At 39.5% G+C, this 63,792-nt stretch overlaps 2 protein-coding genes and 1 long non-coding RNA gene across 6 annotated transcripts; 2 read left to right on the top strand and 1 right to left on the bottom strand.

Annotated features, from left to right (window-relative positions):
- Window positions 1–9,013: 9,013 nt before the first annotated feature.
- On the top strand, window positions 9,014–37,273 carry slc2a11l (solute carrier family 2 member 11, like). Its single transcript, XM_057818311.1, has 12 exons — window positions 9,014–9,049; window positions 11,273–11,371; window positions 11,442–11,602; window positions 11,679–11,803; window positions 19,870–19,999; window positions 26,964–27,112; window positions 27,208–27,395; window positions 29,104–29,214; window positions 32,422–32,523; window positions 32,599–32,674; window positions 36,668–36,795; window positions 36,882–37,273. Exons 1-12 carry the CDS (start codon window positions 9,026–9,028, stop codon window positions 37,095–37,097), a joined length of 1,509 nt encoding a protein of 502 aa, XP_057674294.1. The 5' UTR covers window positions 9,014–9,025; the 3' UTR covers window positions 37,098–37,273.
- LOC130905181 (uncharacterized) lies at window positions 25,528–49,873 on the bottom strand. Of its 4 annotated transcripts, XR_009061067.1 has the most exons (5): window positions 49,750–49,873; window positions 47,076–47,236; window positions 29,883–32,754; window positions 29,066–29,146; window positions 25,528–26,161 (listed from the first exon to the last, which is right to left on the bottom strand). It is a non-coding gene; the product is annotated as an uncharacterized LOC130905181 (long non-coding RNA). The 4 variants fall into 4 exon arrangements; XR_009061066.1 differs by having other exon boundaries at window positions 29,066–32,754; XR_009061065.1 differs by having other exon boundaries at window positions 25,528–29,146.
- Window positions 39,880–63,553, top strand: nt5c2l1 (5'-nucleotidase, cytosolic II, like 1). The gene is made up of 18 exons (XM_057818309.1): window positions 39,880–40,044; window positions 40,760–40,833; window positions 43,897–44,014; window positions 44,097–44,192; window positions 44,276–44,367; window positions 50,508–50,565; window positions 50,643–50,736; window positions 50,820–50,873; window positions 53,844–53,927; window positions 54,014–54,049; window positions 54,215–54,316; window positions 60,044–60,110; window positions 60,201–60,371; window positions 60,434–60,485; window positions 60,625–60,685; window positions 62,970–63,146; window positions 63,220–63,302; window positions 63,387–63,553. The coding sequence occupies exons 1-18, from the start codon at window positions 39,989–39,991 to the stop codon at window positions 63,406–63,408; spliced, it is 1,497 nt and encodes a 498-aa protein (XP_057674292.1). The 5' UTR covers window positions 39,880–39,988; the 3' UTR covers window positions 63,409–63,553.
- Window positions 63,554–63,792: the final 239 nt, after the last annotated feature.

The raw sequence follows: 63,792 nt of genomic DNA, 5'->3' as shown, positions 1-63,792 counted from the left end.
AATATATTAAAAGATTAATAATGAAGTCAGACACAAGAGAGATGTCCTACACAACAGCAAATCCAAGGCTCATCCTAACCATATGACCATTTTATCTTCCATAGTGTGATATCTGAAGTCCAACTGGGTTTTAGTCACCTTGCAAGTGACATAATGGCCGTATACGTTGAGTTGGAGATTTACGGTCAATCTGCTCTAAATGTCCCGCTCAAGGCCATGATGGCACCACACGGGACTTGGACTTGCAGTTTTATATCCACTGTCAAACTGATGTATGGCCACTGTGCTGATGTGTTGGTAAATTCTAATTCTCAAGAAGGGATGATGAGATCAGATGATCAAGCTGCACCCAAACACTGCACTTACTCTTTATGTGAACATAAATGTTGTCACAATAATTATTGTCTGCAAACTTTACCAACTGTAAATGCAGTATTTTAAATAACATTTAACTCTAGCACTGGACATGAGTGTAAAAGAAAACTGCTAACTGCTCTGCATTAGATGATGTTTTAATGCAATATTTTAAATTTTAAAACACATTACAAAATGTCTTGTCAATTCATCAACATTTCTATTCATCTAGTTCATTGAAACTTGGAGCACTGGTTGTGAATGCTCATCTTTCAGTGCCATTGACGACACCAGACGTCCAATCCATTTGGAGCGGGAGGGGCAAATGAGTTCATTTCAAGACCAATTTAGACACATCATAGACTCCACTATCAGTTGACAAGACAACTCCCACAGACTTTGCGCCAAACCTTCCCTTAGGGGACCGACCCATAGAGCGTTGAGGTGACTTTTGACTATTCGCTGTGATAAACACATGCTGCGTTCTAACGCCGGATTTAGGTGGAAATATGACGAAGGTTTTACTGCATACAAGTAGGCAGGAGTGTCTCAAGAGTGATTTGGACGAGGATTCACGGTTATTATTATATTTTTCGCACCATGCATTCACTTTGAAAAGTTGTGAATCCAATGAAATGAATGGAAAATATTAGCCTAACTTTAGCTTGAAATATTTACATAAAATGAATGATAACTGCCCGTTTTTTTTTTTTTTTTTTTGCTTTTAACCCAGAGTCTAGACTGTTTTACGTTCATTTCTACAGAAATTTTGCGATGTAAGCATTTATCTGCAAGAATTTTCAACTTAAAAAGGTCTTTGTTTCGTGACAGCCGCCATGTTGGATTAAACAGTGCCGTAATTTTGGCTTGAAATATTTACCTAAAATGACTGATAACTGCCTGTTTTTTTGCTTTTAACCAAGAATCTAGACGGTTTTACGTTCATATGTATAAAAAATTCCGAGATTTAAGCATTTATCTGCAAGAACTTTCAACTTAAAAAGCTCTTTGTTTTGTCACGGCCACCATGTTGGATTTTGTATCTCTAAACAATAGCGGAATTCAACGCAAATAAGTTGTGATTGTATATAGAAAAATGCAAATTTTGCTTTTGTTGAGTAAAATTAAGATGATTCTGCATGCTTTTTTCAAGTATTAAGTTTCTGATGTGAAAATCGAGTGATTTATTAGCTGTTGAAAACTTGCACTAAATTAAAAAAAAAATTAAGTTGCTATTTTGAGCAAAAGCTTATATGATATGTTAAATATAGCTATTAATCCTGAAAATAGAGGTGATTATCTCTGTATTTGCTGATTTTTGTGCCTTTAGCGTATAATTTGACAATTTTATTGCAATTTTAAGTGTTGTTATATTTGTATTAAAAAAAATAATCGGAATTTTATTAGGGAACGACTTTGAATTTTTTGATGTCGCTGCTCATGGAGACTCATATATGCTTAAGGGAGGTGTCTGTTTTGGTTTTAGGTCGCTATCGGCTTTGGTTTTGAAAATATTAGAATTTTAAGTTTTTGGAAATAGGCGCCCTATGGATCGGCCCCGAGCCCTGTGTCCTATCAACTGACAGTGAAGTCTATGGACACATACAAACTGAAAGGGGAGTTCAACCTACTCTGATGAAAACAACAATTACACACAATGAATAGACCTATACCAAAGTAATTTAAACTCACTTTGTAGTAAAGACTAGAGATGATGTCATTTTCAAAGTATCGGAATCGGTAAAAAAAATCTCGGACATGCCTTTTTTTAATATATATATATATATATATATATATATATATATATATATATATATTTTAATTAAATCGTTTTCTAATTGTATTTAATGTTACAGAAATAATGTTACACTCATCCAGAGTCTTTAGTTTTGGCTTAAGGTAGGGTTATAAAATTTATCCCGATAGCGGCGGTAATTAATTTTTAAAAAAATGTATCACGTAAAAATACTTAACGCAATTAATGCATGCGCTGCACGACCCACTCACGTATAGTCGCGCTCAATCTGTAATGGCGCCGTTTTACCTATACAGAGAGCTAAAAGGCAGCATAAAATGAGAAGAGTGAATTTTGGAAGCCTTTGGAGCCTTTTTTTTAATTGGCTAAAGCCTTACAATCCCTCTCCCTACGATTAGAAATATCGTGGGAAGCAATGTGGGGAAGCAAGGTAGTAATTGATCTTTTTCTTAACACCCTATGTTATTTCCCAATGCAGAGAAGATATATCAATTGGTAGCAGTACGCACAGTCATGGTTCCACTTCCCATCACGCATTTGGGCATGGCTACAGTATCATTTACTGAAAGCTCAACAAATACACTAGGTGGCAATATTTAGTCACAATATACAAAGTCACAAGTCTTTCTATCCGTGGATCCCTCTCACAGAAAGAATGTTAATAATGTAAATGCCATCTTGAGGATTTATTGTCATATTAAACAAATACAGTACTTATGTACTGTATGTTGAATGTATATATTCGTCCGAGTTTTATTCATTTTTTTCTTAATGCATTGTCAAAATGTATATGATCGGGAAAAATTGTCGGGAATGATTGGAATTGAACCGGGAGCACAAAAAAAAAAGCAATCGGATCGGGAAATATCGGGATTGGCAGATACTCAAACTAAAACGATCGGGATCGGATTGGGAGCAAAAAAACATGATCGGAACAACCGTAGTAAAAACTACATATTACAAATAAAAACATCTGTGCACAATATGATTACTTAAAGATAATGCAACTCTATACCTGCAACACGTATCATCTCATGCATAATTTGACCTACAGCTTGAAGTTTAAACACTTACAATCTTTAGGTCAGTGTCACTCATCCTTGAGAATAAAAAGTTTTTATGGGTTTAATCATTACCTCAGACCCGGAGGCCCGGCTGGGAAACGACAGATTGCGCTCATTTTCTCCAAAAGCCAGAGGTGCTTCTTGGCCACTGACTAGAAATATACTGCGCCAGGGAGAGTGTAAAACAGCATCTTACATTACACATCAGCACTGTTAAGTTGTAAATACACTTTCATGCCTTCACATTTTATATAGACAGCACCAGAAATGTAGGTTTGACTTCACAATGTACGAGAGTTCACTTTTATCTGCCTTCAAAGTGCATGCTCGGCACAGCCTGGAGCATCAGGACGGCTTGGGCAGCATTTACAGGCACATGGGGAGCATTTAAGACAGCACATGATTTTGTATGTGGGCGGCTTATATTAAGAATCCCAACAGTCCTGAATTTACTTGAATGTACATTGTTTGTTTGTGTACGCTGACGTTTATGCTGAAGGCATTAAGCAATTTCCATGGGTGGGAAGCACACATAATATCAATCGGATTATAATTTTCCCTCCTTGGCAATCAAAGACTTTATTGTAGGATGCCTTTGACAGATTGTCATGAGTGTTCTATCCATCGAAGTGTACAGTGATTTTTCCAGGAATGACTTTTAGAAATGTTAAACCTGTTCAATATTACAAAGTCAATTCTTAGATGTACGGTGGGGCAACTAAGTATTTCGTTAAGTTCTGCCACTTGAAAATATTAGAGAGGCCTGTAATTGTCAACATGGGTAAACCTCAACCATGAGAGACAGAATTTTGGAAAAAAAAAAAATAACAGAAAATCACATTGTTTGATTTTTAAAGAATTTATTTGCAAATCATGGTGGAAAATAAGTATTTGGTCAATAGCAAAAGTTCATCTCAATACTTTGTTATGTACCCTTTGTTGGCAATAATGGAGGCCAAACGTTTTCTGTAACTCTTCACAAGCTTTTCACACACTGTTGCTGGTATTTTGGCCTATTCCTCCATGCAGATCTCCTCTAGAGCAGTGATGTTTTGGGGCTGTCGCTGGGCAACACGGACGTTCAACTCCCTCCACAGATTTTCTATGGGGTTGAGATCTGGAGACTGGCTAGGCCACTCCAGGACCTTGAAATGCTTCTCACGAAGCCACTCCGTTGTTGCCCTGGCTGTGTGTTTGGGATCATTGTCATGCTGAAAGACCCAGCCACATCTCATCTTCAATGCCCTTGCTGATGGAAGGAGATTTTCACTCAAAATCTCTCGATACATGGCCCCATTCATTCTTTCCTTTACACAGATCAGTCGTCCTAGTTCCTTTGCAGAAAAACAGCCCCAAAGCATGATGTTTCCACCCCCATGCTTCACAGTGGGTATGGTGTTCTTCGGATGCAATTCAGTATTCTTTATCCTCCAAACACGAGAACCTGTGTTTCTACCAAAAAGTTCTATTTTGGTTTCATCTGACCATAACACATTCTCCCAGTCCTCTTCTAGATCATCCAAATGCTATCTAGCGTACCGCAGACGGGCCTGGACGTGTACTTTTTTCAGCAGGGGGACACGTCCGGCAGTGCAGGATTTGAGTCCCTGGTGTCGCATTGTGTTACTGATAGTAGCCTTTGTTACTGTGGTCCCAGCTCTCTGTAGGTTATTCACTAGGTCCCCCCGTGTGGTTTTGAGATTTTTGCTCACCCTTCTTGTTATCATTTTGACGCCACGGGGTGAGATTTTGCATGGAGCCCCAGATCAAGGGAGATTATCAGTGGTCTTGTATGTCTTCCATTTTCTAATAATTGCTCCCACAGTTGATTTCTTTACACCAAGCGTTTTACCTATTGCAGATTCAGTCTTCCCAGCCTGGTGCAGGTCTACAATTTTGTCTCTGGTGTCCTTCGACAGCTCTTTGGTCTTGGCCATAGTGGAGTTTGGAGTGTGACTGACTGAGGTTGTGGACAGGTGTCTTTTATACCGATAATGAGTTAAAACAGGTGGCATTAATACAGGTAACGAGTGGAGCCTCGTTAGAAGAAGTTAGACATCTTTGACAGCCAGAAATCTTGCTTGTTTGTGGTGACCAAATACTTATTTTCCACTGTAATTTGGAAATAAATTATTTAAAAATCAAACAATGTGATTTTCTGTTTTTTTTCCACATTCTGTCACTCATGGTTGAGGGTTACCCATGTTGACAATTACAGGCCTCTCTTATCTTTTCAAGTAGGAGAACTTGCACAATAGGTGGTTGACTAAATACTTATTTGCCCCACTGTATGTCAGTACTGTGTTTGGCTAAGGAACAGAAGTGATTATTGGCAGAAAACTGAGCGGCTCAGCTATTGTCGGTATCACAATCGTCACCTAAATTTTAATGACAGCGACAGGAGTTTGCAGTTGCAGATTTACCAGGTACGCTTATACTGCTATTTGTACAAGTCCTTCTGGAAGTTTGCTTAGTGTGTTTTCGCCAAGTGATAAGTTTGTTTGTGCCTCAGAAGTAAAGGTAGAGTAGCCAAAAATTTTTACTCAGGTAAAAGTAGCGTTACTTTTAAATAATATAACTCAAAAGTACAAGTAGTCATCTAAAAATGTACTCAAGTACAGGTGAAAAACTATTTGTTGAAAACAACTCAAGTTATGAGTAACATTGTGAGTAACTGATTACAATGTCTGTTTTTTAAAAATATTGGTATACTTTTTTTCTTAGCACAACTTCATCTACCGAAATTCTCAGACTATAAGGTGCACCTGACTATATGCCGCCACCCACCAAATTTGACAGGAAAACGGCATTTGTTCATAGATAAGCCAAACTGGACTACAGTCCCTGACAAAAGTCTTGTTGCTTATCCATATTGTAGAAACATTTGCTAATAACCTGACTTTTAATTATTCAATTTGTTTCAGAAATGGCTCATATGAAAGCTAAGACCCTACCAAATGATGTTGAATGTACAAAAATATATTTGTTTCACTGAAAAAAGATTAATCATTAAATGAAGACATAAAGGTCAAATTTTGGCAAGACAAAAGTTTTGTCACCTGCAGAAAGTAGTGTGAAAATTGAACAAAAAATGTACTTCAAATACAAAAATATGTTACATAACATCAGCGAACTAAGTAGTGGTGCTGTGAGATCCAAATTTAATATTCTGTATGACTTCCATGGGCTTCGGCAAGGATTCATACAATTTATTGATGAAGTCATCAGGAACATCAAAGAAAGCCGTCTTGCATGCCTCCCAGTGTTCATCAACATTCTTGGGTTTCGTCTTCCATGCTTCCTCTTTCATCCTGTTCATGTCTGGTGACTGGGCTGGCCAGTCTTGGAGGACCTTGATCTTCTTTGCCTTGAGGAACTTTGAGGTAGAGATTGAAGCATGAGATGGAGCACCATCTTGCTGCATAATATGTCGCTTTTTATGGTTAGGAATGTAAGAGGCAGCTAAGATTTGTTGATATTTCCGACTATTTACGTTGCCTTCCGCCCTGCAGATCTCTCGCACACCCCCTTACTGGATGTAACCCAGGACCATGATTTTGCCACCACCAAACGTCACTGTTTTCTGAGTGAATCTCGAATCTATGCGGGCTCCAGTAGGTCTCCTGCAATATCTGCGGCGACTGCGGTGTAATTTAATGGAAGATTCATCTGAAAAATCCACATTTTGCCAGCAACAGGGAAGTTTGGTGTTGGCAAAATCATGGTCTGGGGTTACATCCAGGATAGGGCTGTGCGAGAGAGCTGCAGGGCGGAAGGCAACATAAATAGTCGGAAATATCAACAAATCTTAGCTGCCTCTTAGGCTACGTTCATACTACAGGTCTTAATGCACGAATCCGATTTTTCGTCATATCCGTTTTTTTTGGCGTGCCCGTTCAGACTGCTTTTATCCATTGAGACCGTTCAAGTATTACGCATGCGCACTAATTCGCAGTCCGACACGCGCTAAGCAAAAAGACCCGCATGCGCAGAAGCATCAAAACAAATGACACACGTCATCCATCATTCCAGGGATATCATGTTTTGCTTTTCAAAAGGAGGACACAAATAACAGACATAAATAATCCCCGTTTAGGCTTATATTCAAAGTTTATATGGATCGATAGCATGCACGCACTGTCCGTGCACGTCACACACATATGGGCAGTTTGCCCCGACTCTCTCTCGGCCGTGTAAGCAATGTTGAAATATTGCTCACTTGTAACAGAGAAAACTGAGCATTCTCAGGCTTATCCTCAACCCATTTTTATGACTGTTGTGAAGCCCAGCCCTTCCCCGAAAGCCGTGTTCACTGCAAGCTAGGCGCTAATAACGCACAGGTGCATAGCTACGGTAACGACTCTCTCGCTATTTGATGATGTAACTGCTGCATGAAATCCGATTTGCGGGACTGGACAGTACAGACCGCCGCGACAGTCTGGAAAAATGTGGCCCAGATCGGATTTAGACCACATACGAAAGTGACCCAGATCGGATTTGAAATGGTCCCGTTCTATGCGACTTGTCACGTTCAGACCGTCAAGTTAATGCCTCACTCGAGTCGGAAAAACACGAAAAAATCGGATTCGTGCATTAAGACCTGTAGTATGAACGTAGCCTTACATTCCTAACCATGAAAAGCGACATATTATGCAGCAAGATGGTGCTCCATCGCGTGCTTCAATCTCTACCTCAAAGTTCCTCAAGGCAAAGAAGATCAAGGTCCTCTAAGACTGGCCAGCCCAGTCACCAGACATGAACAGGATGAAAGAGGAAGCATGGAAGACGAAACCCAAGAATGTTGATGAACACTGGGAGGCATGCAAGACGGCTTTCTTTGATGTTCCTGATGACTTCATCAATAAATTGTATGAATCCTTGCCGAAGCCCATGGAAGTCATACAGAATATTAAATTTGGATCTCACAGCACCACTACTTAGTTCGCTGATGTTATGTAACATATTTTTGTATTTGAAGTACATTTTTTGTTCAATTTTCACACTACTTTCTGCAGGTGACAAAACTTTTGTCTTGCCAAAATTTGACCTTTATGTCTTCATTTAATGATTAATCTTTTTTTCAGTGAAACAAATATGTTTTTGTACATTCAACATAATTTGGGAGGGTCTTAGCTTTCATATCAGCCATTTCTGAAACCAATTAAATAATTAAAAGTCAGGTTATTAGCAAATGTTTCTACAAAATGGATGAGCGGCAAGACTTTTGTCAGGGACTGTACATTTTTCTCAAAAAGTTACTCAAGTAAATGTAACGCGTTACTCTGCACCTCTGCTCATGTGAACAATCGAGATCTGACTTGCTGTCAATCAAAGGCTTGAATGCCTGGGAGGGTGGTTGAATGGCTAAAGGGACTCTGGCATAGGTTCCTTTGCTAAAGCTTGACTTCTTTACCTGTATCTCAATCAAAAAAATCCAAAAGAAAGAAAGATGATTAAATAGTATCTTGGTTGTTGCTCAAAATTAAATAGACCCATTGTCTAAAAAGTTCGTAGTACTCTTGTCACCAAGGAAAACCTGTTTCCACGTAGGCTTTGTTCCAATACTCTCACAAGGGTTTGACTGGAAGCAAGTCGTCACTTTCCCCTGCAGTAGGGTTTTGTTTGTATTCTCTGCAAAGCACATTAGAATCCAACAAGTTTATCTGGGATCATATTTGATTTGAAGAAGGTGGATACACAGCATGACTCAATATTCCCCCCAAGGTTTTCTCACAGGCAAAAACAATTGAGGTTAACCATTTCAAGGCGGCGCTTTGACTGCGGTGCACCAGATTAGGAGGTAAGTGATTAATCACTTGGCTTCCATGAGCAGACCGAACAGACTTCTGCGATGCTACAGGACTTAATACTCTTGGTAAGTCCTAATTACCGTATTTTTCGGACTATAAGCCGCTACTTTTTTCCTTTATTTTGAATCCTGCGTCTTATAGTCCAGTGCGGCTTAAACGCTGATTTATTTGGGTTAATAGGTAACAATTTATCTGAGGGCGGCGTCATAAGACTGCCATAAGACAGTCATAATTGTTACATGACACTATTATGGGCGTTAATGAATGCTTATGACAGACGTCATTAAGTATCATCCGGCAAATTATGTCACCAACTCCATTTATGTCCAGCTCAGATCATTTACATCCATTCATAAATGAGATAATTTGCCGAATGACACAAAATGGCATCTGTAATAAGCATTCATTAATGCTCATGGCAGTGTCATGTCATTATTATGATGGTCTTATAGCAGTTTTATGGCGCTACAGTCAAATAAAGTATTACAGAATACCAGAGCTGGCAATTAATGAAACAACTAGAACAGTAACTGAAGAAATAATTAGCACAGAACATGAATTTTGATTGTTATTTACATCTGGAGTGCTGCAATGCATGCTAGGAGGCATGTTGGACAACAACAGCATTGACAGCAGGTGGCAGCAGATGTTGACTGTCTCCCCGAGTGAGCAGTTATGGCCAAATTAAGCTTCTTGAAGCAATGAAGCTTTGCAGCCGATTGGTTCAAAGCTTCATGGTGGTTCATTTGGTCTTATGGCGCCACTGTCAAATAAAGTGTTACAGAATACCAGAGCTAACAATTAAAGAAACAACTAGAACAGTAACTGAAGAAATAATTAGCACAGAACATGAATTTTGGTTGTTATTTACATCTGGAGCGCTGCAATGCATTCTAGGAGACATGTTGGACAACAGGAAAATTGACAGCAGGTGGCAGCAAAGGTTAACTGTCTCCCCCAAGTGAGCAGTTATGGCCAAATTAAGCTTCTTGAAGCTTAATTGCCGAAGCTTAATTTTCATGGTGGTTCATTTGGTCTTATGGCGCCACTGTCCAATAAAGTGTTACAGAATACCAGAGTTAACAATTAAAGAAACAACTAGGACAGTAACTGAATAAATAATTAGCATAGAACATGAATTTTGATTGGTATTTACATCTGGAGCGCTGCAATGCATGCTAGGAGGCATGTTGGACAACAAGAACATTGACAGCAGGTGGCAGCAAAGGTTGACTGTCTCCCCCAAGAGAACAGTTATGGCCAAATTAAGCTTCTTGAAGCTTAATTGCCGAAGCTTAATTTTCATGATGGTTCATTTGGTCTTATGGCGCCACTGTCAAATAAAGTGTTACAGAATACCAGAGTTAACAATTAAAGAAACAACTAGAACAGTAACTGAAGAAATAATTAGCACAGAACATGAATTTTGTTTGTTATTTACATCTGGACCGCGGCAATGCATGCTAGGAGGCATGTTGGACAACAACTACTGACAGCAGATGGCAGCAGAGGTTGACTGTCTCCCCCAAGAGAACAGCTATGACCAAATTAAGCTTCTTGAAGCAATGAACGGTGGTTCATTTGGTCTTATGACAGTCTTATGGCGCCACTGTCAAATAGAGTGTTACCAAATGCTATAACTGGCAATTGATGAAACAACTAGAACAGTAACTGAAGAAATAATTAGCACAGAACATGAATTTTGGTTGTTATTTACATCTGGAGCGCTGCAATGCATGCTAGGATGGACAACAAGAGCATTGACAGCAGGTGGCACCAAAGGTTGACTGTCTCCCCCAAGTGAGCAGTTATGGCCATATTAGCTTCTTGAAGCAATGAAGCTTTGCAGCCAATTGGTTCAAAGCTTCATGGTGGTTCATTTGGTCTTGTAGCGCCATTGTCAAATAATGTGTTACCAAATGCCATAACTGGCAATTAATGAAACAACTAGAACAGTAAGTGAAGAAATAATTAGCACGGAACATGAATTTTGGTTGTTTTTACATCTGGAGCGCTGCAATGCATGCTAGGAGGCATGTTGGACACGAGCTTCTTGAAGCAATGAAGCTTTGCAGCCAATTGGTTCAAAACTTCATGGTGGTTCATTTGGTCTTATGATGCCGCTGTCAAATAAAGTGTTACCGGCTAATATCTTTTGGTGTAAATATCCCATAATACAGTGAGGGAAGCTGTGACTTATAGTCCAGTGCGGCTTACAGTCATAAAATTACGGTATTTGCAATTAATGCTGCAATAAAACTAACCTCTCATCTACTTATTCTTTTCAGAAGGAATTTCCTTTTGTTGTCCTCGCTATTTTCGTATCGGCCATCGGTGGGACATTTCAGTATGGACTTGGAATATCCGGGGTGACGCCCCCTTCTGTTGTAAGTCCAACAGTTTGGATACCAGCAGTCAAGAATTAGTAATAATGATGCTGTCATGTACTAACTGCAGTACATCAAAGATCTGGTGAACCAAACATGCATACAGAGATACGATGTCTACCTTCAGCAGTGGCAACTCTCGCTCATCTGGTCCTTCATTGTGTCTATTTATGCCATCGGCGGTTTGCTGGGCTCAATCCTGGCGGTTCCATGCGTCTCGAAAGTTGGCAGGTTAGTGCACAAAATGTCTTTCAAAATGACATACATTTGGTATTCATGCAAATCTCTGTTCTTCTATCCCGCCCAGGAGAAACTGTCTTATTCTTAACAATTTTGTGGCTATAGCGGGAGCTGTGCTGCTAATCTCGAGCCGAACAGCCTCATCCTTCGAGATGCTCTTCGTGGGGCGATTTCTGTACGGCGTTAACGCGGGTAGGATTCGGAAGTAGGATACACACATATATTGATTTTGATGTGAGAGAACCAAGACATGATAAAGAACAAAAAAATATGTTTAAAACAGTCCAAATCCTCTTATTTCATCCACTCAACAACCCGTTGATAAACAGTAATTAGGAGGGAAAATAATTTTGAAATCAGCTTTAATGCAATAGAAAAAAAAGTCATCCCACTATTTGACTTTCGAAATACAGTGATACCTCTACTTAAGAACGTCTCTACATACAGAATTTGCAGGTTAAGACATGCCTCAATGGGAAAATATTCCCTCTTGTTAAGAAAGAAATTTCAGGATACAAAAGCATAAGCGGATTTTAAGGGGGGACCAGCCCGATGCGGGGCTTGGACGATTCGATTCGATGCGGGCAACAAGCCGAATCGATTCAGCGCATTTTAAAATATAAAAGTACGTTCTAAAATCTTCCCTGCGCAATTCCGGTGATGCAACGGATTTGGTTTCCCCATTTGTATTATTATTCTCATGTTTCATTTTTCACACACCGCATAACTCTGGTCAAGTTTCCCACCAACCTCGTAGAAGCCAAAATGTCTCCAGATGTCTGCTTTCAATGTCTTAGGTGCATCAATAATCTTTCTCACTCCCTCTTTCTCCGCTTCAGCCATCGTTATGTTATGTCCAGGGGTGCACATAATTTTTTTGCCCGGGTTCTCAGAGGAGGACCTGCAGATGTGACTTGGTCCTCATTGAGCTTGAGAGCCGACCCGCCTAATGCGATAAATTTATGACAAGCTTTACTTAGAGCCAATTAACTTTAATTAATTATATTAACAATTAATGCCTGATTAACATCAACTGGCACAACAAAATTGCCATTACTTTGAAGTGAAATGTAAAGAAATAAACATAAACGCACCAATTCAAAATAAAGGGCATTCTGCGGCTCCCACATTAACTCCAAGCCTTTTTAAAAGTGGGATGTCCTCCTCATTAGACCTCATTGAACGTGCATGTTTAGCTTTGTAAAATGCGAGCAAAAACACGTTTGTCAGTGCATGGCGGTTTTCATTACCTTTATTCCGCCACTTGTCCATAGGGCGAGTACGGTGCTGTCTGACATTGATAGTTTGCTTAATTGCCACATGCTCTTTGTTTTTTCGTGCTTTTCAAAGTTTGGATGGCTGAAATTCTTTTGACCCTACATAAAATGCGCTGCTCTTATCGGCGACATTGGGATTCTCACGGCACATTTTGTACCGCATTTCCGTGTGAGCATCATTTACTTCTAGCCACGGTACCTCCCGCAGCCACTTTTTAGCAAAAGTCCTTTTTTCAGTAGCTCCGGTGACGTCTCTGTCGTCTGTCTGTCTTTTGACGGGGGTGGGAGAACACGGAAGTAATTACTCAGTGTGGCCTGCCTCTTCGACATTTTGAGAAGTTATTTTCTCGTGTCCGCCGCAAATACAGTGGTCAGCCATCGGTACGCAAAAGCGTATGGAACCCGTTGAGGGCCAGCGCGTTTGTCTACGTCCAGTACGCATGCGGACCACCTATGTGCACCCCTGGTTATGTCCTATCTCTTAGAGCAGGGGTGTCCTAACGTTTTGCAAAGGGGGCCAGATTTGGTGCGGTAAAAATGTGGGAGGCCGATCCTGGCTGACGTCCTTTACGTAGAACAATATATTTAAGCAAATTTTAGCAAGCCATTCTGTGTGTCACATTTGCTTTATTATTGTTTTTAATTAATAATTTCAACAATGTCGCAACTAGCCTTTGTGGCGTTCTCTTTTGACTCTCGGGCTCTTGCGAATTACTGCTGCTGTGAAATTTAACTAGCTTCAAGTTGCTTCAATTTCTTGCTGCGTATCTTCCCTGTAATCTTGTCTCGGGCTGCAGCTATCGAATATTTTTGTAGTCGATTAATCGATGGTCTACTTAGTTCAAATAATCGAGTAATCGGATAAGGAACATGAAAAATTAAAATACTTGAGCTGAGCCTCAAACGGTACATATTTTTAAAAATGAGGATCAATGTACAACAAAAGAACAACTGGCTAACTTACATGGAAAAAGTCCGCTAGCTTAAATGCTAATGTTTTTTTTTGTTTGTTTTTTGTTTTTACAATGCTCTTAACAAATGGCTCAGACACAAATGCCCACAAAAAACAGCTAAATATACCTATGAACTAAATTAAGAATGCATTAAAAAACAAGCTCAAACAAAAACTTAGCTTACGTTGGTCTTAACAGGGAGCAGTTAGATTCAGACATGTGAAAAGAGTGTACACGAGAGAACAGTGTATCCACCCTCATCAATAAAACTAATTGCAAATACTTTCAAAATAAACCATTAAAATGACACTTTAATCAAATAAATACTCAAAGCAACAAAATTTAATTAGAATATTTTTTTGTAATCGAATACTCGAGTTAATCGATTAATCGCTGCAGCACTAATCTTGTCGTACATGTCTTGTCTTGTTTGGTAATATCGCCTCACATTGAACTCTTTAAAAACAGCGACTGTCTCTGCAAATGAGGCAGACACAGTTGTTGCGCATTTCAGTGAAGAAATAGTCAAATTTCCACCTATCCTTGAAGAGTCGGCCATCGCAGTCAACTTTCTTTTTTGTTGTTGTTGTTGTCGCATTTTAGAAAATTGGAAGGGTCACACGGGGTAATGTTGCTTAGAGTGCTGTTGCCTTTTAGTGGGTAAATGAGGAGCAGCATTTAGTGTGTAAGCTACTTCATATGCTGGTAGCAGTACTGCTGACCAATTTATTAAGTCTGTGTGTGGGCCAGACGTTATTGATTTTATGACAGAGGCTGGGGGCCGGATGAAATTTGACCACGGGCCGCATTTGGCCCCCGGGCCGGACTTTGGACATGTCTGTCTTAGAGGTTAGATCTTGTGCCCGAACCCGAACGGGTCCGGCTCAAAATGTTAAGCATTCACGGTCGGGTTGGGCCGCCGCGCCGGACTAATAAATTATCAAAAAAAAAAAAAAAAAAAGGGATAAAACCTAGAGCAGGCTCTCTGTATTGTGCATTTGCTTGTGCACGCACATGAACGCAGTGGCACCGCCCGCGTTTTCTTCTTCTCCTCCGCTGTGGCGCTTGCGATTCGTTACAAAAGACACTTTTATTTATGCACACAAAGGCAACACAAATGTGATCCTTTTGAATCTTCTCCTCTGTGTGTCTGCAAAATCGCAGTTTTTTTTTATTTTAAACTTTCCCAGCGTTATTTCGTCGTGTAAATGCTTTTATAAAGATCATAAAAATATGTAGACTCTTTAAACATTAAGAAAACTTGCGTTTTTTTCTGCCAACTGAGAATTCGTTACGAAAGACACTTTTTTATGAACGCAAAGGCAACACAAATGTGATCCTTTTGAATCTTCTCCTCTGTGTGTCTTGCAAAATCGCATGTTTTTTTTTTTTTTTTTATATTAAACTTTCCCAGCGTTATTTCGTTGCGTAAATCCTTTTATAATGATCATAAAAATATGTAGACGATTTAAACATTAAGAAAACTTGCGTTTTTTTCTGCCAACTCGATGAAAATAAATTGCTGCTGCTGCATTTTTTTCCCCGCGTCACTCCAAGCAGGGTCGGGCTTCAATACCAGCTGGCCGTGTCGGGTCGGGCTGGATTTTTTAGGCCCGATCTAACCTCCACTATCTCTCTGCTCTCTCAATTGCAAAAAACTGATATTTCCTCATGTTGAAACAGATTGTTATGGCTGCTAAAATGCTGCTGCACTTCATTTAAATTCATTATTTTTTATTGTTATGTGGTAGTTACTGATTGCATTTCTAAGTTGATTGCACATATATAGTGGGCTAGGCCTACATTTTACTTTTGTTCTACATTGCAATTTAGTTGATGTTTTGTTTGCAACTGAACTGATCCCTGGATTGATATTGCGATAAAGATGCTGCAGCACTACAATACTTTCTTTGTCGTTTTCTTTAATATTTACTTGAATATTTTTATTGATGGGTCGTTGTGACTAAAATACTGTGACTGTTATTACTGATTTTGCACAGGAGTTCAGATGTTGCACTGTGTGAAAGGCTGCTACTGTGTGTAAAGAAAAAAAAGAGAAAGCCCTGGTCTCATTCAAAGCACCAATTAAATGCTGTGATCTGTTTTTTTAATATATACATCTGAAAGTATTTTCCATTTGACTTCAACCAGGAGTGACACCAGAGCCAATAAAAAGTTGTTTAATGTCTGACCGCTTGTGTTGCCTCATGATTCACGAAAAATATGCTTTGCTTTAGAATTTTAATGCATCCCAGGCTTTAAGGCATCATGATGCATTGCCGAATCGGACCGAATCGAATCGTGATCCTCTGAATCGAATCGACGCGCGGCCCTTTGAATCGTAATCGAATCGAATCGTGAGGGCAGTGCCGATGCACACCTCTAATATACAGTATACAGTTAATAGTGCTGCAACGATTAATCGATTAACTCGAGTATTCGATAAGAAAAAAATATTCGAATTAAATTTTGCTGCCTCGAATATTCGTTTCATTAAAGTGGCGTTGTAATGGTTTGTTTTGAAAGTGTTTGAATTTAGTTTATTGATATGGTTGGATACACTGCCCTCTAGTCTGCCTCATTTCACATGGCTGAATCCAGCTGTCCCGTGAAGACCAACCTAAACTTTTGTTCGAGCTAATGTTTTTTTTTTTTTTTATGAATTCGTACTTTAGTTTAAAGGTATATTTAGCCATTTTTTGTGGGAATATGTGAACTATTTAAGAGCATTGTAAAAAAACGTTGGCATTTTATAGCATTTAAACTAGCAGACTTTTGCTATGTAAGTTAGCCAATTGTTCTTTTGTTCTACATATATCCTCATTTATTTATTTTTTTTTATACCGTTTGAGGCTCAGATCAGGTATTTTAATTTTTTTATGTTCCTTATCCGATTACTCGATTATTCGAACTAACTAGCTCATCGATTAATCGACTGCTAAAATAATAGATAGCTGCAGGCCTAATACAGTATAAATATTACACACAATCTTTGTCCTGTAGCTACGCCAACGGCCTATAGTGACACACTGACAAAAACAACAATTAATGATGGGATTACAACAATTTTGTGTTCAATTACAGTAAAAAGGCCCAAAATTTCAAACTAAGTAAGTACATTTCTGAAAAAATTCATAAGAGATTATAGTTATTTTTGTAACGTTTATTTATTTTGGATGGTTGGCTTGGCTTGATAAAGGTTCGTAAACCTTTATCTAATCTTTACGAGAAAAACTCCAGTCAAATTTAAAATTCAATTAGGGGTGGAGGAGTATTTATATAGTGTAATATCCTCATTATTATTCACTGATGATGTTATCTAATATGGATGAACTTAGATAACTGTAATGTTGTGGGTACATAAAATAGGTCATTAGGATGGCACATTTTATTGTTGATTAACAAGTACCGTATTGGCCCGAATATAAGACGGCCCTGATGATAAGACGACCCCCTCTTAATCAAGACTCAAGTTTTGAAAAAAAAATTTTTTGAACATCAAATTAATTTGAACACAGAAAATAATTACAGTACATCCAAAACAAATCATTATAACAATATATTTGAGAGAAAAAGCATGTTATTTTGCCTCATTCAAATATTAATATCTGAACATTTAAATATGTAAACTAAAGTGCAATCACATTCGTAAATGAATGGCTTCTGGTTTTTGAAATGTTAAATAAACCAATCTATTGTGATAAAACAACAAAATTGCAATAACTGCATTACCATCTAAGTGAAGTCTAACTGCAATTGTAGTCTTGAAACTAGTGGTGTCAAACGATTAAAATTTCTAATCGAGTAAATTACTGCTTAAAAATGAATTAATCGTAATTAATCGCAAATAATACCAATTCAAACTATCTATAAAATATGCGATATTTTTCTGTAAATTATTGTTGGAATGGAAAGATAAGACACAAGATGGATACAGTATATACATTCAACATACGGTTCATAAGTACTGTATTTGTTTATTATAACAATAAATCAACAAGATGGCATTACCCAGTACTTCTCAAATGGTGGGGCGCGCCCCCCCAGGGGGGCGCAGAGCGATGCCAGGGGGGGCGCGAGTGACCTCGGGGAACATGCTTTTATTTTTTTTGCCGTACTAGAATAAAGTGTACTTGCACATCCACTCTGTGGGTGGCAGTGGCGCTCTCATTTTCAAAGTGCGTGCAGTATTTTTGAAGTAAGCAAGAGCACACGGAAGAGACTCATGCAGAGCTGGACTCACGCAGCGACCCACTGTCTTCTTCGGTTCTCACGTGTCCGGCCGAGAAGTGCCGTTTTCGGCTTGGGATCGTCACGACCACCGCCCTCACCTACGGTTCTACCTCGGCCGCCGAGAATGCGCTTTTTTCGGGCCGTTTGCCTTTGACTTTTAATATAGTGGGAAATGAGGAAAGACCACTGTTTACTGAGTCTAAAAATGATTATAGCGGAGAAGCCAAATCAGTTAAGACGCCACTTAAAGACATTCGACCTCAATCTCATTGATAAGCCGCTTGATTGTTTTTCAGCGAAAATGTGCCGAATATTGCCAATTGTCACAATCGTCCCGCTTTGTCAGTGTTATATCAGTAAACCAGTGAGCACTGTGGTGAATCAGCGAAAATAAAAACTTTCCTTCTGTCCAAAGACTTTCCCCCCCCCCCTTCTATTCAGTTTTGTTTTTCGGTCAAATTTTTTGGCATGTTGTCCTGAAGAGTAAATGTTTCTAATCAATTTGAATTTGTTATTATTTACTGATTTTATTACATTTTATTTTTCAGTATCAAATGGTCAAAAATGTACCTTGAGTGTATTTTTACAGTTTGGATGTGACTTTTTTAAAAAAAAATTTTTAACTTCAGGCAAATTGATGCGCGTTAAGTCTTTTCTGTTACAAGCAACACAATGTTAAAAAAGTTATACTTTATTATAAGTTGATCTATGTTACTTTTTTTCTTTAATAGAAAAAAAAGGACACAATGTTAGGCTGAGGCGTACTTATAATAGTAATATAGACGAATGATACTATTTACAGTGGCGGCAGAGAGTTGGGGGGGGGGGTGCGAAACATTTACGTCTTCCTTGGGGGGGCGTAACAGAAAATAATTGAGAAGCACTGGCATTACCATTATTAACATTCTGTTAAAGCGATCCATGGATAGAAAGACTTGTAGTTCTTAAAAGATAAATGTTAGTACAAGTTATAGAAATGTTATATTAAAACCCCTCTTAATGTTTTCGTTTTAATAAAATTTGTAAAATTTTCAATCAAAAAATAAACTAGTAGCCCGCCATTGTTGATGTCAATAATTGCTTACACAATGCTCATGGGTGCTGATGCCTATAAAATCAGTTGCACCCAAGCGCCAGCAGAGGGCGGCAAAACTCCGAAAATACAACAAGTACACATTTCACAGTGCTGTCATTTGAATCTGTTTGAGCGTTGTGTCAAATAATTTAACGTGATTAATTTAAAAAATTAATTACCGACCGTTAACGCGATAATTTTGACAGCCCTACTTGAAACAAATATGAATAAGGAAAAACATTGCAATAAAAAATTGCAAACTGGTTAAACTTGAGAGAAGCGGAGCTCTGTCATGACAGAACATCGCTTCAATGATATCTGGCGCCATCTAGCGTCGTGAATGGGGAGACTAGCTGAGATCTGTCATGACAGAACATCGTTTCAATGATATCTGGCGCCATCTAGCGTCGTGAATGGGTATAATGTCTAGACTGCGAATATAAGACGACCCCCTCTTTTTCAGTCTTATTTCAATGCAAAAAAACACGTCTTATATTCGGGCCAATATGCTAGTTAAGTTGTATTCAGGACAATGGATATAAAATACAGTACACACAAAAAATGGTTCCTATCGGATATTTTAAAGGGTGAAAAATCGGCCGCAAAATTTGTCTATACGTGCAACCTGATGAATCTGCTTCATTTTGTTTTGTTTCCCAGTTTAACACAGTCTGTGACTAACCATCGACTCCTAAAATGTTCCCTTTTGTGTACATGCAGGAATCGGCCTCTCCGCTCACTTGTTGTACATTACTGAATGCGCCCCAAAAATGCTGAAAGGGATGGTGGGCGTGACAATTGCCACTGCAGTCACTGTTGGGAGGTTTACCGGTCAGCTTTTGGGGCTCAGGTAAGACACGCTGCTGAAGGACAATAATACAGCAGGATTTCAATAAATCTGAATATTACTTAAAATCTTCGAGGAGTAGACGTCTTAACGAAGCTAAGGATGACAAATTCGGCCAGCTTCTGGGCCACTATGGAATTTGAGATTTTAAATATATTAGAATAAATTTTGATTTACAACCATTTAGTTATATTACCAGTTAAAAACAATCCCAAAATATGATGCTGCATCATGTCAAATTCTGCCCCTCACTCCATTTTATGTCCAGCTTGGATATTTTACATTAGGAGTGGGAACCTCAGGGCACCTCACGATACGATACGATTCGCGATACAAGGCTCACGATAACGATTATATCACGATACAGCGATTATCGATATATTGGTCAGAAATTGGATACATGACATTCTACGATACAACTGTTGAAACGAAAAAAAAAAAAAAAAGATATTTGAAAATAGAAAAAATACTGTTTAAGTCATTTATTAAACAGTGACACCTTTTCTGTGCAACATTGCTGCAAAATATAAATCTACTGCAAATTGTGCCCCTGCACATATAGAGGAAACCAACCACGACCACTGATATCGCTTGGAGAGATCATGATGAATGGCACCCTTAATTTATTTAAAGTTTTAAATCTTTAAAAAAAATAAATAAATAAAAAGTGCCGTAGGTGTCAGCAGTTGAGCTTGGAGTGGGGCAATGATAAAATTGGTGGGTCTTTTCTTCGGATATGAACTTTGTTGCTTGGTTTGAGCACTTCCGCTATCTGCTTCAGCATTTAAGATGTCAGACTTGCTCAGTCACAGTCTTCCTCACCTTAAAAACAACAAAATAAAACAAAAAATATTAGCTACTTCATAGCGTTTGAGTTGAAGTCCTGATTTTTTTTTTTGTGTTGGAAGTATTGAATTAAAAAAAATATGAATTGAATGTATAGAAATTAAAAATTCAATAATTACCTATTTTTAATATGTAGGCTACATTAATTATCATGCACATCACTTTATATATCTTGGAACCTATTCAAACCATTTTTATAGCTTATTGTATCAAAATGACAGTAATAACAGTTTGTGTAGAAAACTAGATGGAAATTGGTTCTCAAATTAATCGGTAAATTCATGTGGGCTTGTTCGATATTCATTTTCATCCAGTTTAGTGTCCTGGTTTATTTTATATCATTCAACACCAAATGTCATCAAAATAATACATGTAAATTAAAAAGTCAATTACATTGCAAAACTTTCTTACCTCAAGTGATGAAAGCGAAGCTCACAAACCCCAGTGTCCACTACGTCACCAGCTCCCAGTGAAACTTATTTTTCTTGGACAATTCTTGCATACAGCAAAGTCCTTGTTCACCTTACTTCCTTTCTTGTTGGTGTAAAATCTAAAGTGTGTCCCCATGTGTGATTTGTTGCAATATTTTTCTCCTTTTTTCCTCCACCGTTCTCACTGAGCTTTTTTATTTTTTCAACCCACTTGGAGCTTCCTCTTCTTCTCTAGACTAGTGTTGTATCGGTCGCGAACGATTCGTTCTTTTTGAACGAATTGTTTGGGTGAACGAGACCGAACTAATCACCATCTGCACTGATTCGTTCTATGAAGTTGGTGGCGCTTGTTCGCTGCGTGGGAGGGCGTTGAGCAAGCGGCAGCGTCTTCTGACATCGCACACGACCAATCAGACGCCAGCCTCATCGCGGGCAGGGGAGGGAGCGGAAACAGAATCATGGCGTATGTCACTCATTTCCACGTGTGGCCAATAAGCAGCCAGCGTGCAGGCAGGGGGGAAAGACTGAGTTTTGTCACTTCCCGTTCAGTGATTCGGTCCTCCGGTTCCTGACCTAGCTTGCTGCTAACTTGACTTTCCAGTAATGACTATGCGGTGAACGAGTCATAAAATGAAAGGAAACGACTTTGTCACATATTTGTTAACGTGGAGCCTATCAAATGCTGCTCAAAAAGACAAAAACACCACACAAATCTAGCGAGCATGGTTTAGTGTTCTACTTTTCTCAACAGACTCGGGACTGTGCCTATGACGATATACTATCAAATTTACAGTAATTTAAAACACGCGTAGCTGCGAGGCAAGCAAAACCTGAGCTGCGGTCGCGTGACGGCAGTGAAGCGGGCAGAGAACTGTCACTATATGGAGGCTTCATGGCAGCGATATGTACCTCATATGTGCACAGAAAAAAAATAATATTTAGTATGATCACCATAATACTGATTTGCAATGAAACTGTATATACATGTCAATTTTTTCCGAGTGTTTTTTTTTTTTTTTTTTTTTTTTCGTGTCAGAGGGTGTCGGTTGGTTTGACAAATTATGTCAATCCGTCCATCATGTGCTACTCAAGCGCCCCAAAAACAAAGCGCGCGGACACGGGAGATGTCGCAATATGTCTACATTTTTCTTAACAGACTAATGAGAGTAGAAAGGCGAAATCATAAAGCAAACAATTATTTCTCGTCAGCATTTGACGATCTGAGATGCGGGGACGACAGGGGAGCTGACCGATTATTTTATTTATTAATACCAGTGCAAAAATTCAAAACGATCATCTTAATAATAAAAAACAAAAATACAACAGAGCGAGAGGTTAATATGATGTGTTGGCCGTTCCATAATTAGAAATTAAACTTTCGATTTATTTTTATTTTCGTGACAGCAGGCATGCCGCGTTGGCTGTTAGCAGCAGCATTGTATATGTGAGCAAGATCATGCTAAAGAAAGTCCGTGCGCCCCCGACCCCAAACCCCGACTTCCCCCTCAAAAGGAAAATGTTTAACCGTGTCCTAATTCGAAATGCAAGCACGAGCCATGACTTTGAGCCCATAGAACTAGGACAGACGACGCGGAAGTTCTCCCTCGCTTTTACAGCAGCGGGAGGGAGACGAGGCTGTCTCTGAGAGCAGAATGATATCGCCTGTCACTCATTTCTGAAACTACGACGAGTGGTCAATGTGCAAGAGAGGGAGGGACCAAGCAATGTCACTTCCCGTTCAGTTATACTGCGAAGCGGTCTTTGGTGATTCGTTCGGCAACGTCACTTCCCGTTCACTAACCGAACGATTCATTTGGGTGGGGAGGGAGATGAGGGGGGCGAACGATTCGTTGAACGATTCGTTTGAACGAATCGTTTTACTGAACGAACCGGAATGGATTCGTTTACTCAAGTGAACGACAGATCCCGTCACTACTCTAGACAACATGTGCGCACTTTACCCTCACCGCCACTCACGAGCGCCCCTAATGGACCGCCAAGGAATTGCTCAACAAACATTGAGCAGTTTACAGCATCCATACTCCATTGTATGGCCAATATGTTAAATAAAAGTATCGATTCTTGGCGGGAGCATATCGATAACCCATCGGGTTGCAAAATATCGCGATATATCGCTGTATCGAGATATTGTCACACTCTTATTTTACATCCATTCAAATATGAGATAATTTGCTGGATGAAACTAAAGCTAGGTTCACACTGCAGATCGTAATGCACAATTCCGATATTTTGTCTAACAGTGTATTAACTCTACTTTTGATTGAAAATTTTACAAATTTTATTAAAACTAAAACATTAAGAGGGGTTTTAATTAGGGCCGTCAAACAATTAAAATTTTTTAATCGAGTTAATCACACCTTAAAAATCAATTCATAGTAATTAATCGCAATTCAAACCATCTATAAGATATGACATATTTTTCTGTAAATTATTTTTGGAATGGAAAGATAAGACACAAGACGGATATATACATTCAACATACTGTACATAAATACTGGATTTGTTTATTATAACAATAAATCAACAAGATGGCATTAACATTAACATTCTGTTAAAGCGATCCATGCAGAGAAAGACTTGTAGTTCTTAAAAGATAAATGTTAGTACAAGTTATAGAAATTTTATATTAAAACCCCTCTTAATGTTTTCGTTTTAATAAAATTTGTAAAATTTTTAATCAAAAAATAAACTAGTAGCTCGCCATTGTTGGTGTCAATAATTACACATTGCTCATAGTGCTGAAACCCATAAGATCAGTCGCACCCAAGCGCCAGCAGAGGGCGACAAAACACCGAAAAACACAAGTAACAAGTGGACATGTCACTGTGCTGTCATTTTAATGTTTGAGCGGGGCATGTGCGTTAATTGCGTCAAATCTTTTAACGTGATTATTTTAAAAAATTAATTACTGCCCGTTAATGCGATAATTTTGACAGCCAACAATGGCGAGCTACTAGTTTATTTTTTGATTAAAAATTTTACAAATTTTATTAAAACGAAAACATTAAGAGGGGTTTTAATATAAAATTACTATAACTTGTAACTATAACATTTATCTTTTAAGAACTACAAGTCTTTCTATCCGTGGATCCCTTTAACAGAAAGAATGTTAACAATGTTAATGCCATCTTGTGGATTTATTGTTATAATAAACAAATACAGTAATTAGGTACAGTATGTTGAATTTTTATGTTCGTCTTGTGTCTTTATCTTTCCATTCCAACAATAATTTACAGGAAAAATAGGGCATATTTTAGAAATGGTTTGAATTGCGATTAATTAACATTTTTAAGCTGTGATTAACTCGATTAAAAATTTTAATCGTTTGACAGCCATAATTTTTGTACATTCAACTAGAGCTGCAACGATTAATCGATTAACTCGAATATTTGATTAGAAAAAAAATATTTGAATTAAATTTTGTTGCTTCGAGTATTCGTTCAATTAAAGTTGTTATGGTTTATTTTGAAAGTGTTTGAATTTAATTTTATTGATTAATGTGGATACACTGCCCTCTGGTCTGCCTCTTTTCACATGGCTGAATCCAGCTGCTCCCTGTTAAGACCAATGTAAGTTTTTGTTCGAGCTAATGTTTTTTTAATGCATTCATAATTTAGTTTAGAGGTCTATTTAGCCATTTTTGTGGGAATATGTGTCTGAACCATTTGTTAAAAGGATTGTTAAAAAAAAAAAAAAAAAAAAAAAAAAAAAAAAAAAAAAAAGCATTTTATAGCATCTAAGCTAGCAGACTTTTTCTATGTAAGTTAGCCAGTTGTTCTTTTGTTGTTCATAAATCCTCATTTAAAAAAAAAACCTTTTTAGGCTCAGCTCAGGTATTTTAATTTTTCATGTTCCTTATCCGAATACTCGATTATTCGAACTAACTAGTCTATCGATTAATCGACTACTAAAATAGTTCGATAGCTGCAGCCGAACATTCAACATCATTTGGGGAGGGTCTTAGCTTTCATATGAGCCATTTCTGAAACCAATTGAAAAATTAAAAGTCAGGTTATTAGCAATTGTTTCTACAAAATGGATAAGCGACAAGACTTTTGTCAGGGACTGTATGAACAAAAGCCATTTTCATGTCAAATTCGGTGTGTGGCGGGTTATCGTCAAGGTGCGACTTATAGTCCGAATATTACGGTACTTGACTTAAGCCCCTATTCGACCTGTTCATGAATCAGACACAAAAAAATGTCAATTTTTTCACAACATTATATGGTAGTGGAGGTGGAATAACTTTGAGCACAGCTGTATACTCAGGTGTGTTGGAATTCGCCCCCCCGGCCAAGCTGCACGGAAACCGCGACAGCCGAACGGAAATGGTGCTGCGCTGCTTACCGCTTCCATGCGCCAACCGGGAGGGCGGATATTCTGCGCGTTCACCGCTTAGGTTAACCCTTTGACTCCATGTTCCAAAAGTTTGAAGAAGACTCACCGAAAGCAGGTTGACAATTTATTCGTTGACAATGGTCAAAAACAAGGCAAAAACAGACTACGGAGGGACAATTCTGGATCCAAAACAAGCCTACATAGAAAAATGTTTCTGAGTAGCGAACAACGTTTGTTATCTCAGTGTTCAGTCTTTTTGAAGTCTGTGGTGGAGTGGGCCAGGCCGAAGGTGTGGCTTGGGGTTGTTTCGAGATCATCCCTCTGGCCGGTTTTGGAGGGTTTAGGTTCTTGCGTGGATTGGATGTGGTTGCCACAGCGACCGACGCTGGTCTTGACGTTCCAAGCGCCCGCTATCAGCTCGTTATCCAGGCTGGGCGAGAGCACCCTGCTCTTTGTCCTTGGAGTGGCCAGGAGAACTGATTGCGATAGTTCGTGCGTCAATCTTGCTCGTGACGCACACGTTGGGCTTCTGTGATAAGATGGCGTTGTGTATCTATTCTGCTTCTTTTCATTAAACTATGGTGTGCTATTTATTTAGGTATTTTAGAGTAGTACAAACAATCCTACAATACATATAAGAAAAGATACTATTCCCTGATTGATTGTATTACGTGTGTTAGAGTAATGCAAACAATTAGACGGTGCCTACGAGAAACGGTACCATTTTTCCATTTCCCCCTCATGAGCCCTGATAAGGTGATTCACTTTACTATGTCCAAGGGCATGGAGTCAAGTCTGCCTACACTATAGTTAGATGAATGTGTTAGACTAATACAAACAATTATATGTGTGCGAGAACGGTACCTATTCCCCTCATTCCCCCTCACGAGCCCCGACAGGGGAGTGTAAAAACATGGATGTGGCCTTAGAACTTAGCCTTAGCAAGTGGTGGAAAAAAATTAGCAATTGATGAACCATTTAAACAGGGATGGGCGAAATATGCAAGTCCCCCTCAGGACTCCTGTTAAATACTCTTTAAAACAATTTACTTCCGCTTCAAAGGGTTAATCCTTGGTTGTCTCTGGTCCCGTGGCTATAGGCATCAGCTCACAGTGACTTCTTTGTACAGGTGTATTGAGAACGATTTTTTCATGATCAATTAGTCGGGCTACCAATCAAGTTAGTCCTGTCGCTAGGAAAAATAAGATATACATTGTTAAATGTGGCCCCATAGAAAAAAATCTATATAGGGACCGATCATCCGAAAAATGTGATATATAACAACAAATTTAACTCAAATCCCCACTTATTCATTGACCGTCTCCTTACAGAGAGTTACTTGGCACAGAGGATAGATGGCCCTGGTTGCTCGGCTTCAATGCTTTTTTCGCACTGTTACAGCTCATAACTCTCCCCTTTCTACCGGAATCTCCAAAATTCTTGCTGCTGAACCGAGGAGACCGACAGGCCTGCGAGAAAGGTGCGACCGCATGTTCAAAATCATTTGTTTTGCAGGCACAAGCACAAAGAGTTCTTCCACCAAAGTCACATCTTGGTTACGTCATTTCCAATTAGCTTTGTTGAGGCTTTGGGGTAACAAGGACCACAGCACGGAAGTGGAAGAGATATTGAAGGAGAAAATGGCCCTCCAGAACGTCAGAAGTCGCTCTGTGATGGAGCTATTTCGGGAAAAAAGCGTTCGCTGGCAGCTGGCGACAGCCAGCATCACCTACTTCTCGTTACAACTTTCTGGCATGAACGCAGTGAGTGACAGAATGTAAATCGTTATAATGATTGTCCTTACATTTTTATATAGCACAGACTTGATGCCCTGCTGAAACAACATTTTAACTGCTATTGTACGGAAGCGCAGCGCTGCCAGTGTTAGTGAAGCATTGCTACCAGGGTTTTCTCGTTTTAACCTATTGACAACTCGTTTCAACCTATTGCTAACGTCATATTAATGTATTGCTAATCTCGTTTTAACCTATTAAGATCTCATTTTAACGTATTGGTAACCTCGTTTTGACGTAGTACTAATCATGTTCCAACGTACAGTGGTATGAAAAGTATTTGAACTTTCTAACTAAGGTTAGAAATACGTTAAGACGAGGTTAGCAAGAGGTTGAAACGAGTTGTCAATACATTAAAATGAGAAAGCCCTCATTGAAAAGTTTCACTAACACTGGCAGCTCTGCACTTCCGTATCTTGAATACATTGAGTTCAACAACATTCCAAATTGATATTTTACTCCATGTGTACATTTCAGACATAACAAAATACAATAGCTAATCTTGATTTTACAACTTTTTTTTTTTTACATTTATATTTCAGGGTAATTATTTTACATACCGCATTGGCCCGAATATAAGACGGTGTTTTTTTGCATTGAAATAAGACCGAAAAAGTGGGGGTTGTCTAATATTCGCGGTCTAGACATTGTATCCATTCACGACGCTAGATGGCGCCAGATATCATTGAAGCGATGTTCTGTCATGACAGATCTCAGCTACTCTCAAGTTTAACCAGTTTGCATTATTTTATTGCAATGTTTTTCCTTATTCAGATTTGTTTCAAGACTGGTTTATTTACATTTCAAAAACCCGAAGCCATTCATTTACGAATGTGATTGCACTTTAGTTTACATATTTAAATGTTCAGATATTAAGATTTGAATGAGGCAAAATAACATGCTTTTTCTCTCGAATATATTGTTATAATCAGTTGTTTCAGATGTACTGTAATTATTTTCTGTATAAAAATTAATTTGGTGTTCAAAAAGTCTTTTCTTAAAACTTGAGTCTTGAAAAAGAGGGGGTCGTCTTATAATCAGGGCCGTTTTATATTCGGGCCAATACGGTATTTCTTCTTTAAGTATTTTTGCCTTCGCCATTCTTTTAAATTTTCAACTTCGTTTTGTGATCGAATTATCTTTTATGTGTGTTTTACTCCATACTTCACAGCAGTGTTTCATTCATTTTCATTTTAATGGGGGGAAAGTAGGTGAAGTGTTAAGAAGGGAGGACGTCACTGCTATTAAGATGATAGTAAAAACAAGAGAAAAATCTCTGAAAATATGACTTTGGCAACTAAAACCCCACCTTGACAAAAGGTGGACTTTTAATGGCAATCAGAAGACTGAAAAACACACTGTAATAGTTCTCAATTGCCAATACTCTTTTGTTTCAAACACTTTTTTGTATTATTTATATTTTCTTCTTTTGATAAATCCATCTCCCCGCACTTGTCTTTTTTCTAATGTGATTTCAAATATTCATCAAACCAAACAAACATATGGATGGCATGGAACATTTAAATGTTCAACAATTTCAAGCAATCATAAAAAGACGTTTGTGTCAATACTAAAGCGAGTTCCTTTGCCAGGGAATATTGTAAATGATTCAAGAAGTCTTTGCAGAAAATTATTCTTACCTTTGTAAATAAACCCATGCTGTCACTCTTCACCGCAGGTGTACTTCTATTCTTATGACGTATTTCGTGCAGCAGGCATTCCTGAAAACCAGATACCTTATGCCTCTTTGGGAATGGGGACGTGTGAAATGTTATCTTCTGTACTGTGTGTAAGTGCCTCTCATCATAACTGTTCTTCGTATATAGTAAATTAAGAGTGTCATTTTCAACTACAGTGATCCCTAACTGCTTCACGCTTGCAACTTCGCGCCCTCAGGTTTGGTTTTGCCAAAATTAGATGTTATACTCAAAATTTAGTTAGGTTATGTAGGAAATATTTGTTAAATGTCATTTCTTAGTCTTTCAGGTCAAACTAAGTCTATAAAATAAAAAGGAAAATGTACACACACATATATATAAGCATTAGAAAGTGCAACAGTAAAGAAAAGTGGCAAATAGAATTTAAAAGTTGTGACCCCAAACCCAAACTTTTTGGGAAACAAAAGTGTTTTTATGTGTCAATGCGACAAAAAAAACTAGGAACTTTGCCACTAGCTTTGTGGTAGCGTGTGTAGTTGTTAGGTGCTTCAGCAGATTTGAATTGCTTACCACAGATGTCGACAAAAGCTTTGCCCCGGCACATAAATTACCCTTTACATGCACGTTCTTTCCTTTAATTTCGACCAACTTGAAAAAGTGTTTATATCTCCACCTCGTAAAGGACAAATTTTCCTTTGAATGCTCTGCCATCATATCCCTCTGCATCTGTTTTGCGTGTGTGTTTGCCTCACACACTGTTCCGGTTTGTGTGTGAAAACACCGGCTCTGATTGGCTTACCATGACACATGACTCTAACCCTCAGCCAATCACAATCACTTCCATCGCATCTATCCAGGGGGTGCATTCAGGTAGCCTCGTCCCCTTACTCCTCCCGTCACTCTCAAAGCGTCTGCCGTCCTCAAAATGGAAGCAGCATTCTTGCTGGCAGACAGTGGGAGATGGGAACGAGGATAGCATTCAGGTGTAGCAAACACAGAAACGTTAGCAAGCTTTGGAAAGCATTGTCTAATTGAATGAGCAGGGACAAACAGCCTGGAGTCATAAGAAGTACGTGCGCTATTCTCGAACCTGGACGCATCCCAAGTCTTGGATGACAAATAAACAGAGCAGAGTAGACTTGCTGCGGCTGGTAGTTTCTTCAATTTATTCAGAGTAAGTAACGCACCGCTGTTGACCGTCAGTAACGGTAACGGCATTGTAACAGCGGAAAAAATAATTAGTTAGATTACCCCGTTAATGAAAAAAAAAATAACGCCGTCATGTAACGGTGTTATTTATAACGGCGTTATTCCCAACACTGGTTATACATGGCGCTATCTTTAATATATTACCACAGGTTAAACTGTTCAGATGATGTACAAGGCCCATACAAATTGTCTTCCGTACAACCTACAAATTCACTTCCAAGAGAGGGAATCGACTTATGATTTGAGAGGGAACAATGTGTTTACCTATGCTCAAGTTAGAACCACCTCAAAATCTTTTTCGATTACCAACAAAGGCGCTCGCCTCTGGAATGCTCTTGACCCTGCACTAACCAACATACGGTCCCTAGCAGCATTCGCCTCTGGAATGCTCTTGACCCTGCACTAACCAACATACGGTCCCTAGCAGCATTTAAAAGAAAATATAAGGGTAGTATTCTTAGTCGCTACTGTGATTGACCTCCAAGTTTTGTAAATCAACAGAATGAGCGTCAAACAAAGGCGTTCTGCCAGACACACAGACACCACACAGTGTTCCCATAACAAAAGTGAAGGAACTTCAGGGGTTAAAGATAATGGTAATCATAACATTCCCTTATAAACAGTTCTGTCGCAAAGACAAAACATTCAAGTGCTGACATACGTGAATGTTGTCCACCTTGATTAAATCTGTAACCACTGTGTACAATGGCGTTACTAAACTGATCTATGGACACTGGACTATTCTTTTTCTCAACAATGCGACCTACATCGAGCCAACGCCCATGTCCGGCCAACACTCTCACGTCGAGATTTTACGGAGGACGGCTGGGGGAAATGGAGGCCCATATGTTTGACCGACCGCGCCACATCGAGGAAGTGGAAGAGGTTTTCATTCCTCAGCTATTCCTCCTTTAACAAATCAGACAATCTTGCCCTGATCAATGAGCAAACAGTTAAATGACAGCTGCCCGGAAAACACCTTAAAGTCTGGATATTGTGGAGGATAGCTGGGGTAGATGGCGGCCGTTGTGTCTGAACACACTCGAAGTGGAACGATATCGAGGATGTTTCCTTTTGGTGCGCTGCTGGCAGCTACTCTTCTGATTGTGCCAGGTGGGACAGTGATCGCTGGGATGATCCTTATGAAGGACCTAGCGACGCCAGTCCCCCAGGCCATGAGTCCACAACCTGAATGGCGATGCAACCTACCACGAAGCTGCGCAACCTTGAGATGAATGTTCATCAGGAGTCAGAATGAAAACTGCTATGAGGATTAAGCCAACAAAAGGAGGGTGGCGGACACGGCCTACCATCGGTCCTCAGCTATTCCTTATCTTCTGGATCTAATCAGCTGAATAAACTAACTACTGAATTATGAACTAATCTACTGAATCTAAACAACATTGCCACGATCGACAATGGACTATTGGGAAAATGAACAATCAGAGGGGATGGTTACTATAAAAAAAAAAAAAACAAACAAAAAACTTTTCATCACTACGAAATCTGAATGTCAAAAATTGATATTTGATATTTTCTGCGTCCTATATGGCATACTGGGGACGGGTTTCAATAAGCTTCGGCTACTCCCGTCTGCCCTTTTCTTTTTGGGTTGAATTAATTGTAAACATATATAAATGCTGTATGTTTGTTTGGATTTGTCATGCCTGAAGGGAAAACTAAATAAATAAATAAATAAACGGCGTTGCCAAGATGAGAAAAGTAATTAATTAGATTACTCACCACTGGAAAAAATAACGCCGTTAGTAACGCCGTTATATTCCAACACTGTTATGAACAACACTGGCAATGACATAATCAAACAAGTACTTAGATACGCAATTTTATCCATTTTTCCATAAGTGTCGCAATTACCGCGGTCAGGTCCATTGAAAACCACTACAGCGCTGCTTGTGCTTGGAACTACTCACGGCCTACATGAACCACGTGACCACCCGCGGTGAGATCAAAGAGTGTCGTAACCCTTTTTACATGGCCCTGTCACGTCCTAAAAAGGCTCAAATCAAGTGGTAGTGTGATTATAGCCCCATCTTGTGGTAGTTTCTCTCCGTGTAATCATCATTGTACCACAACAATTGATTCACATTGTTGTGTGCTTTACATTACAGTTCTTGATCATTCAGAAGATGGGAAAGAAAGTCCTGCTGCTCGCAGGATACGCGACTACGTCTGTTATATTCATCATCCTCACCATCACTCTCTATTTTCAGGTAAGTTTGACAAATCATGGCGGTTTGAGAATGTTCAAGCAATAACTGTGATTTCCCCCCTTGTTTCTTACCTAGCATTACGCCATCTGGTTGTCGTACTGCAGCATGGTGCTCATTTTCGCCTTTCTCTTCACTTACTCTGCAGGGCCAAGTTAAGTTTTTTTTGCTTCATTTCGAATAAATCGGGCAGACGTAGCCCAAAGAAGTGTCCGGGATCTTATAGTAAAAGTCCTGTGGAATAGAAGTCAACATCAATAAATCATTTGACTGGGCCAAGGAAAAGAGTGAAAAATAGATGCAGTAGGAATGTCTGCTGACTGCGCTCAAATGTTCTGCCAACTGTCGATCAACTACCTTGGTTTGTATAAAAAATAATGCTACTTTAGTCTAGTTTGATTCCTAAGTCTACATAATTCAGCTACCATACCAGCACGGCTTTGCGACGGCACGTGTTCAGAGGCATGTCTTTCTCCAGGCCACATTTTCAGCACGCCTTGCTGCTACGTCTGAAAGTAAGGCTAAAATTATGGACATACAGTGTATCACAAAAGTGAGTACACCCCTCGCATTTTTGCAGATATTTAAGTATATCTATTCATGGGACAACACTGACAATCTGTAATGGCGCCGTTTTACCTATATACACTGACAAAATGACACTTTGACACAATGAAAAGTAGTCTGTGTGTAGCTTATATAATAGAGTTCATTTATTTTCCCCTCAAAATAACTCAAAATATAGCCATTAATATCTTAACCCCTTGACAACAAAAGTGAGTACACCCCTTAGAAACTACGTACATCCCTAAATGTCCAAATTGAGTACTGCTTGTCATTTTTCCACCAAAATGTCATGTGACTCGTTACAGGAGTGCTGTCAGCATTGCTGCAGAGATTGAAGACATGGGGGGTTTCAGGGAATTAAAGCACAACCATTATGTATCATATTTTGTATACTTTTGTTATGCTTGCATGAGAACATTGCAGCATACAGCATCAATGTTATATTAACCTGTTTGAGTGTGCCTTCTCATAGCCTTCACAACATGCCCAAATATGGACTGTTATGTTCCTGTGTTTTCCAATATGCCCTGAATGAATACAAGGGAGGACTGTGGCTTATCAGGCTGAGCTCATCATCTTTCTAGCCAGAGCCGGTGTTCAAGATCTATGCTTAAAGATGTTTTTGTATGGAAAAATACCCAAGTTTGTGAGATGATGAGTTTCGTTTCTTAGTAAGTTTCGTTTCACGGTGGGCTACGGCACCGCCCTTTCAACAGTATAAATGTCCAGCCTCTATTGTACTTCTGTGTGATCACAGCTCCTGGCTGAATCACATCATTTTGTTCCCGAGAGCTCTTGTTCATAAAGCCTTCGAAGCAAAGCAATCCATGGTTGGGGTCGTATTAATTTCTGTAATCGAGCTATAGAAGTAACACTTCTCTTGGAGTTCAAAATTGAATTTCCCTGACAGGGGGGGTCAGCCTGTTAGTGCTCAGACCAAACGCCGCACTCTGCATCAAATTGGTGTGCATGGCTGTCACCCCAGGAGGAAGCCTCTTCTGAAGACGGTACACAAGAAAGCCCGCCCATCTTATCAGACCAAAGGACATGTTTCCAGTAATCCATTTGCTTTGTTGACATTTCTTCAGCAAACTGTTTGCGGGCTTTCTTGTGTACAGTCTACAAAAGAGGCTTCATCCTGGGGTGACAGCCATGCACACCAATTTGATGTAGAGTGCGGCATATGGTCTGAACACTAACAGGCTGACCGCCCTCTACCTCTTCAATCTCTGCAGCAATGCTGACAGCACACCTGTAATGAGTCACATGACATTTTGGAGGGGAAATGACAAGCAGTACTCAATTTGGACATTTAGGGATGTACATAGTTTCTAAGGCGTGTAGTCACTTTTGTTGCCAGGGGTTTAGATATTAATGGCTATATTGCGAGTTATTTTGAGGGGAAAATAAACGGACTCTTATTAAATAAGTGGGGCAAATAATTATGTAGTCAACCACTAATTGTGCGAGTTATCCCACTTGAAAATGTTAGAGAGGCCTGTAATTGTCAATATGGGTAAACCTCAACGCTGAGAGACAGAATGTGGAAAAAAACCAGAAAATCACATTGTTTGATTTTTAAAGAATTTATTTGCAAATCATGGTGGAGAATAAGTATTTGGTCAATACCAAAAGTTTATCTCAATACTTTGTTATGTACCCTTTGTTGGCAATAACGGAGGCCAAACATTTTCTGTAACTCTTCACAAGCTTTTCACACACTGTTGCTGGTATTTTGGCCCATTCCTCCATGCAGATCTCCTCTAGAGCAGTGATGTCTTGGGGCTGTCGTTGGGCACCACGGACTTTCAACTCCCTCCACAGATTTTCTATGGGGTTGAGATCTGGAGACTGGCTAGGCCACTCCAGGACCTTGAAATGCGTATTACGAAGCCATTCCTTTGTTGCCCTGGCTCTGTATTTGGGATCATTGTCACGCTGAAAGACCCAGCCACGTCTCATCTTCAATGCCCTTGCTGATGGAAGGAAATTTTCACTCAAAATCTCTCGATACATGGCCACATTCATTCTTTCCTTTACACACATCAGTCGTCCTGGTCCCTTTGCAGAAAAACAGCCGCAAAGCATGATGTTGCCACCCCCATGCTTCACAGTGGATATGGTGTTCTTCGGATGCAATTGAGTATTCTTTCTCCTCCAAACACGAGAACCTTTGGTTTCAATTGACCATAACACATTTTCCCAGTACTCTCCTGGATCATCCAAATGCTCTCTAGCGAACCGCAGATGGGCCTGGACGTGCACTGGCTTCAGCAGGGGGACAAGTCTGGCAGTGCAGGATTTGAGTCCCTGGCGGCGCATTGTGTTACTGATAGTAACCTTTGTTACTGTGGTCCCAGCTCTCTGTAGTTCATTCACTAGGTCCCCCCGTGTGGTTCTGGGATTTTTGCTCACCGTTCTTGTTATCATTTTGACACCACGGGGTGACATCTTGCATGGAGCCCCAGATCGAGGGAGATTATCAGTGGTCTTGTATGTCTTCCATTTTCTAATAATTGTTCCCACAGTTTTCTTTACACCAAGCCTTTGACCTATTGCAGATTCAGTCTTCCCGACCTGGTGCAGGGCTACAATTTTGTCTCTGGTGTCCTTTGACAGCTCTTTGGTCTTGGCCATAGTTGAGTTTGGAGTGTGACTGACTGAGTTGTGGACAGGTGTCTTTTATACCGATAATGAGTTAAAACAGGTGACATTAATACTGGTAACGAGTGGAGCCTCGTTAGACCTCGTTAGAAGAAGTTAGACTTGTTTGACTGCCAGAAATCTTGCTTGTTTGTAGGTGACGAAATACTTATTTTCCACTCTAATTTGGAAATAAATTCTTTAAAAATCAAACAATGTGATTTTCTGTTTTTTTTTCTCCACATTCTGTCACTCAAGGTTGAGGTTTATCCATGTTGACAATTACAGGCCTCTCTAATCTTTTCAAGTAGAACTTGCACAATTGGTGGTTGACTAAATACTTATTTGCCCCACTGTAAGCTGCACACAGACTACTTTTCATTGTGTCAAAGTGTCATTTTGTCAGTGTTGTCCAATGAAAAGATATACTTAAATATCTGCAGAAATGCGAGGGGTGTACTCACTTTTGTGATACACTGTAGTCTACTCGCAAATTGCTTAATGAAACGGTTGGTTAATGTGGCTCGAAATGAAAACCAGATACCATAATTTTCGGACTATAAGCCGCCACACACCAAATTTGACATGTATAAATCCAAATGAATCAACAAATAAGCCGCACTGGACTATAAACCGCAGCATTGGGGAGTAGCGACTTGGAGTCTGAAAATTACGGTTTTACCACAATCTGGAGGATTTTACACTGGTATTGCTCCAAAATAAATCACCTAAAACCCTCCGGTATATGTACCCTCAATGGCTCGTACCGTTGGAATCACGAAGCTTGTCGGCTATAGCAACCGTAACTAAGGGGGGGGTGCTTTTGCGAAAGGTCAATTGAGCTGACAAGAAACTGACGCTTAGTCGGTATATAGTGAGAGGGGCAAATTACAATGCCTGCCTGAATTAATTGTGTCCATGTATTCTTGGCCCTCAGCTGGAGTAATAGCTCCTCTCCCGAGTCTAATTTTCACTCAGGCGTTCAAAGCGAGTGCAACTGCCGTTTGCGCCGCCATCAACTGGCTTGGGTTGTTTATAGTGGGGATGCTCTTCCCCGTCCTAGTGGTGAGCTCTTTCATGTCGTTATGTACAGTAGGAAAGCTCGGACCGAGATCACAAAGTCACTTATGATGCATTTGCTTCCATTTCAGGAGAATCTTCAATCCTTTTGCTTCCTCATATTCTTATCGGTTTGCGTTGGTTCTGGGCTGTTTGTATACTTCAGCGTGCCCGAGATGAGGAATAAAACAGCTCTGGAGATTGCTGCTGACTTTGACTTGATGCACAACAAATCCAGAAGGTCAAATGTGGAAAATAGAGAAGAGCAGCCATCAAATGTCTCGAGTATATACTCGACCAAATTTTAGCTTCATATGTGCGGTTCAAGTCGCCAAAGTCAGTTCTCAAAGATGAATATGTAATATTGGAAACAAGGGAGTTTTCCTGTTTTTACAAGATATTCTCTTACATGAGTATTTTTGTATCATGATGAGATATCATCAAACATTTTTGCGCAATTATAAGTACTGAATGCATGGAATCTCAATAGTTAACCTATAATATTGATTATGCATTTTTTTTAATGGTGACTTATCACTGTAGGCAAAATTTCATTAAAACACAACTTTGAGTACAGTGGTCCCTTGTTTGTCGGGGTTAATGGGGACAGCCCCCCCACACGATATTAAAAAATCTGTGAAGTTGAGGTGGAGCGCATTTACATTTTAGCATTGGATTTACCAGTTTAGCATTGGATTTAGCATTGGAAAGAGATACATATAGGACATGTTTTCCTCTTTTTTTCCCCAAATTAAAAAACACACAAAAAAAAACGTTTATGTACAGTGCCCTCCATAATTATTGACACCCCTGGTTAAGATGTGTTTTTTAGCTTCTAATTATTTTTTAAATTCAAATAATATGGGACCTTAATGGAAAAAAAGAGAAAAATCCAACCTTCAATACAAGTGCATTTATTCAGTGCTGGAAAAAAATCCCACATAAAGAAATACTTATTTGACATCAAATAATGTGTGTCACAATTATCAGCACCCATGGTGTTAATACTTTGTACAACCCCCTTTTGCCTACAAAACAGCAACTAATCTTCTCCTATAATGTTTCACAAGCTTGATTTTGTGTCTGGTGAACCAGTTCTGTGTAGATTTGGCCATATGTTTAGGGTCATTGTCTTGCTGAAAGACCCAGTAACGACCCATCTTCAGCTTTCGGGCAGAGGGCAACAGATTTTGATTTAAAATGTCCTGGTATTTCAAAGCATTCATGATGCCATGCACCCTAACAAGGTTCCCAGGGCCTTTGGAAGCGAAACAGCCCCACAGCATCACTCACCCACCCCTATACTTCACAGTGGGTATGATGTGCTGTCTACACGCCAACAAGCTGTTTGGGAGGCATGCACGGAGAAAACCTTTCCTCACTCACAATCATAAACGCAAACGTCTGGAGTTCGCCAAGCGGTATTGGGGCTTCAACTGGGACCGTGTGCTTTGGTCAGATGAGATCAAGATTGAGCTTTTTGGCAACAAACACTCTAAGTGGGCCTGGCGTGCCACGAAAGATGCGCATGCTGAAAAGCCTCTGCCCGAAAGCTGAAGATGGGCCGTCACTGGGTCTTTCAGAAAGACAATGACTCTAAACTTATGGCCAAATCTACACAGAAATGGTTTACCAGACACAAAATCAAGCTTGTGAAACATTATAGGAGAAGATTAGGTGCTGTTTTGTTGGCAAAAGGGGGTTGTACAAAGTATTAACACCAGGGGTGCTAATAATTGTGACACACATTATGTGATGTCAAATAATTATTTCTTTATGTGGGATTTTTTCCCCACTGAATAAATGCATTTGTATTGAAGGTTGGATTTTTCTCTTTTTTCCATTAAGGTCCCATATTATTTGAATTTAAAAAAATAATAACTAGAAGCTAAAAAACACATCTTAACCAGGGGTGCCAATAATTATGGAGGGCACTGTATGTGTAAAATTTAATAAATGCTTTTTTTAACACTTCAAATGTAATAATTATGATAAGTTTTAAACATGTTACTGTCCCACCGAATTATTATTAAAAAAAAAAAAAAAAAAAAAGAATACCGTAAAAATGCTTTTCTTTATTAAATGCTTCATTGAGTAAGTCCACTCAAATGCCAGTTTTCGTGTGACGAGATTTTCAATAGTTTACGTCACATATTCTGAATGTGTGACATTTTATGTGTAGTTAGCATGCATCGTAGCAGTGTCTGTGTCACTCGGGACTTGCTGTGCCCCCCCTCCACCCCTTCCCGACTCACCAGGGTGTCATCTCCAGTCTCCATGCCGTCTTGCACACACAGTAAGATTTATTTTCTTGGCTAGAGTGAATATTCAATGTTGGTTTGGCCTTTAAAGGTCTGTGTTGAGTGATCATCACACACTAAATGTAACGCGAAATGTTAGCTTAGCATTCGGGTTACCATTAGACTAATGCTCTTAAACTCACTGACTTTTTTTTAACTTACTAAGTGTGCATTATCACCAAGATTGCGTTGTCCTAGTAGATACACGCTACAATGTGTGCGAATCTGTCAATGCTCATTCAAAATAGTTGGGAACTTTTGTTTATTTATTTTTCAGAGTACTTTTTTTTTTTTTTTTAAACACACAAAAAATTTTTTAGTAAACGTAGACAAAAACTTGAACTTAGTCTTGAGTTTTCCCATCATAAACTAGACGAACACATTTTGAGATGACTAAAATATGACTAAGATTAATACGCATTATCATCCAAAAGACTAAAAAAAAATTAAAGGGCTGCCAAAAACAACACTGTGATAGCATTCATCTGATCAGATCAGAAAGAACTGAATTGAGTTGCACACAGACTAAATGGTCAATGCGACTGAAATATTAAATATTTGTTTTGACTTTGCTGTGCAATTCCCAAAAGCAAACTAGTTTCAAAGAGCCAATCAGGGGTGCTGCCCCTACCCTGCGAGTGCATGTGCGCCTCTGATAACATAATCTGCAAGCAATCTGTAAGGCCGCATGCCTCTCAGGCCACTAATGTGAGGCAGTGAACGGCTGGACCCGTCATTTGCACCAATAATAAACAGAAAAGGGAGGAGTTGTGGGGCTCTCCCCTTTACGTCATTTGAGCAATTTAAACGTGGGTTTAGGGCAACCCCCAGAGAAGCTGCGTCCCTCATCAACAACACAACAGCCTGTTTTTTAGAAGTCAGAATTAACTTTAGATGCCATGAACTCAGAAAGCTGTTTGTGTGATGACTCCAAGACCGGCAGCAATGGACAAAGGTGAGTATGTAACTAAAAACAGATGCCATATGTGGAGAGATTGTTTACTTTAATTAGACAGTACATGAATAATCGTTACTTTAGATATATATGTTCAGTTAAGTACTGCACAGTTTCTTGTTCTTTGGATTTTTTTTTTTTTAATAGTTCATACTTTATTCAGAACCCTGTGGTGCCTTAAATTGTGATTGCAAGCAAGTGTAATTCGTTTATAATTAATAATGTACTAAACGATCAATATACTGTATATGGAAGCTAAAACACATAAATTGTCAGCATTCATGTTAGTTAAGTGAGGAGAGACTGAGAATGCTGAAGAACTGATAAAAGTTATTGTCTCCACTCAGGCCTGAGACTGCAGGCATGCATTCGCGAAGAAAATGACAAGTACCATTTAAAATGAGCAGAGAATCGGTCTTAAATTTGTTATTTGTACATATAGCCTTATATGCTCATTAAAAGAATAATCCAGAGAAAAATCTAGGTGTTCTTCTCACACTATGCCAAGTTTGGAGACCAGCTAAAAGCTCATCAGAAGAAGATATCCTCCTAAAATCTTGGGGCTGTACATACAAATTATGAGTGTAAAAGTATCCTTGTGACAGTCAGTTTTAAACCTTATTTCAAACAATGGCGTTAAATCGTGATCTCACAGCTGTCACAGGTCAATGGACCTCAACAACTGTCTATTGGACGTTCTTGTGCTCCATCACAGGATTTTTGTCAACAGAAGCTTGACGCTGGAAAACATCAAATGTTACGGCTTTGATATGGACTACACGCTGGCAAGTAAGTTATGATCCCGCTGTCAAATAAAGTGTTACCGGTTATATCTTCTAGTGTAAATATCCCATAATACAGTAAGCTCCTGTGCAGCTTATCTATGAACAAATGCTGTTTTCTTGTCAAAATTGGTGGGTGGCGGCTTATAGTCAGGTGTACCTTACAGTCCGAAAATGACGGTATATGAACTTTGTATCAGTTTATAACAAGTTTCCTCTGTATACAAAATGATACGGTGGTATGAAAAAGTATCTGAACATTTTGGAATTTCTCACATTTTCTGCATAAAATCACCATCAAATGTGATCTGATCTTTGTCAAAATCACACAGATGAAAAAAGTGTCTGCTTTAATTAAAACCATCCATACATTTGTAGATTTTCATATTTTAATGAGGATAGTATGCAAACAATAACAGAAGGGGGGAAAAGGTAAGTGAACCCTCTGCCTAAGGCAGTACTTCTCAAATAGTGGGGCGCGCCCCCCTGGGGGGGCGCAGAGCGATGCCAGGGGGGGCGCATGTGACCTCGGGGAACATGCTTTCTTTTTTTTTTTTTTTTTTTTTACTACTGGTACTGGAATAAAGTGTACTTGCACATCCACTCAGTGGGTGGCAGTGGCGCTCTCATTTTCAGAGTGCGCGCAGTATTTTTGAACTAAGGAAGAGCACTCAGAACGCACAGAAAACAGATATGAAGAGCAGTGCGCCACCGCCGTTTTCGAAAGCCGTTTTCAGACCGGACTCACGCAGCGACCCACTGTCTTGTCCGGCCGGTTCTCACGTCGCCGCCCGAGAAGTGCCATTTTTGGCTTGGGATCGTCACGACGACCGCCCTCACCTACGGTTCTACCTCGGCCGCCGGGAATGCCCTTTTTTCGTGCCGTTTGACTTTTAGCTTTGACTTTTAATACAGTGGGTAATGAGGAAAGACCACTGTTTACTGTGTCTAAAAATAATTATAGCGGACAGCCAGACGCCAAAACAATTAAGACGCCACTTAAAGACATTAGACCCCAACCTCATTGATAAGCTTGATTGTTTTTCAGCGAAAACGGCCGAATATTTCCAACAATCGTCCTGTTTTGTCAGTGTAATATCAGTAAACCAATTAGCATTGTTAGCATGCTCATTGCAAGATAACTCCACACCATTGCAAAGGAGGTACAAAAATAAAAACTCTCCTTCTGTCCAAGGACACTTTTTTTTTCTTTCTTTTATTCAGTTTTGTTTTTCCGATCAAATTTTTTGGCATATTGTCCTCATGAGTGAATGTTTCTAATCAATTTTAATTTGTTATTATTTGCTGATTTTATTACATTTTATTTTTCTTTATCAAATGGTCAAAAATGTAACTTGAGTGTATTTTTTAGTTTGGATGGGACTTTTTTTTTTTAATTCAGGCAAATTGATGCGCGTCGTCTTCTCTGTTACAAACAAAACAATGTTAATAAAGTTCTACTTTATTATAAGTTGATCTGTTACTTTTTTTCGTTATTAGGAAAAAAAAGGACACAATGTTAGGCAGATGCGTATTTATAATAGTAATTTTATAGACAAATGATACTATTTACAGTGGTGGCAGAGAGTTTGGGGGGGCGCGAAACATTTACGTCTTCCTTGGGGGGGCGTAACAGAAAATAATTGAGAAGCACTGGCCTAAGGAGACTTAAAGAGCAATTGAAACCAATTTTTACCAAACAATTTAAGTGTGCCCCATCACTGATGAGTGGTTTAAAGCTGCCCTGCCCACTATAAAACACACACCTGGTAAGAATTGTCTTGATTAGAAGCATTGTCTGATGTGCATCATGGCTCGGTCAAAAGAGCTGTCTGAAGACCTGCGATCAAGGATTGATGATTTGTATAAAGCTGGGAAAGGACACAAAACCATCTCTAAAAGTCTGGATGTTCAACTATCGACAGTCAGAGAAGTTGTCTAGAAATGGAGAAAGTTTGGCACTGTTGCTTTTCTCCCATGGAGTGGCCGTCCACCAAAGATTATGCCAAGAGTTCAGCGCAGAATACTCAGACAGGTAAAAAAGAACCCTAGAGTGTCTGCTAAAGATTTATAGAAATCACTGGCACTGCCCAATATCTATGTGAACACATCAACACACACATATATGTAAAACTATGGACAAGAATGGTGTTCATGGGAGGACTCCACGGAGGAAGTCACTGCTGTCTAAAAAAGCATTGTTGTTCGTTTAATGTTCGCAAAGAGGCACTTGGACATTCCACAGAAATTTAGGCAAAATATTTTGTGGACTGAAAAAACCAAAGTTGAATCGTTTGGGAGTAACACACGTTGTCATGTGTGGGGGAAAAATGGAACAGCTCACCAACATCAACACCTCATTCCCCCCGTGAAGCATTGTGGAGGGAGCATCATGATTTGGGGCTGTTTTGCTACCTCAGGGCCTGGACAACTTGCAATCATTAATTGAAGAATGAATTCAAAAGTTTATCAGGATGTTTTGCAGAAAAACCTGAGGCCGTCTTTCAGACAGTTGAAGCTAAAAAGAGGATGGATGCTGCAACAAGACAATGATCCGAACACAGAAGTAAATCAACTTCAGAATGGTTTCAGATGAACAAAATACACATTCTGGAGTGGCCAAGTCAAAGTCCAGACTTGAACCCCATTGAGATACTTTGGCATGACCTAAAGACAGCGATTCATGCCAGACATCCCGGGAATCTGAATGAACTACATCAGTTTTGTGGAGAGGAATGGGCCAAGATTAGTCCTGATCGAAGTGTCTGGTTGAAGTTATTGGTGCCAAAGGGGGGGGGGGGCACAAAATATTAAATGTCATGGTTCATCTACTTATTTTCCCCCTTCTGTCATTCTTTGCACACTTTCCTAAAAAATATGAAAATCTAGAAATAATCGGGTGGTTTTAGTTAAAGTAGACACTGTTTTTTCATCCGTGTGATTTTGATAAAGATCACATCACATTTCATGGTGATTTTATGCAGAAATATGAGAAATTCCAAAAGGTTCAGACACTTTTTCATACCACTGTACATTTTAAAACTGCTTTTGTCCTTGTGTGTTTTTAAAGTGTACAAGTCTCCCGACTATGAGAGCCTGGGCTTTGAACTCATAAGAGACAGAATGGTATCTGTGGGCTACCCTCATGAGATTCTGCGGTACACATATGATCCCAGCTTTCCCACCAGGTTGTTTTTTTGTGTGTGTGACTCCAGGCTTCAATCGCTTTCTTTATAACTGTCACTAATCATGTCGCCCACCTTACCTCAGGGGCTTAGTGATTGACACAACATACGGCAACCTCCTGAAGGTGGACTCCAACGGGAACATACTAGTGTGCAGTCATGGCTTTTGGTTCCTCAAAGGGTAAAGGTTTTTATCCCTCATGGATCGAAAAACAATTCATTTTCCAACAATGACATATCCTTCTATTTGTTTGTGCTATAAAGCGAGGAGATTCATCGATATTACCCCAATAAGTTCATCCAGAGAGACGACACGGACCGTTTCTACATTCTAAACACGCTCTTCAACTTGTCAGGTGTCACATTTACCCCTATTTTCTTCAGTGTTCCTCAAACTTTTACACTAAAAGTACAACCTACACGTTCAACGGTAACTTTAAATGTACCATTTTAGATACACGATACCACTGTTATGAATCATTAGTAATATTTATTCAAACTGTCAACTTCAAGCAAGAGCACAGAATCGGAAAGACTGGTGCTAGATGCCCATTCTTTCATTGCCATTGACGGCTTATTGACGTCCAATACATTTTGACTGTGAAACCAGTCCAATCAAAATGAATTGGACGTCTAGCCACATCAATGGCAGCCAGTGAGTTAAATGACTCCCCTTTAAGGAAAAAAATATCATAATTCAAGCATGATTCAAGCATGAAAAGATTCATTTAAAGCTTGAAGTCTTACCACATGTTGAAATACTTAAAGGGAACCACGGATAGAAAGGCTTGTAGTTCTTAAAATATAAATGTAAGTATGAGATAATTTGATGTTAAAATCCCTCTTCATGTTTTCGTTTTTATAAAATTTGTAAAATTAGTTTAAACTTAGTAACTAGTAGGTCGCCACAGTTGTTGACGTCGCAGGTGAAGGAGATAGTACCTTTTCTCGTAGGCACCGTCTAACTGTTTGCATTACTCTAACACACTTAATATAATCAATCCGGGAATAGTATCGTTTCTCGTATTTACTGTTTGACTGATTGTATTACTGAAACACATCAAATATAAAATAAATAGCACTTATACCACAGCTTAAGAAAAACAAGCAAAATATAGAGCATAAGAGATAAACAACGCCTTCTTATCATCATGCAACTGATTGAGCAAGATTGACGCACCAAATCTCGAAAACAGTTCTCCCGGACAGTCCAGAACAAATGGCGGGACGCCCTGTTCCAACACAAGAAACACCGGAGAATGCTGAATATCCAAAGGATAACACGACTGATAAGACTCCAAGAGCCCTTTTGACGCTGAGGTGGCAAAATCCACAACCCTCGTTGCCATGATAGCAGTAACTCCCGAATCCTCCTGTCCAATCCACAAACAGACAATAATCTTAAACAAACACACCCTTCTTCCTGCCCACGGCCCGCCCAGCGAGAGCCTTCAAAAGACTGAATGTTTAACTAAGCGTTGTCATTTTTTCTCGGGGACCTTTTGTTGACTTCTGATATGGTGACCTTGGAACAAGTTTGCCTGCTCGCCTGAGTCTGTGTCTGTTTCACCTTTCTGGTTGATCAATGTCAACCCAAATAAATTGTCAACTTGTTATCGGTGAGCCTTCTTTAGACCTTTCAAAATGGAGTCAGTACAATTGGTTAAGGCTAGGGCTGTCGAACAGTTTAAATTTTTTATCAAGTTGATCATAGCTTAAAAATTAATTAATCGTAATTAATCGCAATTCAAACGATCTCTAAAATATATACTTTTCTGTAAATTATTGTTGGAATGGAAAGATAAGACGGATATATACACTCAACATACTGCACATAAGTACTGTATTTGTTTATTATAACAATACATCTAAAAGATGGCATTAACATTATTAACATTCTTTCTGTGAAAGGGATCCATATTTGAGTGTTGACTTCACAACGTACAAGACCTCTGATGGTTTGTATATTGTGACTAAATATTGCCATCTAGTGTATTTGTTGAGCTAACCGAAATGTTTGAATAGAGTTTGACCAAAGTCTGAGTATTATTTTGCATAGCTATTTTGATTGGGAATGCCACTTCTCTTTGCATTGAGGCTTTTCTTTTTGAGAACGTTATTTTTTTTTTTTTTTTGAGGGATAGGAATATTATTTTTGTTGTGCTTTCAGTAAATGATACTGTAGAGACTTAACTGTTCCGCCCAAATGCATGATGGGAAGTTGGGCAATCATGACTGTCAGTGGTGGCTGCAAATGGTATATCTTCTCTGCATTGTGTTCAATTCAGGGTGTTAAGAAAAAGATCATCTTCTGTCATTCTGCCCCACATCGCTCACCACAATATTTTTAAATTGTTGTGGAAAAGATGCCAAAGCTTATGCCAATAAGTAGCGCGGCCCCACTGAATGCCTGTGTCCACTCCACTCGCTTGTCTCTGCCTCTTAGCTCACAATATACATAAAACGGCACCAATGTAGTCGGTTTAGCGGCACTGAGTGGGTGGGTTGTTCCGCGCATGCATTAAATATTTTAACGTGATGAATTTAAAAAATGACTGCCCGTTAACGTGATAAATTTGACAGCCCTTAAGACTAAGGTGAACGTACAAAGTTTGGCCTTCTGGTCGGATTGTTGGGAGTCTCACCGGCCCAGGTCGTTGGAGCTGTGCCAGTGTGGGTCCGGCGGTTCGGCTGGCGCAATTCCGGCGGTCTGGCTAAATTGTCAGATTCCTTCACAGGGCGGTGACGTCATTGGGCTATGCTGCAGATGTTCCGCCAAAATGTTGGCGAAACGTGCTACAAGAGGCTAATTTGACACCCAAAGTACTACTGTGTGCTTTCAACTTGTTTTGTTCAGATGCATACAGGCTGAACGTACTAAAAATAGGGCGGTTTAAATACGCTACGTAACGAATGTGGTCAATAGATCAGCACTCTGCATTAAAGCTACCCCAAGAAAACACAATGGTTAAAAGTATGAGAGGGAAATACATGCAAAAAGTAGTTTCGAGGCAATGAAAAGTTAATAAAAGACACAATAAAAACAAAAACAGTGAGTACTCACCGCTGTTAACCGATGTGCGCATGCGTGCACAAGTGTGCTGAGCATTGTGTAGCATGTCTTGCCTCATTCCATTCGTCATACTAGCTTCGCTTGTGAGCTGGAAGAGCTATTCTTTCAGTCCAGGCCAACCGCGTCATCACCCCCTTAAAACATGGCGCCCTCTGTAGGTCAAAACATGTAGTAAATACAGTGGTACCTCTACATACGATCACTTCGACACACGATCTTTTCGACATCCGACGTAAAATTTGAGCCGCCATTTGTTTCTACATCCGACGAGTTGCTCGAAATACGACGACATGACAGCACTGCAAATGAACGCACGGTGGATTTTCTTGCGTGAGAAATCAACACAGTTTTCAAAAAAAGTTGATACAGTTGGAGAAACAAGGAAAAAAGTGATGCTTACCTTTGAAATGAAGATGCAAGTTATAGAAAAATATGAGCTTGGGGTGTGCGTCTCTGAACTGGCTCAACAATACAGCTCCATGGTCCTCTTCCGACCACTGTTCGCCACTATTTATAAGTTAAGGTGACAATTATTATTGTGGTAACATTGCCAAGGAAATCGCCAGCTTCGTCACGTTTTTATCATTTATTTAAGAACTTATCCAACACAAAACGCCCATTGTCTTAAGCAGTTGACTGCTCTCAAGAAAACGAAAGTATTATCTCTACCGCACCGACCTATCTCACTGAGACGTCAGCTTCGCGGTGCGTTCAGGGACAGTAAAAAGTGTCCGCCATATTAGAATCCGATTCGTTACATTATTTACAGGAATAATTATTAATTCTTCTTCTTATTATTATATTATTCTGAATTATTTATTTATAACTTATTTGTTTTTCTATGTTTAATTGCCATTTGTAACAGTGCCAGCAGTATTTATTAAGAATTTAGTGTATGTTTTTAGGCTTTGGAACGAATTAATGGAATTATAATGTATTCCTATGGGAAAATACTGCTCGACATTCGACCATTTCGACTTACAAACAAGGTCCTGGAACGAATTAAATTCGTATGTAGAGGTACCACTGTATTATAGATCAGGGGTCCCCAAACTTTTTCCTGTGGGGGCCACATAACTCTTCCCTTCTCTGAGGAGGGGCCGGGGTCAGTTTGTAACCTAAAATGTGTGACGATTGCAGGAGTGCCTAAATGTAAAAATGTATAGTTTTTCAGAAAGCCACAATCAAATAACCCTTTTTGGATTCTTCACGGAACCAAAGTAAATAAAATAATAATATATTATGTAAAAATTATAAATAATAATAACTGAAAAACACACCCTCTGTGGGTGTGTGGTTTAAAGCCGGCGACGCTATGGAGTTGTGACTCTGATCAGAGAATCAACAGGGGACGTTCAGGATTTATTTGTTTCCTTGATGATGAAAGGAGTATGAGATTAAGTTTGTTGTATTGTGATTTCTGTGAATACAAGATAACCATATAACATGTCAGTAATATAATATATATAACCTATAAACATATACAGTGGTACCTCTACATACGAATTTAATTCGTTCCAGGACCTTGTTTGTAAGTCGAAATGGTCGTATGTCGAGCAGGATTTTCCCATAGGAATACATTATAATTCCATTAATTCGTTCCAAAGCCTAAAAACATACACTAAATTCTTAATAAATACTGCTGGCACTGTTACAAATGACAATTAAACATAGAAAAACAAATAAGTTATAAATAAATAATTCAGAATAATATAATAATAAGAAGAATAATTAATAATTATTCCTGTAAATAATGTAACGAATCGGATTCTAATATGGCGGACACTTTTTACTGTCCCTGAACGCACCGCGAAGCTGACGTCTCAGTGAGATAGGTCGGTGCGGTAGAGATAATACTTTCGTTTTCTTGAGAGCAGTCAACTGCTTAAGACAATGGGCGTTTTGTGTTGGATAAGTTCTTAAATAAATGATAAAAACGTGACGAAGCTGGCGATTTCCTTGGCAATGTTACCACAATAATAATTGTCACCTTAACTTATAAATAGTGGCGAACGGTGGTCGGAAGAGGACCATGGAGCTGTATTGTTGAGCCAGTTCAGGGACGCGCACCCCAAGCTCATATTTTTCTATAACTTGCATCTTCATTTCAAAGGTAAGCATCACTTTTTTCCTTGTTTCTCCAACTGTATCAACTTTTTTTGAAAACTGTGTTGATTTCTCACACAAGAAAATCCACCGTGCGTTCGTTTGCAGTGCTGTCATGTCGTCGTATTTCGAGCAACTCGTCGGATGTAGAAACAAATGGCGGCTCAAATTTTACGTCGGATGTCGAAAAGTTCGTGTGTCGAAGTGATCGTATGTAGAGGTACCACTGTACTGTATTATAAACTTATCTAAATTAACAGGAACAACATTAAATATAATATAAATGAAATACACTGCTTACATAATGCACACAATGCTAATCATTCACAATAATGAGCATACAGGAAAATAACTAACAATTTAGATAAGTAAACTGGCAACAAACAAAATTCACCTTCCACCATGTAGCCAAAGGGGCAAACGATTAGCATTAGCGATTAGCGCTAGCGGCTAACAGTTAGCACACGGCGGCTAGCGGTTAGTTTGTGGCGGCTAACGAATACAAGGGACCCTAAGCAGGTAACTCATCTGCCAAGGCACACTTCTGCAATATACCCACCTCTCTCATTCACACACACACTTGGATTGCAACTAAACAGGACGGCAGCTTGAGGAACGAACCGCAGGCAGTGAAAGGAGGAAAAAGTGACTTTGTTCAGTTGTTCACCGGCAGTGAAGGGAGGAGAGACAGTAACTCGTGCGCGCCAATGAAGGGAGGAGAGAAAGTGACTCGTGCGCGCGTCGCTTTTCTTAAAGGGCCAGCGTAGTAACAATTAAACTAACAATAACACTATTAATTAAATAGATAATAACCAAATAACCCTCTGTGGGTTCTTCACAGAAAAAAACAGGAAATAAATAACACTATTGGGGGGGGGGGAATAAATCAAAATGCTCTGTGGTATTGTTCAGGGGGCCGGACCAAATGTGGAGGCGGGCCGGATACGGCCCGCGGGCCGTAGTTCGGAGACCCCTGTTATAGATTTTTAAATCAATGGCAATATTTTATGTGTTTCTAACAATATATTTTAGTAAAAGAGAACAAATGTGGCTCATTAGAGCCTACAAGTCTTTAAGTCCGTGGTTCCCTTTAAGAATTTACATCTTGATGAAGATTCCCGTAGACACATGTGATCACTCCACAATGCTGTGTTGTGTGTGTGTGTCCATGTTTATGTTCCAGGGAGCTATAGGACATCTCCGCCCCCATCAGCCTGATGTAAATCTGTACTTAGTATTGTTTGATATTATTCTAAAAATGTTTTTCCTCAGATCAAGGCTGCCGACTAACTCAACTGTTTCCTACATTTTTCGCAGAAACATATCTTTACTCCTGCCTTGTGGATTTCTTCACTAAATGTAGCAGATACAAACCGTGAGTGCACACTTTTAAGGAGTCTGCTAGCTCGACTATCTTCTTGTGCAAAGATAACCAAATTGAATATCCTCCAGTGTGCTAAAAGGTTACCACCATGGCGATCTGTTCATGTCGTATAGAAGCATGTTTCAGGATGTTCGAGACGCTATGGACTTCATTCATGACACGGTAAGCGTCAGAAAACATCAACGTGGTATGATTATTCTTTTTCCCTCTAATGATTGAGTGTTACGTTCTGTGTGCTTTTGCAGGGAATCCTCAAAGACAAAACAATCAGGAATATTGATAAATATATCATCCAAGACGTGAGTAGTAAAATTAAAAACAAAATTATTAATTCTTTGTTAAATAAAACAGTTTACAGTCATATACTTTGAGCAAACACTTAATCTTAACCCTTTCATTCACAAATTATGTTTTTTTTTTTTTTCTTAAATACCAGACAGGGTTCTCAAACTAGTGGCCCAGGGGCCAATTGTGGCCCACGGGACAACGTTTTGAGGCCTGTTTGCAGGGGCGGATCTAGAAAAATATTTATGGGGTGGCGAGAGTGGGGCAGGAACTCGATTCTTTGGAAAATTATTTGATATTCTGCGACAATTTCATTCCAGGGCCTTCGATCAATATGATACGAAATTACGAAGACATTTAATGCAATCAGTTCCAATTTACCTAAAGCAATAAAAAATACAAATCAGTTTTGATGTTATTCAAAAATTTTGTTGAGGCAAAAATTTTTAAAGGGTACCACGGGTAGAAAGACGTAATCCTTAAGAGATAAATGTTAGTATGAGTTATAATAATTTGATATTAAAACTCCTATCAATGTTTTGTTTTAATAAAATTTGTAAAATTTAACTAGTAGATCGCCATTGTTCTTGACGACACAATGCACTCTGGGCGGTGACGTCACTGGGCAGCTTTGTCACAGTGTCACTCTTTAACTACATAAACATTTTCTGCCCTTCGAATTTGAATCCGAATGGAAAAGTGGTGAGCAGGACAGGACTGTCGTTATTTGACAAAACGAGCAGCAAAAGCAATATAAATAAAATGTATTATTTAGGGCTGTCAAAATTATCGCGTTAACGGGCGTTAATTAATTTTTTAAATGAATCACGTTGAAATGTTTGACGCAATTAACGCAGATGCCCTGCTCAGACAGATTTAAATGACAGTACAGTGAAACGCTCAGTTGTTGTGTTTTATGGAGTTTTGCCACCCTCTGCTGGCGCTTGGGTGCGACTGATTTTATAGGCTTCAGCACCCATGAGCATTGTGTAACTAATTATTGACATCAACAATGGCGGGCTACTAGTTTATTTTTTGATTGAAAATTTTACAAATTTTATTAAAACTATCCATGGATCGCTTTAACAGAATGTTAATCATGTTAATGCCATCTTGTTGATTTATTGTTATAATAAACAAATACAGTCCTTATATACCGTATGTTGAATGTATATATATATATCCATCTTGTGTCTTATCTTTCCATTCCAACAATAATTTACAGAAAAATAGGGCATATTTTATAGATGGTTTAAATTGCGATTAATTGCGATTAATTACGATTAATTAATTTTTAAGCTGTAATTAACTCGATTAAAAATTTTAATCGTTTGACAGCCCTAGTATTATTATTATGGAATCAAAATGAAGGTCTCCAGCGGGATATGAACCAGCCTTTCCTGTGCGACAGACAGGCGTGTAGACCACAGTACTATGCTTCCATGTAACGTTAGTCATGATTTTCCTTACAAAGCAATAGCAACCCACATGAGTTGTCTGTCTCTGTGTGGTAAAACGTGAAAGAGAATCACAACTGAAGAGAAAGTGTGGCTGGCTTGACCACGGAATTACAAAATGCAGCTCAATTCAGACAGAAAGCAGACAACAATAACATAAGGATTGTGTAAAAAGGTTTATCGAACAGACAAAAAAACACGAAAAGGGAGACACAAAAAGGGTTCGTTCGGGATCAGTTTTCAAAAAAACGCTGTGAGAGGCAGACAAACGGAAAAAAACAAGGCAATGATGCAACTAGCAATGAAGGGTTATACAAATTGTCAAATGGCAGCAAGTCAATATCTCGGCAAGCCGCCTAGGATCAGTTTAAAAACACTTCTAGTGAGCTGGAAATGGATGCAGGTACGACATTGGGAACTCATCCCACAGCTCTGTAACAAAACAATCTGATTGGCAGAAGAATGTAAAAAAATGCCAGTCGTCATACTACCTTCGCTTGCTAGCTAGCACAGCTTTTCTCCCAGTCCAGCCCAAATGCGTCATCACTCCCAGCCTGCATTGCGCACATAAAACATGGCGCCCTCCATAGGTCAGAACATGTACTAAATATTATAGATTTCTAAATCATTGGCAATAACGTGTTTCCAATAATAATTTAGTAAAAGGAAAAATTGTGGCTTATTAGAGCCTACAAATCTTTATGTCCGACATTCCCTTGAATGAATTTTTTTTTTTTAACAAAACTGCATCATTTTTGCATTTTGATCGGATTGCGTTCAATTGTGCTTAGTAAATCGATATATAGATCCACATCGATTGTCACACTCCTCGTGTAAATGTATGGCAAATGTGTACACATATTGAATCAAGAGTGCTAAACTATCATATGACCCTAACCCTAACCCTAAGCCCAAGTGATATTTACAAACTGATATAGAGAAACTTAGTGTCATAATTATTCTTATTAGTATCCTCACTGACACCACTACTTAATTGATGGCAGCAATGTCAAATTGATAGGAGCTTTTTATTTTTTTTCTCATCGGTGCATGACTGGAGTGGCAAGCGTATCTCTTAGGGTGGCAGTTACCACCCCATGCCACCCTGGTGAATCCGCCCCTGCCTGTTTGTCAGTAGGAAATGATCAATGTCAATAAAATTACACAAAATATTCATACCTTTAATGAATATCTTATTTTTTTCATTTGAAAATATAACCAATCATACACCCCTTTCCCTCAAAAATATTTGTTTTCTTAAAAACGAAGATTTGAATAGTAAACTTAGTACAGCATCAACTCGTTGCCTGACATTGACAACAACAGTCGTCCAATTCACTTAAACTGGGAGGACTGGCTGTGAATGCTCATATTTCCGTTTCATCACTGATCAAAGCCAATCCTCCAGTTATAATGATGGATGGACATCTAGCACCGTCAATGGCAGCCAATGAGCTAGGGAGACGATTATTTGCATATATAAATCTTTAACTCAGATAATTGAAAATATACACATTTTTCCTACAGCCCAACATTATCACCCTCTTAATTCGGATTAAAAAGGTGGCCAAGATTTTTCTTGCCACCAACAGCGACTACAAGTACACTGAGGTAAGCCTCCAAAATGTTTCTGTACAATACAACAATGTGGTAAAGTTTTTGGTTGTCTAATAATGAACCTTCCTCCCTTTTTTGAGGCCGTAATGACATACCTTCTTGAACATGGTGTCAAGGTAAGATACATTAGCTTGGCTATGCACAAAAATGGATGACAAACAGACGAGTAGAGCAAAGTGGTCATCTATTTTTGAGCAACGTCTTGAAATAAACACATTAAATGTTAATTTTGAGGGAAGAAAAATTGAGTTTTTTCATTCTAATTTTCCACCTGACAACAGGCTTCAACTAGGTCCTGGCGCTCCTTCTTTGACCTGATTGTTGTGGACACGAAGAAACCGCTGTTCTTCGCTGGGGGAACGGTGCTCCGACAAGTTGACACGGTATGGAAGAATTCCTATTTGAAATTTACGCGACGGTCAATTGTACAATAGTAAAGAACATTCCAATTTGACTGGAAACCATCCCAAAACTCGGGTGGAATCTTGATTTGGTCAAATTTCAAAGCAATATTTCATACTACATACACTAGTATGAAAAAGTAGCTGAACCTTTTGGAATTTGTCACAATTCTGCATAAAATCACCATCAAATGTGAGCCGATCTTTGTCAAAATCACACAGATGAAAATACAGTGTCTACTTCAGGGGTGGGCAATTAATTCCACAAAGGGCCGCAGTGGGTGCGGGTTTTTGTTGCAACCCATTAAGAGGACACCTTTTCACCAATCTGCTGTTTTACAAGTGCAATCAGTGGACTGCAGTCAGGTGCTTCTCATTTCTGCTGAAACCGCATTGGTTAAACTATCTGCGCTGGGTCAGTTGGAACAAAGACCAGGACCCACTGCGACCCTCGAGGACCGGTTTGCCCACCCCTGGTCTACTTTATCTGAAACCACCCAAACACCTATAGGTTTTCATATTTTAATTAGGATCACATGCAAACAATGACAGAAAAATAAGTAAGTGAACCCTCTGCCTAAGAAGACTTAAAGAGCCAATTTTTACCAAACATTTTAAGTCAAGTCTGTGCCCAATCACTGATGAGTGGTTTAAAGCTGGCCTGCCCACTATAAAACACACACCTGGTAAGAAATGTTTTGATGAGAAGCATTGTCTGATGTGCATCATGGCTCAGTCAAAAGCTGTCTGAAGACCTGGGATCAAGGATTGTAGATTTGTATAAAGTTGGGAAAGGATACAAAACCATCTCTAAAAGTCTGGATGTTCATCAATCGAGAGTCAGAGAAGTTGTCTACAAATGGAGAGAGTTTAGCCCTGTTGCCTCTCTCCCACGGATTGGCCATCCACCAAAGATTATGCCAAGAGTTCAGCGCAGAATACTCAGAGAGGCAAAAAAGAATCCTAGAGTGTCTGTTAAAGACTTACTGAAATCACTCGCACAGCTCAATATCTCTGTGCACATATCAACTATATGTAAAACTATGGCCAAGAATGGTGTTCATGGGACGACCACTGAGGAAGCCACTGCTGTCTTTAAAAAAAACATTGTTGCTCGTTTAATGTTTGCAAAAAGGCACTCGGACACTTCACAGATGTTTTGGAAAAATATTTTGTGGACTGATGAAACCAAAGTTGAATTGTTCGGGAGTAACACACAATGTCATGTGTGGAGGAAAAAAATGGAACAGCTCACCAACATCAACACCTCATCCCCACCGTGAAGCATGGTGGAGGGAGCATCATGATTTGGGGCTGTTTTGCTGCCTCAGGGCCTGGAAAACTTGCAATCAATAATGAATGTATGAATTCAGAAGTTTATCAAGATGTTTTGCAGGAAAACCTGAAGCTGTCTGTCAGATAGTTGAAGCTAGAAAGAGGATGGATGCTGCAACAAGACAATGATCCAAAACAGAAGTAAATCAACTTCAGAATGGTTTCAGAAGAACAAAATACACGTTCTAGAGTGGCCAAAATGCTGTGGCATTACCTAAAGACAGCGATTCATGCCAGACATACCAGGAATCTTACTGAACAACAGCAGTTTTTGTAGAGAAGAATGGGCCAAGATTAGTCCTGATCGATGCGCAGACAGATCTGCAGCTATAGGAAATGTCTGGTTGAAGTTATTGCTGCCAAAGGGGGGACACAAAATATTAAATGTGATGGTTCACTTACTTATGTGTCCCCCATCTGTCATTGATTGCATACTTTCCTAATTAAAATATGAAAACCTATAAATGTTTGCGTGGTTTTAGTTAAAGCAGACAGTTTTTTCATCTGTGTGATTTTGACAAAGATTAGATCACATTTGATTGTGATTTTATGCAGAAATGTGAGAAATTCCAGAAGGTTCAGATACTTTTTAATACCACTGTACCTCATACCAGTTTACCAAACGCTAACGAAAAGATTTCTTCGACGAACAATTTTTTCGTGACGATGACGAACTAAAAACGTGTTCTGGGATTCTAAAACAGAACAAGACGAATGCTAGTTTTTTTGTCTGACGAGACCACAACAAGATTAAAATTAGCTATATACGTAGTATCTGTCATAAGTTCAGAATGTGTGACAGTTTCTTATTGTATGTGTAGTTAGCACACATTGTAGCAGTGTTTGGTCGTGTCACTCATGTAGCGTGCTGCGCCTCCCTATAAAATGTTTTTTTTTTTTAAACAAAGTTCTTCACAAATCGTTCAAACACATATTCCCACAAAAACAAAGTCTAAATATACTTCTAAACTAAATAGCAAATGCATATAAAACATATTATCTCAAACTAAAACATACCTTATGTTGCTCTTAACAGGAAGCAGCTGGATTCAGCCATGTTATATGAGTTATGGCATGTTCACTGTTGCCACCAGAGGGCAGTGTTTCCAACCAAATCAATGAAACTAAATGCGACAGTTTCAAAACAAATCATTAGAACGTTACTCTAATTAAACGAATCCTCGAAGCAGCAAAATTTGATCCGAAGCTTTTTTCCTAATTCAATTACTGGAGTTAATCAGTTAATCGTTGAAGCATTAATTTTTTTTTTCGTATCACCTTTCTTTCTCTCTGCCCCTCAAAACCATTTTTTATCCAATTACTTTTTCTGAATAAGCAACACGATATAATCAACCACAATGGGAATACATTAAACTCACATATGGCACATTAAAACGAGTCATCCAATAAAGACGAAACAACTGTAAAGGACAGGTTTTTTTTTCTTCATTAAATTAAAATCTAATAAAAGTAGCTCCCCAGAGATGGGAAATTGTGATTTTCGAGGAATATTGTACAATTTTAAAATGCAAATAAAGGCAGAAATTTGTATAAATGAAGGGTTGCACATTTATGTTTGTCAGTTTCAACTGTTTCATAATTACTGTGATTACAAAAAAATAACATAACTGATGTTTCCTACTTTAAAAAACAACAACATTTAATTATATTTAAAAAAAAAAAAAAAGTGGGGGGGAAAAAAAGACCAAAATTAAACGCAATAAACGGTAAATATTACTAAATTGTACGCAACAAACGGTACAGGATTAAAAACCAGGAGAAAAAATAACAGCAAAACCGCTAGAGGGCGTTCATGTACCACTATGAGAAGCACTGGTCTGAGGTATCAAAGTAATAAACTGCACCGACAGTTTTACTGTAAGTAACATATTAAAACTAACTGCCACACACAGTGTGGAAAAGATATCCTGGGGTCCAACCATAGTTTAAATTATTTAATAATTCATACATTATAAATAATGTAATATGTTTTAATAAATGACTAACTACGGGTGCAAACTACTGAGACTGGCAGGCCAATAAAACAAAAAAAAAATACTATACCAATAATTAATTCCTGCACTAGCTTAGGATAATTTACGAAAAAACTCTGAAATGATTGTGATATATCAAGTAAGCCATTAAATTAGCCATTAGCCACCCTTGCATGGGATGGACACATCACTCTTTCACTTGGAAAGCAGCAACTGATATTCAAGATTTAAATTTGTCAAGTGGAGCTAAACCCAAACGGACGAAACTGGGGAAAATATGACGATTTATTTGAAAAAGGTAAAAACAAAACATTCTAATGTGTTTGTAAATCAGTTTATGTGCAGATTATATCTTTTGGCGGATTTTGACTTTTGGGGCAGGGGGGGCACAACATTTGATGACCCCGAAACGCAGTGTCAGCAATAAAATTAACTTACAAGAATATTTATAACAATAAGTTGACAATGAGCGTTTTTTTGTTTCCCATCATTCTTGAGGGGAATTCTAAATCAGGCTGCTTAGGCAATACTTTTCGCCAGGATCGTCAACCATTGAATATGGTACGCCCGCCGGTGTCGTGCCAATGTAGTTACTCCAGTCAAAAATTGTATCCCCTGGGCAGAGCCATATGGAGGTAGATTTGTGTCTTTATTATTCAACAAAAAAAAGTTCCTTCAATCAAAATATATATTTTCAATCAAAATAAAGTCGCTTCAATCAAAAAAAAAAAAAAAAGTGTTTAAATGCAAAAATAAATTTAAAAATAAAAAAAATCCACGTGAAAGCTATTTTTCTTTAAAGATTTTTAATTTTTTTTTTTTTTATTGAAGCAACTTTTTTGATTGAAGTAATGTTGATTTGTGTTTCGGCCACATTTTGGCTAGGACGTTTTGTCTTTAAGTTGCTTCAAAAATATATATATTTTCAAAAAGAAAAATCACTTCAATCAAAAAAGAAAAACTTCAATCAAAGAAAATGTTTTTGAATCTGAAAAAAAATTTGAGATTGAAAAATTTGCATTTGAACACTTAATTTTTCATTGAAAAAGTTTTCTTCGATTGACGCAATCCTTTTTGTGTTTGGGCCATATAATGGGTAGGACATTTGTGTGTAAATCATTCACTCCCCCAAAAAGTTGCTTCAATCAAAAAAAAAATTTTCAATCAAAAAAAAAAATCATTTGAAAAATAAAATTGCTCTCCCCAAATTATTTATTTAAAAGGTGCCAGTCACATGATCTGTTCGAAAAATAATTTTGACCCATTATATATATATATATAAAAAAATGTTCATTTCATTCATTTTTGTTCCAGTTTTATTGCTTTACAACTTTAATATACAGTGCCCTCCATAATTATTGGCACCCCTGAAAAAGATGTGTTTTTTAGCTTCTAATATTTTTTTAAAATTCAAATAATATGGGACCTTAATGGAAAAAAAAGAGAAAAATCCAACCTTCAATACAAGTGCATTCATTCAGTGGGGGGAAAATCCCACATAAAGAAAATAATATTTGACATCAAATAATGTGTGTCACAATTATCAGCACGCCTGGTGTTAATACTTTGTATAACCCCCTTTTGCCAACAAAACAAGGTCAATCTTGGTGTCATCCGACCAAAGCACACGGTCCCAGTTGAAGCCTGGGACCGTGTGTATTTTTGTGTGAGACCAAGATTGAGGTTTTTGGCAACAAACACCCTAAGTGGGTCTGGCGTGCCACGAAAGATGCGCATGCTGAAAAGCACCTCATACCCACTGTGAAGTATGGGGGTGGGTCAGTGATGCTGTGGGGCTGTTTTGCTTCCACAGAACCTTGTTAGGCTGCATGGCATCATGAATGCTTTGAAATACCAGGACATTTTAAATCAAAATCTGTTGCCCTCTGCCCGAAAGCTGAAGATGGGTCGTCACTGGGTCTTTCAGCAAGACAATGACCCTAAACATACGGCCAAATCTACACAGAAATGCTTCACCAGACACAAAATCAAGCTCCTCCCATGGCCACCTTAGTCCCCAGGCCTTGTTTTGTTGGCAAAAGAGGTTGTACAAAGTATTAACACCAGGGGTGCTAATAATTGTGACACACATTATTTGATGTCAAATAATTTTTTCTTTATGTGGGATTTTTTCACCACTGAATGAATGCACTTGTATTGAAGGTTGGATTTTTCTCTTTTTTTCCATTAAGGTCCCATATTATTTGAATTAAAAAATATATATTAGAAGCTAAAAAACACATCTTTTTTGGGGGTGCTAATAATTATGGAGGGCACTGTATATAGGAAAGTCAATTTAATGTAATGACACTTTTCGGCCACCAAATTCGCTTATGGATGATATGTAAGTATTTGGAAACTAACTGCATTTGGGATACAGAACACAGGGAAACTTCGGATTGGGACGTACACCGGTGCTCTCCAGCATGGAACCGTGTACTCGGGAGGTAAGACTTTATCAGGACTTGCAAATTATTTTGCTAATACCACTGTCGCTATATTATATATATATATTTTCCTTTATTATGCGGTCACAGGCTCGTCAGATATAGTGTCCGATCTGCTGGACGTCAAAGGTAAGGACATCCTCTATGTGGGAGATCATATCTTTGGAGACATTCTCAAGTCCAAGAAGCGCCAAGGCTGGAAAACCTTCCTGGTGGTTCCGGAGCTCACCAAGGAGCTTCAAGTTTGGGAGAAGAAGAAAAGTATGAAACTTTCCCCCAGCTATTCACTTATCAACTTTTAATGACTTTGCACGTTTTTCTAGATTGGTTTGAAGAGCTGAAAAGTCTCGACCTTTCCCTTGCTGAGATTTACAAGTACGTACTCTCTCTATGAGTAGTAATTGGGATTTAACTGGTTCATAAATAGTGGTTTGTTTGTTTACGTGATATGATAATTTCATTAGTTTCCAGTAGCGCCATTGAGTAATGATAGAAGAAAATTTATTGCATGCAGGCACCTGGACACCAGCAGTCAGGACATTGCTGATATCGGCAACATTGAGACCAGAATGAAGGTAAGGAAGTCCACGTGGAACATTGTCCATTTTTGCGTTAACTTTATTTGCTAGCTTGTTTGTCTGCCGCCCTTGTTTTGAAATCCCCAACGTTGTGCTGGTCTTTGAGTGTATTTGTTTTGTTTTCTTATCGTCTCTCTGCCTACAGCTTAGGTTAGTATTATTGATCCCCGTCGACCTACCGTCACGGACCCATTGCGCGATCGCGTGTATTGTTGTTTGTATTTAATAAACCCTTGACCGCTTCCCTCAGTTGTTTTCTGCTTAGCGGTACAACCTTTTTTCTGCAAATGCAAACCCTAACATCGTCAACAAAATAAATGACACATTTCTAAAGATGGACAATGGACTCTCTTCCTCGGCTCTACGATCCAGTAGCAATATAATTTCGTAATGTTTTCAGTTTAATTTTGCCATTTCCCATTTGCCATGTTAATCATTTGTTTACCGCCTTCGTCTTACTGCAAAGAAAGAGGAAGTGACGATTGGCCCGCTATGATATTTACGTCATCAGCCTTCGTGCTGTGACCTGGAAATCTTTTATTTATTCATTTATTTATATATTTATTTTTAAACCTGTCCTTTTTAGCTGTTACACATTGAATGCCTACACTAACTATGAATATATTGGTGCTATCGTCAGCTATATGTATTTCCGGTTGACACCATGTGGGGGGCCTGTTGACCAGAGAAAGAAGGGGGAGGGGTCTGTAAGATAAGTGATTGGGAGGGGTGGAGTGTACACAAATCAGCTCTGTGATCTAGAAACCAGTAATCAAGTGAATCCTTTGTGAGTGTAAGCCTGTTGGCAACCGACCCTACGCTGCCCCATCGCCAATCCCGGCACCAAGGCCCCCCAATCGAGCGCACCCAATCACATCCAGCCATGCGCGAGCCCCATCAAACATGCGATAGCCACGTAGACGAGCAGAGACCGGGCGCCACCCAAGGGCCATAGCCCCCACCCAGCCAGCCCGGGGAGGGAGGGCAGTCGGGGGTTGGGAGCCAGCACAACGTGCCCCTCCTCCCGCAGCACAGCAAAGGGGCCATCGCACCTCCCAGAGATCCAGCGTGGTCCCCGGGGCCACCCACGCCCCCATCAACCGGCCTTCAGGGATGGGAAGAGGGGATGCACCGGGAATGGCAGGGCCTGCCGTGAGGAGGTAACTGTGATCCCCGCCCACAGGTCCCATCCATTCTTCAACCTTGGTGTGTGATGCATTAAAATGAAGGGGGAGCCGGGCCGGCCCCGTCCCGACTCTCCCTGGAGGAATGACTGAGCATGTAGGTGCCAGGGTGAAAGATATTTACATTGCAAAGTGAGGAGTGCGTGAATTAAGAGGCAGGCCCCCACAGGCATGGCCCTGTCTGCCAGAACCACCGGCCGCAGGGCAGGGGAAGCGCAAGGTCCCCGATCAACCCCCGCCCCAGACAACCCTGGTGCCCCCGCATCCACCCACCCCTCCCCCCGCCGCCCAAGCACCCAGCCCGAATAGGCGCTACGCCAAGCTTCGAAGACTAGGGTATATCCACCCCACCAGCCACTCAAGGTCCCATGGGCCCCAAGAGGCCCCGCCGACGACCCCGTCGAAAGGAGGGCATCGGCAGCAGCCGCGGTCCGGAGAGGCGGACAGGGCCAGACACAGACCAAGGGGACGGAGGCGCGACCCCCCCAACCCATCCCCGGGCCAGGAGGGGTGCGCGGTATGACACCAGGGAGTACTTCCACGGTACCCGGTACGAGGAGTCACAGCTCCAGCCGGGCCGACCCGGGAGGGAACTGTGGCCGCCGCATACAACCCCCACCCGGAAATCAAAAGCATTCTTTCACTAATGCTTCGCCCCGGGAAAGTCCCAGACATATAATATGCAACCCGTTAAATGTCCGTGTAATCTCTGTATGAGTCTACCTGGGAAATTGCTTTCACAGGCAAGGGCTACCCATTAAATCCCGGGATTTTAACAGTGTTCAGGTATATGGGAAAGGAGCTTTGGTCTAGTCTGAAAGCGCCCAAAGTGTTAAAATATCTCTGCCAGCCGCTGATTCGATTGTCTGGAGGAGCCTGCAGAAAAAAATCCCCCCCTCGACCGTTGTATGGTACATTCGGGGGGTCCAGTTTATGATATCGCACCTGGGTCCAGTTCACATTTGTTCCACCACTGATTCAAGGTGTACCCAGCTTCTCACCAAAAGTACATCTTATCACTTTTGCTTACAAGCGCTATTAACACTAAATGGAGTATTGTATTGATGACAGTTTGATTGTCCCTGTGCCACCCCCAGATTCTCACCACCTGGATGGACACGTCTTACGGTCAGATGGGTAGCTTGCTGCGGAGCGGCTCCAGGCAGACGTTGTTTGCTAGCCAGCTAATGCGCTACGCCGACCTCTACTCGGCCAGCTGTGTAAGCCTGCTGCGCTACCCCCTCAATTACCTCTTCATGGCTCCTCCTGTACTGGTCAGTCCTCCAATAAAGTAGACAGTTTTCCTCCAATTGTTCACCTGTAAACTTCAAGTATGGCTTTTTCCAGATGCCCCATGAGGCCCCGACGCTCAACACTGCAGACTTTCCTTCCAGCCCGCTCAACAACTGTCAGTGTGAAAAAGCGATAAGGTAAATCTTGCTAGCTTTTTATTCTCACAACCAAATCTTTAAAATATCAAGAATAATTTTGGCCATTTTATGTCTCAACTGCAGTATTAAAGACAAGAGAACATGAGATGGACACATTCTCTGGAGCCTCTACATGAAGGAAGTGCATTATGGGATGGGTTGTGGCAGCCATGACGATAAACAACTTGTTGCTAATGCTCCCCCAAGTGGATAGGAGTTGCTATGAACCCTTTAGTGAGTGAAACCCTGTATTGGAATATCAATAAAGTTCATTTATTGTTGTAGCCTTATTTGTCTGAAATGTGTTGTTAAAATCGGTGAAAAGCTAATATACAGTGGGGCAAATAAGTATTTAGTCAACCACTAATTGTGCAAGTTCTCCCACTTGAAAATATTAGATAGGCCTGTAATTGTCAACATGGGTAAACCTCAACCATGAGAGACAGAATGTGGGAAAAAAAACCCAGAAAATCCCATTGTTTGATTTTTA

Source organism: Corythoichthys intestinalis, chromosome 17 (assembly GCF_030265065.1).
Source record: "Corythoichthys intestinalis isolate RoL2023-P3 chromosome 17, ASM3026506v1, whole genome shotgun sequence".
In the NCBI taxonomy this organism is placed as follows: Eukaryota; Metazoa; Chordata; class Actinopteri; order Syngnathiformes; family Syngnathidae; genus Corythoichthys; species Corythoichthys intestinalis.
This window is presented reverse-complemented; position numbering and strand designations above follow the sequence as displayed.

Bases quoted from the DNA above. Each gene is read 5' to 3' on its own strand.
- slc2a11l (XM_057818311.1), top strand. From the start codon at position 9,026: ATGCTACAGGACTTAATACTCTTG. The intron at 11,603-11,678 runs GTTAGTGCACAA...TATCCCGCCCAG, and splicing joins TGCGTCTCGAAAGTTGGCAG to GAGAAACTGTCTTATTCTTA. The intron at 27,396-29,103 runs GTGAGTGACAGA...TCTTCACCGCAG, and splicing joins AACTTTCTGGCATGAACGCA to GTGTACTTCTATTCTTATGA.
- nt5c2l1 (XM_057818309.1), top strand. From the start codon at position 39,989: ATGAACTCAGAAAGCTGTTTGTGTGATGACTCCAAGACCGGCAGCAAT. The intron at 53,928-54,013 runs GTAAGCCTCCAA...CCCTTTTTTGAG, and splicing joins GCGACTACAAGTACACTGAG to GCCGTAATGACATACCTTCT. The intron at 60,372-60,433 runs GTATGAAACTTT...ACGTTTTTCTAG, and splicing joins AGTTTGGGAGAAGAAGAAAA to ATTGGTTTGAAGAGCTGAAA.